The sequence below is a fragment of the Rutidosis leptorrhynchoides genome, chromosome 1, assembly GCF_046630445.1.
Source record: "Rutidosis leptorrhynchoides isolate AG116_Rl617_1_P2 chromosome 1, CSIRO_AGI_Rlap_v1, whole genome shotgun sequence".
NCBI classification, from domain to species: Eukaryota; Viridiplantae; Streptophyta; class Magnoliopsida; order Asterales; family Asteraceae; genus Rutidosis; species Rutidosis leptorrhynchoides.
The window spans coordinates 612,140,919-612,213,007 of record NC_092333.1 but is presented as its reverse complement, the minus strand read 5'-3'; the positions used below and the strand labels follow the sequence as shown (position 1 = coordinate 612,213,007).

The window sequence follows — 72,089 nt, the reverse complement described above, 5'->3', positions numbered from 1 at the left end:
ATTAAAATGTTTATATATGAAATCTTGTGGTCTATATATTTATATCGCTGCCGGCATTAAACCTATATCTCACCAACTTTATGTTGACGTTTTAAACATGTCTATTCTCAGGTGATAACTAAAAGCTTCCGCTGCAACATGTTGAATTTAAGCAAGATCTTGAGTATGCATATTTGTGTCAAAAATAAAACTGCATATCCGAGGAATTGTAATGTAAAATATGCTAGAAATCGTATTGTTATCATCACATGTAAAGTTTGTAAGTCTAAGATTATCGCTAAACGATAATCATCTTTATATTGTCTAAAGCTTGTATTAACATAAGAGTTATGGTTTGTAATGTAAAATAAATGCAGTTGTTCTTTTAAAAATGTCGCATATAGAGGTCAATACCTCGCAATGAAATCATACGTTATCTAACTCGTTCTTATGGTTAAGGATGGGTTATGACATTACCGGAGAGAATCCAAGAAGATATAAGTTCACACGAGCCTGCCTCCATACAAAAGGCATGTAGAATGGCTCACAAACTAGTAAACCAGATTGAGGGAAGAATTAAAGAACAGACGGCCGAAGAGGCCAACGTGAAGTTAGTCAAAAGAAAGTGGGAGGAAAATGGTGATAAGAGTCACCAAAACAACAACAACTATCCCAGCAATCGCAACATCAATCGCAACTACAACAAACAGCACAACAATAACAACAACAACAACTACAATAATTATCCCAACAATAATAACAACCACAACAACAACAACAACAACAATCAGAAGCAACTATGCCAAAGGTGTGAAAAGTATCACTCGGGGTTCTGCACCAAATTTTGCAACAAGTGTAAAAGAAATGGTCATAGCGCGGCGAAGTATGAGGTCTACGGACCAGGGGTTAACAGAACGAAAGGAACAAATGGTGTCGGAACGAGTAATGGCGGAGCAAGTAGTGTCGGAGCAAGTTATGCCAATGTAGTTTGTTATAAATGTGGAAAATCGGGCCACATTATTAGAAATTGCATGAACCAGGAGAACACGAATGGACAAGGCCGCAGAAGAGTTTTCAATATTAATGCGGCAGAGGCACAGAAAGACCCAGAGCTTGTTACGGGTACGTTTCTTATTGACAATAAATCTGCTTACGTTTTATTTGATTCGGGTGCGGATAGAAGCTATATGAGTAGAGATTTTTGTGCTAAATTAAGTTGTCCATTGACGCCGTTGGATAGTAAAGTTTTACTCGAATTAGCAAACGGTAAATTAATTTCAGCAGATTATATATGCCGGAATCGAGAAATTAAACTGGGTAGCGAAATATTTAAGATTGATTTGATACCAGTAGAGTTAGGGAGTTTTGATGTAATAGTTGACATGGACTGGTTGAAGGAGATGAAAGCAGAAATCTTATGTTACAAAAATACAATTCGCATAGTACGAGAAGAAGGAGAACCCTTAATGGTGTACGGAGAAAAGGGCAACACAAAGCTACATCTTATTAGTAATTTGAAGGCACAAAAACTAATAAGAAAAGGTTGCTATGCTATTCTAGCACACGTCGAGAAAGTACAAACTGAAGAAAAGAGCATCAATGATGTTTCCGTCACAAAAGAATTTCCCGATGTATTTCCGAAAGAATTACTGGGACTACCTCCATATCGATCTGTTGAATTTCAAATAGATCTTGTACCAGGAGCTGCACCAATAGCTTGTGCTCCTTACAGACTCGCACCCAGCGAGATGAAAGAACTGTAAAGCCAACTGCAAGAACTATTAGAACGTGGTTTCATTCGACCAAGCACATCACCATGGGGAGCTCCTGTTTTGTTTGTCAAGAAGAAGGATGGTACATTTAGGTTGTGTATTGACTACCGAGAGTTGAATAAACTTACCATCAAAAACCATTATCCACTGCCGAGAATTGACGACTTATTTGATCAACTACAAGGCTCGTCGGTTTATTCAAAAATCGATTTACGTTCTGGATATCATCAAATGCGAGTAAAGGAGGATGATATTCCAAAAACTGCTTTTAGGACGCGTTATGGTCATTACGAGTTTATGGTTATGCCGTTTGGGTTGACTAACGCACCAGCTGTATTCATGGACCTTATGAACCGAGTGTGTGGGCCATATATTAACAAGTTTGTCATTGTTTTCATCGATGACATACTTATTTACTCAAAGAATGATCAAGAACAAGAACATTTGAGAAAAGTGCTAGAAGTATTGAGGAAAGAAAAACTGTATGCTAAGTTTTCAAAGTGTGCATTTTGGTTGGAAGAAGTTTAATTCCTTGGTCACATAGTAAACAAAGAAGGTATCCAGGTGGACCCAGCAAAGATCGAAACCGTTGAAAAGTGGAAAACCCCAAAAACTCCGAAGCATATACGTCAATTTTTAGGATTGGCTGGTTACTACAGAAGATTCATCCAAGATTTCTCCAAAATAGCAAAACCCTTGACTGCATTAACGCATAAAGGGAAGAAATTTGAATGGAAGGATGAACAAGAGAAGGCTTTTCAGTTATTGAAGAAAAAGCTAACTACGGCACCTATATTGTCATTGCCTGAAGGGAATGATGATTTTGTGATTTATTGTGACGCATCAAAGCAAGGTCTCGGTTGTGTATTAATGCAACGAACGAAGGTGATTGCTTATGCGTCTAGACAATTGAAGATTCACGAGAAAAATTATACAACTCATGATTTGGAATTGGGTGCTGTTGTTTTTGCATTAAAGACTTGGAGGCATTATTTATATGGGGTCAAAAGTATTATATATACCGACCACAAAAGTCTCCAACATATATTTAATCAGAAGCAACTGAATATGAGACAACGCAGGTGGATTGAACTGTTGAATGATTATGATTTTGAGATTCGATACCACCCGGGGAAGGCGAATGTGGTAGCCGACTCTTTGAGTAGAAAGGACAGAGAACCTATACGGGTAAAAGCTATGAATATAATTATTCGTACTAACCTTACTACTCAAATAAAGGAGGCGCAACAGGGGGTTGTAAAAGAAGGAAAGTTGAAGAATGAGATACCCAAAGGATCAGAGAATCATCTTAATATTCGGGAAGACAGAACCCGATATAGGGCTGATAGAATTTGGGTACCAAGGTTTGGAGATGTGAGAGAAATGGTACTTAAAGAAGCACATAAAACCCGATATTCAATACATCCCGGAGCGGGGAAGATGTATAAAGATCTCAAGAAACACTTTTGGTGGCCGGGTATGAAAGCCGATATTGCTAAATATGTAGGAGAATGTTTGACATGTTCTAACGTCAAAGCTGAACATCAGAAACCATCAGGTCTACTACAACAACCTGAAATCCCAGAATGGAAATGGGAAAACATTACCATGGATTTCATTACTAAATTGCCAAGGACTGCAAGTGGTTATGATACTATTTGGGTAATAGTTGATCGTCTCACCAAGTCAGCACACTTCCTGCCAATGAGAGAAGATGACAAAATGGAGAAGTTGGCACGATTGTATTTGAAGGAGGTTGTCTCCAGACATGGAATACCCGTCTCTATTATCTCTGGTAGGGATGGTAGATTTGTTTCAAGGTTCTGGCAGACGTTACAACAAGCATTGGGGACTCATCTAGACAAGAGTACTGCCTATCATCCACAAACTGATGGGCAGAACGAAAGGACGATACAAACGCTTGAAGACATGCTACGAGCATGTGTTATTGATTTCGGAAACAGTTGGGATCGACACCTACCGTTAGCAGAATTTTTCTACAACAACAGTTATCATTCTAGTATTGAGATGGCGCCATTTGAGGCACTTTATGGTAGAAAGTGCAGGTCTCCGATTTGTTGGAATGAAGTGGGGGATAGACAGATTACGGGTCCGGAGATAATACAAGAAATTATCGAGAAAATCATCCAAATTCAACAACGATTGAAAACCGCCCAGAGTCGACAAAAGAGGTACGCGGACAGTAAAAGAAAAGATATAGAGTTTGAAATTGGAGAAATGGTCATGCTTAAGGTTTCACCTTGGAAAGGCGTTGTTCGATTTGGTAAACGGGGGAAACTAAATCCAAGGTACATTGGACCATTCAAGATTATAGATCGTGTCAGACCAGTAGCTTACCAACTGGAGCTACCTCAACAACTCGCGGCTGTACATAACACTTTCCACGTCTCGAATTTGAAGAAATGTTTTGCTAAAGAAGATCTCACTATTGAAGCGCCCCGTCCTAATCCATTCGGACGAAGTTCACATCGATTATAAACGATTCACAATAGTAGGTTACATCGCGAGGTACTTGACCTCTATATGATACATTTTACAAACATTGCATTCATTTTTAAAAGACAGATTTTCATTACATCGAAAGTTGACGGCAGACATACCATTTCATAATATATCTAACTATAATTGACTTAATAATAATCTTGATGAACTCGACGACTCGAATGCAACGTCTTTTGAAATATGTCATGAATGACTCCAAGTAATATCTCTAAGATGAGCAAATGCACAGCGGAAGATTTCTTTCGTACCTGAGAATAAACATGCTTTCAAGTGTCAACCAAAAGGTTGGTGAGTTCATTAGTTTAACATAAATAATCATTTCATAATTTTAATAGACCACAAGATTTCATATTTCCATTTCTCATAAACATACGTCCCATGCATAGAGACAAAAATATCATCCATATGGATTGAACACCTGGTAACCGACATTCACAATATGTATATAAGAATATCCCCTATCATTCCGGGATCCTCCTTCGGACATGATATAAATTTCGAAGTACTAAAGCATCCGGTACTTTGGATGGGGCTTGTTGGGCCCGATAGATCTATCTTTAGAGTTCGCGTCAATTAGGGTATATGTTCCCTAATTCTTAGATTACCAGACTTAATAAAAAGGGGCATATTCGATTCGATAATTCAACCATAGAATGTAGTTTCGATCACTTGTGTCTATTTCGTAAAGCATTTATAAAAGCAGCGCATGTATTCTCATTCCTAAAAATATATATTGCAAAAGCATTTAAAAAGGGATTAATGAAACTCACGCATGTAAATATTGTAAAACAGTTAATAAAGCATTTGCATGTATTCTCAGCCCCAAAAATGTAAAGAGTAAAAAGGGCAAATGAAACTCACGCATGTAAATATTGTAAAACAGTTAATAAAGCATTTGCATGTATTCTCAGCCCCAAAAATGTAAAGAGTAAAAAGGGCAAATGAAACTCACGCATGTAAATATTGTAAAACAGTTAATAAAGCATTTGCATGTATTCTCAGCCCCAAAAATGTAAAGAGTAAAAAGGGCAAATGAAACTCACGCATGTAAATATTGTAAAACAGTTAATAAAGCATTTGCATGTATTCTCAGCCCCAAAAATGTAAAGAGTAAAAAGGGCAAATGAAACTCACCATACAGTATTTCGTAGTAAAAATACATATAACATCATTGAACAAGTGTAAGGTTGGCCTCGGATTCACGAACCTATATTAATTATATATATTTATAGGTTGATCAATATCTGTTTAACAATTTAGGTTATGTCATAGTGTACCACAATCCTAATGCTCGAGACTAATATGCAAAAATCAACAAAAGTCAATTTGACTAAAAATAATTTCTAAAGTTTTTACATGATTATTATATATTTTAAATATCGTCGTTCTATATTTTTAAATATTTTTTAAAAGATTTATTAGAGTAAATAATATAATAAAATTTTATATTAAAATTTATATAATAAGTTATACTTTTATATATATTAAGTAATAAAATTTATAACGTTTATTTGATAAAGATAATGTGATAGTTATTATTAATGAAATTTTATATTAACAATGATATTCCTATTAAAATAATAACTTTTGTAAAGATGATATTTTTAATATTAAATATAATACTTTTAATAATAATAATGATATAAATAATGAAAAATGATAATTTTATCTAAATCAATATCCTTAAATTTCATCATGATATTCATACTCATTATTTCCTAATCAATTTGTTAATAGCTTTTAAATCGTCTTTTATATCGCGTCCATTTTAATATCGCGTCCATTTTAATGATAATAATAGTAATCATAATAATTAAGTGTTACTAATACTAATTTTAATTATAATAATACTAATAATAATAAATATTATGATAATGATAATACTAATAACTATTTTAATGATAATAATAATAATAATACTAATTATAACTTTAACGATAATAACGATAGTAATAATAACAATTTTTAATAATAATACTTTTTATTGATAATGATAATAATAATAATAATAATAATAATAATAATAATAATAATAATAATAATAATAATAATAATAATAATAATAATAATAATAATAATAATAATAAGATAAAAACTAGAACGACGGTAATAACGACGATAATAATAATCATTTTTAATAATAATACAAAAATTCAATTGATAAAAATTTCTAATCCGTTCATTGAATCCATTCGATATCTAAATGAAAAGTTTATAGTTTTTCGTCAGCTTTCCAACGACATGCATATCATATACCTTATCTCAATCGCATATGTATCTAATTCATAATTCATCAAAACTATTTAACGACAAAAATTAAACATACAAGCATGCATAATCCTATATACTCGAGCACTAGTCAGGGATACACTATTAATATATAAAAGTTAAGTTATGAGTGCTCACGTATCAATATTGAGATTCAATATTGCAGAAAAGTACGTAGACGCAACGGAGATGATAAACACTAGATTGACTCACGAGTAAAACCCCCGAACCATACCTATCACCTCCATAGTTATACCCCATAATTTCCTTAGCCCTTAAAATATATACCCAAGTCCGGGTTTGAACCCGCGACGTCCCGCTAACCCGATAACATCCTTAACCATATTTATTATTTTCATTATTATTATAGTCATTCACCACGTAGACTCAAACCGCGCCTTCATACGGTAACGTTTCATCATGGAACGAAGTAGCAGTCATTGGGTCCAACGACAAAGCAAAAACTGGTCCAACCATTTATATATTCCTCTGCCCAACAAAGAATAAGGTTCGGCCCAACTAAAATTTGTAAAACTTCGGCCCAATTGCTTAATTGGGTATTATCCTAACATCACTAAAATGCAGACGGCCCAACATAGCATATATGTACAACTCGATAGACTAGTTCACCAACAATTCGTTTTCTTGCACCGACCCCATCATTCCTTTATAATCCCACTAATTATATCCTACTTGGATATCATCCCTACTTTAATATAAATCACCATTATCCTAGCAATCATTTTTGTGACTAACCACAATCATCTCACAAGTCGCGGGTCCCGTAGCAAAAGGAAAATAAAAACGTGTCTTCCTTTTTGTTTCCAACCAAAACAACATCATCATACCTCCTTATCTTATTTTATGTTTTATTTAATCACTTTGAGCTTATTCTTGGGTTGTTTATCCTCTTTACTATATATATATATATACCATCAACGTTTAACATTATTCGAATTATCAAGGAAACCATTTGGTTTTGGGTGGTTTAGTCTCAACAGCAAACACGACATAAGTGGCAGTAGCCTGCACCGTGCTTTCTTCTTCGATAAATCAGTCATTGAAACAGAACTAATTGCAGCCGTAATCGATCGTATAGTGTTGTGGTTGGTTATTTCTCGACAAATAAACAGAAACTTAGAAAAGATATAGCATCAGAAATATGAAATGGGAACTATGGTGGTCTCGGTCTAGCAGCAAAAACAACAGAAAAAAATATATATAAAAACAGATGTATGCTGCAGTAGCAGCTCAAGGTGACGATATTGGGTTGGTTTTATATTGTCTTCAATGAAAGTGATTATGATGGGTTGTGGGTTTAGTGGTGGTTGAGCGAGACGGTTATGGTGATGGCTCATGAACTGAACAATAACTAGAAATAATGGTTTCGTGGTTGCCATCGATGGTGCAACGGCAACATGTTTGTGTAGTCATGTGTTGATGTCATCGATGGTGATCAAAAGTTGGGATGGTAAAGGTTGATAGTGATGTTGGAAGGTGGTTGCGAGAGTGGTGGGTTTTAATCATAAAAGGTGGTAAAGATGGTTGTTTGAGTCGAATAACTTACAAAAGTCAAGTGATGGTAATCGAGAAGCATATGATGGTTGAAGGTGTTGATCGAGCATGAAGGTGATGACTCGTTGTTCTTGATGAGTATGGCCGATGGTGACCCAGTGTAGCGAAGGTTGATGGAGAAAGAAAAATATAAGATAGGGTGTTGTTGTGCATGCATATAATATTGTTGTTTTGAAAAGTTGAAAACATAATAAAGATATTACAAAATTCTTAAGCGTGAATCCCTCTCAAATATCTAGATATGATATGATATATATTATTGAATATTGATTGGTAGTGTAAAGTTGAGTTATTTCCTTTGCTCAGCTGTCATAGAGTGATGAAAAGGTTTGACATATTATCACGGGTAAAACACAAAGAGAGAAATAATTATGTATTTGATTGTGATATATAACAACTTGTACGTTCTAATTTGTTATTTCATATTATATTTAATATAATATAATTAAATATAGATATTTTAATAATAATAAAAATGCTAATAATAATTATAATAGAAATAATAATATTAATAATATCAAAATAATACTAATAACAATAAGAATAATGGTAAAAGTAAATTAAACAATGATAATAATAATTTTTAAATAAAAATGATAATTCTTAGTAATCCTAATAATAATCATCATAATAATAACTAAAATTTATAATTTTACTACTATTTATAATAATAATGATATTAATAATGATAAAAATAATATTAGTAATATTAATAATAATCTACAAATTAAATGTTTCAATTTATAAATATATATATATATATATATATATATATATATATATATATATATATATATATATATATATATATATATATATATATATATATATATATATATATATATATATATATATATATAGACACACACACACACATATGTATATTTATATTTACATTTAAATATATATGCATCTATTTACAAACAATTATTCGTGAATCGTCGAGAACAGTCGATGGTCAAATGAACATATGAAAAACAGCTCAAAAATTTGAGACTCGAGATAACAGACATTGCTTATCATGTCAAAAATATTGTATCGTATCGAGAGTTTGGTTTAAATTAGTCGAAATTTTCCGGGTCACTACAACTATTCCGTTGGACGAAATCCAGATCAATAAAAAACTTCAATTCATTGAAGAACCCGTCGAAATAATGGATCGTGAGGTTAAGAGACTTAAGCACAACAAGATACCGATTGTTAATGTTCGATGGAATGCTAGTATAGGACCCGAGTTCACCTGGGAGCATGAAGATCAGATGAAGAAGAAATACCTGCATCTATTTTCAAAAGATTCGTCAATACCTTCAGCAGCTTAAAATTTCGGGATGAAATTTATTTAACGGGTAGGTACTGTAGTGACCTGAACTTTTCCATGTTTATATATATTAATTGAGATTGATATTTACATGAATAAATATTTTTAACGTATTAAGCAATCAAACTTGTTAAGACTTGATTAATTGAAATAGGTTTCATATAGACAATTGACCACCCAAGTTGACCGGTGATTCACGAACGTTAAAACTTGTAAAAACTATACGATGACATATATATGGTTATATATAGAGTTAACATGATTTTATTATAATTAAGTATCTCATTAGGTATTTTAACAATGAGTTATATACATAAAATGAGACTATTAAATTAAGAAACTCGAAAACGATATATATAACGATTATCGTTATAACAACGTCTTAATAGGTACATATAAATCATATTAAGATATTGATATACTTGGTTAATTATGTTAAATGATAAGTAAATATATCATTAAGTGTATTAACAATGAACTACATATGTAAAAATAAGACTACTAACTTAATGATTTCGAAACGAGACATATATGTAACGATTATCGTTGTAACGACATTTAACTGTATATATATCATACTAAGATATATTATATATCATAATATCATGATAATGTAACAATTTAACATCTCATTTGATATATTAAACAATGGGTTAACAACATTTAACAAGATCGTTAACCTAAAGGTTTCAAAACAACATTTACATGTAACGACTAACGATGACTTAACGACTCAGTTAAAATGTATATACATGTAGTGTTTTAATATGTATTCATACACTTTTGAAATAATTCAAGACACTTATCAAAATACTTCTACTTAACAAAAATGCTTACAATTACATCCTCGTTCAGTTTCATCAACAATTCTACTCGTATGCACCCGTATTCGTACTTGTACAATACACAGCTTTTAGATGTATGTACTATTGGTATATACACTCCAATGATCAGCTCTTAGTAGCCCGTGTGAGTCACCTAACACATGTGGGAACCATCATTTGGCAACTAGCATGAAATATCTCATAAAATTACAAAAATATGAGTAATCATTCATGACTTATTTACATGAAAACAAAATTACATATCCTTTATATCTAATCCATATACCAACGACCAAAAACACCTACAAACACTTTCATTCTTCAATTTTCTTCATCTAATTGATCTCTCTCAAGTTCCATCTTCAAGTTCTAAGTGTTCTTCATAAATTCCATAAGTATAGTTTCATAAAAATCAAGAATACCTCCAAGTTTGCAAGTCTACTTCCAAGCTTTCTAATCCATTTCAAGTAATCATCTAAGATCAAGGAACCTTTGTTATTTATAGTAGGTTATCTTTCTAATTCAAGGTAATATTCATATTCAAACTTTGATTCAATTTCTACAACTATAACAATCTTATTTCGAGTGAAAATCTTACTTGAACTGTTTTCGTGTCATGATTCTGCTTCAAGAACTTTCAAGCCATCCAATGATCCTTTGAAGCTAGATCTATTTTTCTCATTTCCAGTAGTTTTATCCAGAAAACTTGAGGTAGTAATGATGTTCATAACATCATTCGATTCATACATATAAAGCTATCTTATTCGAAAGTTTAAACTTAAAATCACTAGAACATAGTTTACTTAATTCTAAACTTGTTCGCAAATAAAAGTTAATCCTTCTAACTTGACTTTTAAAATCAACTAAACACATGTTCTATATCTATATGATATGCTAACTTAATGATTTAAAACCTGAAAACACGATGAACACCATAAAATCGGATATACGCCGTCGTAGTGAAACCGTGGGCTGTTTTGGTTTGGATAATTAAAAACTATGATAAACTTTGATTTAAAAGTTTTTCTTCTGGAAAAATGATTTTTCATATGAATATGAAACTATATCCAAAAAACTTGGTTAAACTCAAAGTGAAAGTATGTTTTTCAAAATGGTTATCAAGATGTCGTTCTTTCGACGGAAATGACTACCTCTTTAGTAATTGACATGTAACTTAAATTTCCGACTATAAACCTATACTTTTTCTGTTTGGATTCTTAAATTAGAGTTCAATATGAAACCATAGCAATTTGATTCACTCAAAACGGATTTAAAATAAAGAAGTTATGGGTAAAACAAGATTGGATATTTTTGATCTTTTTAGCTACGGAAAATGTTTAACAAATCTATACAAATCATATGCTAGCTAACTTATATTGTATTATACATTTATTCTAATATATTATGTAATCTTGGGATACCATAGACACGTATGAAAATGTTTTGACATATCATATTGACCCATGTATATATATTATTTGGAACAACCATAGACACTCTATATGCAGTAATGTTGGAGTTAGTTATACAGGGTTGAGGTTGATTCCAAAAATATATATACTTTGAGTTGTGATCTAGCCTTAGACGTGTATACACTGGGTCATGGATTGATTCAAGATAATATATATCGATTTATTTCTGTACTTCTAACTGTGGACAACTAGTTGTAGGTTACTAACGAGGACAGCTGACTTAATACACTCAAATCTTTAAAACATAATAAAAATGGTTGTAATTATATTTTGATCATACTTTGATATATATGTACATATTTGTATAGGTTCGTGAATTGATCCGTGACCAAGTCTTATTTTCGAGGAAGGAAATATCTGTGAAAGTGAGTTATAGTCCCACTTTTAAAATCTAATATTTTTGGGATGAGAATACATGCAGGATTTATAAATGATTTACAAAATAGACACAAGTACGTGAAACTACATTCTATGGTTGAATTATCAAAATCGAATATGCCCCTTTTTATTAAGTCTGGTAATCTAAGAATTGGGGAACAAACACCCTAATTGACGCGAATCCTAAAGATAGATCTATTGGGCCTAACAAACCCCATCCAAAGTACCGGATGCTTTAGTACTTCGAAATTTATATCATATCCTAAGGGTGTTCCGGAATAATGGGGATATTCTTATATATGCATCTTGTTAATGTCGGTTACCAGGTGTTCACCATATGAATGATTTTTATCTCTATGTATGGAATGTGTATTGAAATATGAAATCTTGTGGTCTATTGTTACGATTTGATATATATAGGTTAAACCTATAACTCACCAACATTTTTGTTGACGTTTAAAGCATGTTTATTCTCAGGTGAATATTAAGAGCTTCCGCTGTTGCATACTAAAATAAGGACAAGATTTGGAGTCCATGTTTGTATGATATTGTGTAAAAACTGCATTCAAGAAACATATGTCGATGTAATATATTTCTATTGTAAACCATTATGTAATGGTCGTGTGTAAACAGTATATTTTAGATTATTATTATTTGATAATCTACGTAATGTTTTTAAAACCTTTATTGATAAAATAAAGGTTATGGTTGTTTTAAAAATGAATGCAGTCTTTGAAAAACATCTCATATAGAGGTCAAAACCTCGCAACGAAATCAATTAATATGGAACGTTTATAATCAATATGAACGGGACATTTCAAAAGACTCACTACACAAGATAAGCTAAGTAAATGGTTTCCAAGTAAGAATTTTAGTTGTGAATTATGTGAAAAGGAGGAAGATTCTATTAATCACCTATTTTTTGAGTGTGAATACTCGAAAAAAGTATGGTTAGAGTTAAAAAAGCACCTTCTGTTTAGGGGTCTTCCATTCAGATTTCATGACATTGTTCATATGCTTGCCGGATTCCCATTTAGAAATCAAATTTGGGATATTATAAATAGAGTTACTGTTGCTGCTGCTGTATATCATATATGGCATGAGAGGAATTGCAGGGTCTTTAGAAGAGGAAGAAGGTCAGAAATGGATCTGGTAAATTGTATTGTGGACGGTATTTGTAATGACCCGCACTTTTTCGATCGTTCTATACTTATAAGATTAATATTTATATAAATTAAACCTTACCAACATGATAAGCAATCCAAATTGTTGAGATTTATGTCTCCGAAAAGAGTTTTACACAACGTTTGACCGTCTAGTTTGACCGATGATATCACGAACTATACAATATATGATAATTATACGTTTGTGTATATATATATACATATTTAACATGATCTAAGAATGTTTTAATACCTCATTTTGTATTAATAACAATAAGTTACAAGTATATTTTGAAGCTACTAACTTAAGTTTTCAAAACGATAACCATACGTAACGTTATTTGACATAAATACTTATGACCTATAATGTTTATACATATATCGTATAAGTAATGTATTTAATCACTTTTAAGGACTTAAATACATAAAACAATATAAGTATATTCACAAAAGATAGCTATATTTGAATTCTCATTCCATTTTTCACAAGATTTCTATACGTATATCTAGAGTACATGTACTCGTATCATACCTAACCTCTATACGTATTTACTATTGGTATATATACATCAAATCACCACCAACCAGCCCTTGTTCAATGCCTTATGTATAAGGTAACTACTTTTGTTATCTAGTATGACAATTTCACATGATTAAAAGATTTTTTCACAAAATTACAAACTTATACACCTTTTACACCACCATTTATACTCCATTCCATTTTCATTTTACTACACATTTCCTTTAGCTAAAACACACACACTTTTAAGAGCCTTAACCTCCATAACCATTCAGCTAATATCTATGAAGATCTAGCCATAAAAACATCACTTAATCACCATAAGAAAACTCTTACAAAAACACTTCAAGAATCCTTCCAAGAACACAAGTTTACTTCCAATCTTTCATCCAATTCCATCACCCTTTTGGTTCTAGGTTCTTACTCCTCTTTTACAGCAATCTTGTCCAAGTAACTTGAGGTAGTAACTTTGTTCATAACCTTATTCGATTCATATATATATAGCTATCTTATTTTGTGGTATAAAATTTTAACAACAAGAACATAGTTTGAATGTTTTCAAACTTGTTTGCAAACTAAATAGATCCTTCTAACTTAACTTTTAAAATACTTCAAAACCTGTAATATAACATAAATATATGCTAATTTAACAAGGTATAACTTGGTTTTTCAAAGAACACCTTAAAAACTGTTTTTACGACGTCGGAGTGCAACCGGGGGCTGTTTGGGGTTGGATAATTAAAAACCATCTTGAACTTTGAATTGGAGGTTTATATTCTGGAAAAATGATATTTCTTATGAATATGTTAACACATAAAAATTTCATGATTTAATTCAAAGTATAAGTGTTTTTAGAAAAATGGTCATTAAATGATATTTTTGTAACAAAAATGATTAACTTCATAAGTTTCACTAAAGTTTGACCTATGACCTGTGATTTCGAATACAAACTAAGGTATTTACAGTTCATAGTCTTAAAGAGGGACTCAATCCAAGGAAGTGACAAGTTGAATCAACGAAAACGGAGTTGTAACGAAGAAACTATGACCAAAACGAGATCGGATATCTAAGACTTGTTTAACTTCGGGATTAATTGGGAAAAATTAAATAAAATCACATATTTCTAAGATAACATGATATTTTATATATATGTACTTATAATTCAATTTTATATGGTTCAGGATCACCCGCAAACAACACGAGAAGATTAATCATAAGATCCCATGTTTGTACGCAACACGTCATTTGACAACACCGGTACTTTATGTACGCAACACGTCATTTGACAACACCGGTACCGTGGGTCAAGATTAATCTCGACCAATACATATACGATGGGGTTTTATTTATTTCGTTAGGGGGTTTTATTTATTTCATTGCGGGTATATTAAACATCTAAAAATGAACCATTAAAATTGAATTACTAACAACGAACTGCTAACTACGGACTAAGGAATTATTCAAAGTATTAAAAGTATAACAAGTATATATATGTGACGTTTTTTTAAAAAGAAAAGGTATTGATATATTATATATGGATAGGTTCGTGATATCAACCGGAGACCAAGTCAAATTATATATATCTTCAAGACAACAGTGAGTATATAGTCCCACTTTTAAACTCTAAATATTTCGGGATGAGAATACATGTATTTTATGTTTTACGATATGGACACAAGTAACTAAAAAATATATTCTACGTTGAGTTGTACCACTGGCATACTTCCCTGTAGCTTGGTAACTGTTATTTACAGCGGTATTGTAAACGCGAATCCTGTTGATAGATCTATCGGGCCTGACAACCCCAACCGGACTGGACGACCAGTATTCAACGGTTGCACAGTACTTCGTTTCGTGACTACACTTGGTACGGTGTAGTAAGATTTCATAATAAAGGGAATATGCGACGTGATTAAATGTTAAGTATGGTTACCAAGTGCTCAACCACTTAGAATATTTTTATTAAAATGTTTATATATGAAATCTTGTGGTCTATATTTATATCGTTGCCGGCATTAAACCTATATCTCACCAACTTTATGTTGACGTTTTAAACATGTCTATTCTCAGGTGATAATTAGAAGCTTCCGCTGCATCATGTTGAATCTAAGCAGGATCTTGCGTACGCATATTTGTGTCAAAAATAAGACTGCATATCCAAGAACTTGTGTTGTAAAATATGCTAGAAATCGGGTTGTTATTATCATTTGTAAAGTTTGTAAGTCGAAGATTATCGCTAAACGATAATCATCTTTATTTTGTCCAAAGCTTGTATCAAAAATAAGGATCATGGTTTGTAATGTATAATATATGCAGTTTTTTCTTTAAAAAAATGTCGCATATAGAGGTCAATACCTCGCAATGAAATCATACGTTATCTAACACGTTCTTATGGTTAAGGACGGGTTATGACATGTGGTATCAGAGCGGTGGTCTTAGCGAACCAGGTTTGCATTAGTGTGTCTAACTGATAAGTCGTTAGGATACATTAGTAAGTCTGGACTTTGACCGGGTTTGATTTAAAAACCATTGCTTATCATTGTTGGTTAAAATTTATATGTAAATATTATGTAGTACTAATGGGTTAGTTGTTGTGTGATAGATGTCGGGCTCAAAACTTATCATCACGTTCAGCGACTCCGAACCAGAATCTTCAGATGGTGTTCCAGTCATTAACCTATCCGATGACGAAAATAATATCTTTGGGGAAGACTCACAAATTCCGGATGAACCGACTATAGAGAACCCTGAAAGTGAACCCGAGGAGGAAAGTGAACCCGAGGAGGAAAGTGAACCCGAGGAGGAAAGTGAACCCGAGGAAGAAATACAGGAAATTACAAAAGACGAGTTCGAACTAGGAAAGAAACGAAAGGCTAATGAATTAGAAAATTCAAATCCCGAGTTTAGTAAGGATGATGTGGCACCAACTCCACTAGACACTACCACCCCTATTCCCGCTATTCCTATTCGTTCTATCCCGGCATCCAGTTCTTTAGTCCCACAGCCAAAATATAGGCAGACAGCCAGGATAAGCGTTAAGCGATTCTTTGAACCTAAACGTCCTAGAAAATAGACCAAACGATGCGCTGCCGTATTAAACCATGGGATCATATAATGTTTTGTATAATATTATTAGTGTGATTTGTTTAATGTTCGATGTAAGATAAGCATATGTAAAATAGTGAAGTGTGAAATGCAATAATTTTCCATGGTTAAGTATTATTTAGATGGTAGTAATTGATTCTGTACTAAGCTATTAAGTATGGACATTAACTGGTAGGTACTACCCTAGATATAATTATAAAACGCTAATAAGAAGAAAAGGCTTTTATAATAATACCTGGTTCATATTATTAATAAGCTATAATGTACTGTAAATATACACTACATCTATAATATTCCATGTGAATAATTATTTTCTTTTCATTCTTATAGAAGAATATGGCGCGATTGAACCGAATGACGGAACAAGAAATCCAGGAACTCATCAATCAGCGAGTGAACGACAGAATGTTATGGGTCGAGGCTGCAAGAGGTGCTGCAGTTAACCCAAATCCTCGTGTGGGGTGCACTTACAAAACTTTTCAAGCTTGCAAGCCCTCATCATTCAGTGGAACAGAAGGACCGATCGGTTTAACCCGGTGGATAGAAAAGATGGAGACTGTGTTTAAAATCAGTGGTTGTGTTGAAAAGGACATGACCAAGTATGCATCGTGCACTTTACAAGATAGTGCACTCGCGTGGTGGAAAAATTATGTGAAGGCTGTAGGAGGAGATGTAGCTTATGATACTCCGTGGGAAGAATTCAAAACAATGTTAATCAACGAATATTGTCCAAGGAACGAGGTTAGGAAGTTGGAAGATGAGTTACGAAGTCTGAAGGTTATTGGTACTGAAATCACCAACTACAATCAGCGATTCATGGAATTAGTTTTGCTATGTCCTGAATTGGTTCCAACCGAAGAACGGAAGATTGAAATGTACAAAGATGGTTTGCCCAAAAAGGTCAAGGCAAATGTTACAGCATCGAAACCTAAGACAATTCATGAAGCTATAACCATGGCAAACGAGCTAATGGATCAGGTCATCATGGATAAGAAAGTATCCAATACTGATGTGAAGGTATCAGGTAACAAAAGAAAGTGGAATGGAAATTATGATCGAGGTAACCAACAACAATCTTTTAAGAAACAAGAAAACACGCAAGGTGCGGGTAGTGGTTTAAGCTTTGGTTATAAAGGACAAAATCCTTTATGCAACCGATGCCACAAACATCACTCTGGTTACTGTAATGTGGTATGCAACAAATGTAATCGAAAGGGTCATCTTGCTGAAGATTGTAGGGCTCTCGTTACAAATACAAATGGTACCAAGACTCCTGCCACCAATGCAAATAGAACTGCTTTGGCTACCATTACTTGTTTTGGGTGTGGAAAACAAGGTCACTATAAGAGCCAGTGCCCGAATCCAGAGAAGAATATCGGACCTGCACGTGGGAGAGCATTTGTTATTAATGCTAGAGAGGCATGTGAAGACCCGGAGCTTGTTACGGGTACGTTTACCATTAATAACTTATCCGCATCTATTATATTTGATACTGGTGCTGATAGAAGTTACGTGTGTAGAGACTTTCACGCTAAATTGAATTGTTCATCATTACCTCTAGATGCTAAGTACATGATTGAGTTAGCTAATGGTAAACTAATTAAAGCCGATAAAATTTGCCGTGATTGTAAAATAAATTTAGCCGGAGAAACATTTAAGATTGATTTGATACCCGTAGAATTAGGAAGTTTTGATGTAATAGTCGGCATGGACTGGATGTCCAAAATAGGAGCCGAAGTTGTGTGCGCCAAGAAGGCAATTCGCATTCCTCGTAAGAATAAAACGCCAGTAATGATTTATGGAGAGAAGGGTAACTCAAAGCTAAAACTCATTAGTTATTTGAAAGCTCAAAAGTGCTTGAAGAAAGGGTGCTATGCTATCTTAGCACATGTTAATAAAGTCGAAAAGAAAGAAAAAGAGAAGTGCATCAATGACGTGCCTGTGGCAAGAGATTTTCCTGAAGTATTTCCGGAAGAGTTGCCGGGATTACCTCCATTTAGATCTGTAGAATTTCAAATAGATCTTGTACCAGGAGCTGCACCGGTTGCCCGTGCTCCATATAGACTTGCACCGTCCGAGTTAAAAGAACTTCAGAGTCAGTTAAAAGAATTACTGGATCGTGGATTCATACGACCAAGTACTTCACCGTGGGGAGCTCCAATTTTATTCGTCAAGAAGAAAGACGGATCTTTCCGAATGTGTATAGATTATCGTGAATTAAATAAGTTAACTATCAAGAATCGGTATCCACTACCGAGAATTGACGACTTATTTGATCAACTCCAAGGATCATGTGTGTACTCGAAAATTGACCTAAGATCGGGCTATCATCAATTACGTGTCAAAGAAGAAGATATACCGAAAACTGCTTTTCGGACACGCTACGGTCATTACAAATTTTTGGTCATGCCGTTTGGATTGACGAATGCGCCAGCTGTATTCATGGACCTCATGAATCGAGTTTGTAGTCCATATTTAGATAAGTTTGTTATCGTTTTCATTGATGATATTCTTATCTATTCCAAGAGTGAGCAAGAGCATGAGCAGCATTTAAGGTTGATATTAGAGTTGTTGAGAAAAGAAACAGCTATATGCTAAATTTTCTAAATGTGCTTTCTGGTTGAAAGAAGTGCAATTTCTTGGCCACGTTGTTAGTAGCAAAGGAATTCAGGTTGATCCAGCAAAAATTGAAGCCATTGAAAAATGGGAGACTCCTAAGACACCAATGCAGATACGCCAATTTTTGGGTTTAGCCGGTTATTATAGAAGGTTTATTCAAGATTTTTCCCGAATAGCTAAGCCGTTGACAGCGTTAACGCAAAAAGGGAAGAAATATGAATGGACTTCTGAGCAGGAGAGTGCATTTCAATTACTGAAAAAGAAGTTGACTACGGCGCCTATTTTATCGTTACCAGAAGGGAACGATGATTTTGAAATATATTGTGACGCTTCGCGACAAGGTTTTGGTTGCGTTCTTATGCAACGGAAGAAAGTTATTGCATACGCATCCCGACAATTAAAGATTCACGAGCGGAATTATACGACGCATGATCTAGAACTGGGAGCAGTCGTGTTTGCATTGAAGATATGGAGACACTACTTGTATGGGGTTAAATGCACTGTGTTTACTGATCATAAAAGCCTTCAACATATTTTCGATCAAAAACAGCTGAACATGAGGCAACGTAGGTGGGTCGAGCTGATAAACGACTATGATTGTGAAATTCGTTATCATCCCGGGAAGGCGAACGTGGTGGCCGATGCTCTAAGCAGAAAGGAACGAGAACCAATTCGAGTACGAGCGATGAACATAAAAATTCGCATGAATCTCAACTCACAAATCAAAGAAGTTCAACGAGAAGCACTTACTAAAGAAAACATAAGAAATGAAATAATGAATAAGTATGAGAAGCAACTCGTTATACGGGAAGACGGAATTCGATATTTTGCAAACCGTATTTGGGTACCGAAGTTGGGTGGATTAAGGAAGTTGATATTGAATGAGGCACATAAGACAAGATACTCGATACATCCTGGAGTTGGAAAGATGTATCAAGATCTTAAGACGCATTATTGGTGGCCTAATTTAAAGACAGACGTTGCAACATATGTTGGGGAGTGTTTAACTTGTTCCAAAGTCAAAGCAGAACACCAAAAGCCGTCAGGATTACTTCAACAACCAGAAATCTCAGAATGGAAATGGGACGGTATTACCATGGATTTCATCACGAAGTTACCAAAGACTGCCTGGGGATACGACACTATTTGGGTAATTGTTGATCGTCTTACCAAATCTGCACATTTCTTGCCTATAAAGGAAACGGATAGAATGGAGAAATTATTACGATTATATATAAAGGAAATAGTTTCAAGGCATGGAATACCTATTTCCATTATATCTGATCGTGATAGTAGATTTACCTCAAAGTTCTGGCAATCACTACAGGAGGCACTAGGAACTCGTTTGGATATGAGTACCGCATATCATCCGCAAACCGACGGGCAGAGTGAAAGAACAATTCAGACTCTTGAAGACATGCTCAGGGCATGTGTGATCGATTTTGGAAACGGATGGGATAAATATCTACCGTTAGCAGAATTCTCGTATAATAATAGTTATCATGCGAGCATTGGAGCTGCGCCATTCGAAGCATTGTATGGAAGGAAGTGTAGATCTCCTATCTGTTGGAATGAAATAGGAGATCGACAATTAACTGGTCCCGAGATCATACATGAAACTACTGAAAAGATAGTACAAATCAAAGAGAGATTGAAAACAGCCCGTAGTCGCCAAAAGAGCTACGCCGATGTCCGAAGGAAACCATTAGAGTTTCAGATCGGTGACATGGTTATGCTAAAGGTGTCACCTTGGAAAGGTGTAATACGTTTCGGTAAAAGAGGTAAACTGAACCCAAGATATGTAGGCCCGTTCAAGATCATCGAACGCATTGGACCGGTAGCTTATCGACTCGAGTTACCGCAACAACTCGCCGGAGTACATAATACCTTTCACGTCTCGAACCTTAAGAAGTGTCTTGCAAAGGAAGACCTCACCATTCCTCTTGAAGAAATCCATGTCGACGAGAAACTACAATTCATCGAAGAACCAATCGAAATCATGGATCGTGAAGTTAAACAGCTCAAGCAGAGCAACATACCGATCGTTAAGGTTCGTTGGAATGCTCGAAGGGGTCCCGAGTTTACTTGGGAACGAGAGGATCAAATGAAACAAAAATATCCACACTTGTTTTCCGATGACGCAAAATAGGTACAATTTTAAAATTTCGGGACGAAATTTATTTAACGGGTAGGTACTGTAATGACCCGCACTTTTTCGATCGTTCTATACTTATAAGATTAATATTTATATAAATTAAACCTTACCAACATGATAAGCAATCCAAATTGTTGAGATTTATGTCTCCGAAAAGAGTTTTACACAACGTTTGACCGTCTAGTTTGACCGATGATATCACGAACTATACAATATATGATAATTATACATTTGTGTATATATATATATACATATTTAACATGATCTAAGAATGTTTTAATACCTCATTTTGTATTAATAACAATAAGTTACAAGTATATTTTGAAGCTACTAACTTAAGTTTTCAAAACGATAACCATACGTAACGTTATTTGACATAAATACTTATGACCTATAATGTTTATACATATATCGTATAAGTAATGTATTTAATCACTTTTAAGGACTTAAATACATAAAACAATATAAGTATATTCACAAAAGATAGCTATATTTGAATTCTCATTCCATTTTTCACAAGATTTCTATACGTATATCTAGAGTACATGTACTCGTATCATACCTAACCTCTATACGTATTTACTATTGGTATATATACATCAAATCACCACCAACCAGCCCTTGTTCAATGCCTTATGTATAAGGTAACTACTTTTGTTATCTAGTATGACAATTTCACATGATTAAAAGATTTTTTCACAAAATTACAAACTTATACACCTTTTACACCACCATTTATACTCCATTCCATTTTCATTTTACTACACATTTCCTTTAGCTAAAACACACACACTTTTAAGAGCCTTAACCTCCATAACCATTCAGCTAATATCCATGAAGATCTAGCCATAAAAACATCACTTAATCACCATAAGAAAACTCTTACAAAAACACTTCAAGAATCCTTCCAAGAACACAAGTTTACTTCCAATCTTTCATCCAATTCCATCACCCTTTTGGTTCTAGGTTCTTACTCCTCTTTTACAGCAATCTTGTCCAAGTAACTTGAGGTAGTAACTTTGTTCATAACCTTATTCGATTCATATATATATAGCTATCTTATTTTGTGGTATAAAATTTTAACAACAAGAACATAGTTTGAATGTTTTCAAACTTGTTTGCAAACTAAATAGATCCTTCTAACTTAACTTTTAAAATACTTCAAGACCTGTAATATAACATAAATATATGCTAATTTAACAAGGTATAACTTGGTTTTTCAAAGAACACCTTAAAAACTGTTTTTACGACGTCGGAGTGCAACCGGGGGCTGTTTGGGGTTGGATAATTAAAAACCATCTTGTACTTTGAATTGGAGGTTTATATTCTGGAAAAATGATATTTCTTATGAATATGTTAACACATAACAATTTCATGATTTAATTCAAAGTATAAGTGTTTTTAGAAAAATGGTCATTAAATGATATTTTTGTAACAAAAATGATTAACTTCATAAGTTTCACTAAAGTTTGACCTATGACCTGTGATTTCGAATACAAACTAAGGTATTTACAGTTCATAGTCTTAAAGAGGGACTCGATCCAAGGAAGTGACAAGTTGAATCAACGAAAACGGAGTTGTAACGAAGAAACTATGACCAAAACGAGATCGGATATCTAAGACTTGTTTAACTTCGGGATTAATTGGGAAAAATTAAATAAAATCACATATTTCTAAGATAACATGATATTTTATATATATGTACTTATAATTCAATTTTATATGGTTCAGGATCACCCGCAAACAACACGAGAAGATTAATCATAAGATCTCATGTTTGTACGCAACACGTCATTTGACAACACCGGTACTTTATGTACGCAACACGTCATTTGACAACACCGGTACCGTGGGTCAAGATTAATCTCGACCAATACATATACGATGGGGTTTTATTTATTTCGTTAGGGGGTTTTATTTATTTCATTGCGGGTATATTAAACATCTAAAAATGAACCATTAAAATTGAATTACTAACAACGAACTGCTAACTACGGACTAAGGAATTATTCAAAGTATTAAAAGTATAACAAGTATATATATGTGACGTTTGTTTAAAAAGAAAAGGTATTGATATATTATATATGGATAGGTTCGTGATATCAACCGGAGACCAAGTCAAATTATATATATCTTCAAGACAACAGTGAGTATATAGTCCCACTTTTAAACTCTAAATATTTCGGGATGAGAATACATGTATTTTATGTTTTACGATATGGACACAAGTAACTGAAAAATATATTCTACGTTGAGTTGTACCACTGGCATACTTCCCTGTAGCTTGGTAACTGTTATTTACAGCGGTATTGTAAACGCGAATCCTGTTGATAGATCTATCGGGCCTGACAACCCCAACCGGACTGGACGACCAGTATTCAACGGTTGCACAGTACTTCGTTTCGTGACTACACTTGGTACGGTGTAGTAAGATTTCATAATAAAGGGAATATGCGACGTGATTAAATGTTAAGTATGGTTACCAAGTGCTCAACCACTTAGAATATTTTTATTAAAATGTTTATATATGAAATCTTGTGGTCTATATTTATATCGCTGCCGGCATTAAACCTATATCTCACCAACTTTATGTTGACGTTTTAAACATGTCTATTCTCAGGTGATAATTAGAAGCTTCCGCTGCATCATGTTGAATCTAAGCAGGATCTTGCGTACGCATATTTGTGTCAAAAATAAGACTGCATATCCAAGAACTTGTGTTGTAAAATATGCTAGAAATCGGGTTGTTATTATCATTTGTAAAGTTTGTAAGTCGAAGATTATCGCTAAACGATAATCATCTTTATTTTGTCCAAAGCTTGTATCAAAAATAAGGATCATGGTTTGTAATGTATAATATATGCAGTTTTTTCTTTAAAAAAATGTCGCATATAGAGGTCAATACCTCGCAATGAAATCATACGTTATCTAACACGTTCTTATGGTTAAGGACGGGTTATGACAGTATTCGATTGAAATTAACAACGTTTTCTGTTAAAGGATCTTCTGCAATTGTGATGTCTGCGAAGAAATGGGATATGAAGTTAGATGGCTGCAGATTGGTGTTGAAGAATTGATGAGTGCAATTGCTTTTTCATAGTTCGATTAGGGCTTGTGATTTTAGTCCTAGGTTTTGATTTGATTATATGCTTTGTCTTTTGCTGTTTGTGGGTTATGGATATTCCATGCCCGTGTATATTCCTTGTTTTCAATATATAAAATCATTTGGGGTAAAAAAAAAAATTATCTTGAATGTTATTTTTGTCTATCGTTTTCCCGCCTAAATAATAACATTCATCACGAAGTGTCTTTTCTAAATGTTCATATTTTCGTGTGATCTTGATACCGGGAAAAAAATTCCAAAAAAAAAAGAAATTTTTTTTTTTGCTTCCCCCGTTTTCCCCCCGATTGGTTACTTCCCCATTAATCCTGCCGATATATATATATATATATATATATATATATATATATATATATATATATATATATATATATATATATATATATATATATAATCGAGGGATAAGCACTAAATGGGGCACAAACGGGATAAGTAAAATTTTAAATTTTTTTTTTTTAAAAAAATGATCCTTTAATATGCAAATAGAAGAAAACGAAAAAAATTAAAAAAGTTTTTTAATAAAATCGTTCGAAAATCGATGATGAATGGTAAACATCGATGATGAATGGTAAAAATTGATGATGAATGGTAAAATTAACCATTCATCTGATTAATTTATCATTCATTTTTGTTCGCTATTAATGATAAAATTAATAAATGCTAAAAAAGCAGATGAATGGTTAATTTAACCATTCATCTGTTTATGATGAATGATAAAAAAACAGATGAATGGTTAATTTAACCATTCATCTGGTTTTTTTTAGCATTGATTAATTTTATAATTCATCGTAAACAAGATGAATGATAAATTAACCCGATGAATGGTTAATTTTACCATTCATCATCGATTTTTGAATGATTTTGAACTTTTTTTTATGAAAAAAATTGATTAGAGGTGCATTTTAATGCAGATTTATGAATGTAAAAAAAATTTAAATTTTTTATTTTTATTTTGCTTATCCCGTTTGTACTCCTTTTAAGCTTATCCATGGATCGTGCCCCTATATATATATATATATATATATATATATATATATATATATATATATATATATATATATATATATATATATATATATATATATATATATATATATATATATATATATATACTATCACCTAAAATGATGTAAAATCAGAGGATGAATGTTCGAAATAGTAATGCTAATAATTTTATTGTGTCAAATCCACGTATTAAGTAAAATTATAAATACGAAGACACGACAATACAATTGAGAGTTACAGTCGATGTATAATGTATTTTACTACAAGAATAATTCTATCAAATAAATAGTATATGTATATGTATATTTATATGTATATGTATGCATTTTTTCTTTAAACTTGAATCTAATCCCCATTGCAATTAATTTTCATGTATAATTTTATGAAGTTACGGATTATGATTTCGTAATAATTTTTTTATACCAATACCAATTATCAATTACCAATTACCAATTACCAATTACCAAATACTACTTTTTTATATATGAAAGGAGTAAATGATGGTCAAATGGGCTTCAAGGAGGAGCACTAATAGACCCTAGTAATACTAAACAACTAGTAAGGGAAATACGTCGTTGCGTGAAATTATTTCTAGCACACAGTTTTGTAGACGTCGATTTGATGGATCTTAGGTCGCTTGTGATTGGTTCTAGAGGCGGAATTCACTAGAAACAATTAATACCGCGAATTGGGTCGTGTCGGGATCGATTTGGTCAAACTTAGGGTTGAAAGTAGATTAGATCGATGCCTAAACGTGAGTAATCGGTGGTATTTGGTATTGAGATCGAAAGGAACGAAAACCACACGATTAGGGTTGTAGGGGATGTATAACCTCACAAAGGATGTTTAACCCCGTATATATACTGCAGCACAGACACACTCGGTCGAGTGTGTCTCACAGTCGGTCGACTGTGTCACATAGTCGACCGTGTGTGTGGACACACACGGTCGACTGTGTTGCAGTTTAACTTATTGATTTGAATAATTAATAAAGCGCGCGCACACACACATATATTATCAATAGTCACAAAGATACGTTATTACATGACCAAATGTATTAAACGATAGTTTCACTACAACTAGAAATTACATGCACCAAAAAGTTTCACTATATATTATATTGTTTTAGTAATTTATAATTACAAACTTAGGATACGTTTATTTACAATTGGTACAAAACATATATATGCTTATAAAAATATGATAAAAATTGGAAGAAAAAAAAGAAGAAAAGAAAGCTAAAATGACATAAAAAGAATAAGTGGAAGAGAATAAGGGAAACAAAGTTTATGGGTGGAAAAAAGTATTGTTTAGGAGAAGATAACACGCCGCACAAAAACGAAATGACAATTTGTAGAATTTAAGCGACACAATTTCTCAAGCCAATTAGTATATTGTTTTAGTATTTGTAGAATTTAAATTGTGATGTGGTCCAGCGGTTGGTGGTCTGCCTCCTTTAGAGGAGGTCAGGAGTTCGATCCCCGTTGGCGACATAATAAAAATACAATTTCATCTCTGCCATGAAGCATCCACCCATGGCACCTTTCCCATATCGTTTGGGGATAAAGGGGAGGGAGGTTTTACTTGGCCGTGCCCTTGAATCGGTTTCAAGGTTTCCTCCCGGGCAGCGATGGGGGCGGGGTTTATCGCTGCATTGGCATAATCGAAACGGGAGATGATCGCAACGGGTGGTTAAAGTCCCACCTCGGGTGATCCCAATCGCTGTTAAAAAAAAAAAATAAACATTATAATCATTGTGATTTTAGCTACTCTGACAATTAAAAAAAGTAAAACAAAAAATAAATGATCGAAACAATTAAATATTGACTGTTACTATCTTTTTTATTTTTTATTTTTAAAGCATTGATACATCAGGATCCCATACATGAGTGCAGTATGGAGTAACATTACAAATAAATCCTATCTAGAATACTTTGGGAAAAAACAGGAACACTTTGGGAAGGCGATACAAGTAAACGACATTAACCGTGATCATCATAGTAGCTGGGTTTGAAATTCATTGTAGCCAGTCGAGATTCTTCACCTTTGATTGATTCGATATCCATTGATTTTTAATGATATAAGTAATGATACGATATTTTATCTTCATCATTTTTTATTAATATACTAACAATGTGTTATGTTATTGTACTCTACTCCATCATTTTTTATTAATACGCTAACAATGTGCTACTATTGTATTCTTCAAACAAATGGAGTGAATGATAGTAGATTTATGTACCGATATATCAACCATTGTTTATTAGATTAGTGGTAATCTATCATAGGCGTTGAATAAATATCTATTTACATGACGGAAATGAAAACTGAGTAAAATCCCCTTTCAGGAATAATCTGGGTTTTTTTTAATTTTGACTACCTCAATTGGGCTTAACCCATTAACCTTTTCCTGTTCATGTCTTATAGCACACATTCGATAATGAAGCCTTGTGTAGCATATTGGAACATCTCATTTCTCAAAATCATATTTAGGATATGTTTGGGAAAACAAAGCTCGTACCTAGTAGCTGGTAGCTAATAGTTAATAGTTAGTAGCTAGTAGTTGTTACTTTCTCCGTCTCAATTCTATTATCTATTATTCCTTTTTAAGATATTTCAAATAATCGTTCATTTCCATAAATGAATAAGAGCAGTAGTATCGGTTCCGTGCTTGGAACCGTCCTCCCTTCCGCCCTCCTTTCACGCCGATACTAGCAAAAGCTTTAATGTCCGCCGTTGATAAACCGTGAATCAAATAATCGTTGCAAAGACATTCCCAAGCACGGACAATTTGAACGTTTAATGCAATTTCGAACGGCTATATTGCTTTTGCAACGGATATATCTGAACATATGGAGCATATATACATGCATATAGAAATGAAACATATTCACTACAAACACAAAACACAAACATAAACACAAACACAAACACAAAACACACTGCAATTTCATTTACAAACATATACACAAGATGACGCGTTTAACTTGTTCGATGGATGTGTGGTACAGAGGTCAACTAAGCGAAGATTGGAAGATGTACTTGGACGGGCAGAAAAATTCGTTCGAGTCACTCGATATCACCTACTGGGACACGGGGCGTTTGTTCGACTACATACGCGAACATGTTGACTTCGAGGCCTCGGATTTTGCTTGGTGTGATCCAGAAACCGATAAGTTCGAGTTTATCACGACTGAAAAAGAATGGAATGAAATTGTCGGGAGAGCCTTACTCAAATGCAATCGAATTGAGTTGTATTGTATTGTATTGGTATTTGGACAAGACAATTTTGTGTTCGTCCTCAGCCTGACTACCCGCACACCAACGAGGGGTACGTGAGTGATTGACGATACGATCGGGTCGTAATAAACGTATAATGTTTTTTATTTTTTAGGAATTCGTATGTTTTTTATTTTTTAGAAATTCGTATGTTTTTTATTTTTAGGAAATTGTAATGGTTTTTTTTTTTTAATTTTTAGGAATTTGTAATGGTTTTTATTTTTATTTTTAGGACCTTGTAATTTTTTTTTTATTAATAAAATTTTAATTTTTAAGAATTTAAATGTTATATATAAATATATAATTTAATCTAAAATTAAAAAAGGTGTGACGATGACGGACCGTCATGGATGTTAGTAATTTAGTGATGGGTTAGTGATGGGAAGAAGGTGCTGATGTGGCGCTGATGTGGCAGTCAGTGATCCCATGACGGACCGTCATGGATTAGAGTGGTCTAAGAATAATGTGATAAAGTTCTTTTATGCTCATAATTTATATATATAAGACAAAAAAAATAGATAAAAAATAAGAGGTAAAACTCAAAAGTTAACAATAGGTACATGTAACAGTCACTATTTCTTAAAGTGTTTATTTTTTTTTTCGCCTGCGAACAATAGATTCTTGTCGGGACGAACGAGTAATTGTTAATTGTTAGTTGTTAGCAGGTAGCAAGTAGCAAGTAGCTGATAGCTGATAACTGTTAGCTTTTTAAATATATTTAAGTATTTGACAAAATAGCTAAAACTATTAAAATAAAGAGTAACTAACAAAAGTTAAAAGCTTTTTTTCAAACGCTTGTTCTAGAAAATTTTAACTTCTAGCTTTATTCCTCCATCTCAAAATTTTAAGCTCTTTTAACTAAACGAAACTTTTTATAATACATGAACTTTTTAATAAAAGCTAGAAGCGTAAAAGCTGCAAAATGCTCTTTACCTAACCTACCTTTAGATCAAATTTTTTATCAGACACGGTGTTGTTATCCATATAATAAATCATTCACATATATATATATATATATATATATATATATATATATATATATATATATATATATATATACCTTTCAAAATAGATAGTGATATGTACATCAATAAACTGCTTTAGAGAGTTATAAATTACGATACAAAATTATCATTTAGGGAAATTAGTGAAAATACCCTCAAATCAACAATATGCCCTTAAATCATCAAATTGTAAAAATGCCCCCTCATCAAGCACCAAACATCGTGCTTGGTGTGTGACGATGTGTGCTTGTATATACGGGTACTTCACATAATTTCTCGTTCTTAATTGTGCTTCACATCCACGAAACCCACCACGAACAATAATTGGCAGCACATTAGCGACTAATATCAACAGTAGCATGGTATTGGCGAGCATGAAGACAGGTAGAAGACATTCCCGTTGGAAATGCTCTAAGATTCCTGTTATATAGCGTTCTTCATATTCCCTCAATTTTTAAAATTTACAGTATTAAATTTCATTCTCTTATATAGGGTTCTTCCTATTCTTCAATTTAAATAATGATAATTAAATAATTAATAATAAATATTATATAAATAATAAATAATGACCCCAAACATACAAACACATCAATTGAATCTAGCTATTAGTGTATGTCATCGAATGTTATTGAATTTTATAAACAACTGATAGAGGGGGTTCGATCAAAATAATATACAAACTTATTGTAACAAAGTTAAAGTTGAGGGGTGTTGTGATTGAAGCTAGTATGATTTCATGGAGGGTGATTTAGACCAAATCTAACGCAGCGTCACCCAGCTGCGTTAGATGATCTAGACATGGGGTGACGCAAGTGACGGTCGTAACGCAGCAGCATCTCTCCGACGTTAGTCACGGATCCAACGAAATCTCACGGAAGCGTTAGGGAAATTTGGGCGACGTGGTGGTAAACGATTGGTTGGAGATCGAAGTCGTATTATTTATTATTTATTAAATTGAGCTTGAATTTTTTTTACAGAAAAAAAATGGAGGTGCCAAGGTGGTGGTGGTGGTTGTCTGTGAAGAAGAAGCACATATACACATACAGATAGGGTTTATAATGAAGGCCCAACCTTTTATTTATTTTGGGCCTAAACCTAATTTTATTATTTTGGGCTTAAATCCAATCCGATTATGTTCGGCAGTTTTTTTATTTTATTTTTTTTCGAATTTATGTAATGTTAATTTATTACTTTTTTATACAATATATGTATTTTATTTTACGTAATATATTTTGTATTCATATTTAATAAAAAAGAAAAACTAAAAAATATAATTGATAGGACCCACATGAATTTGACACAGAAATGGGGCGTCATGGTTAATGAGTGTCAAAATCTGACACTGCCATGTCAGAGGTAAATTACACTTTTTAGTCAAAAAGTACACAATCTGCCTGTGACGTCACAGGCAGGATTAAAAATGGTCTTACATGTGATGGTAAAATGACTGACAACATGACAGTGACCATAATATTCATGTTGTGTTCACCGTTAGAATGAAATTTGAACCGGTGCATGCGTGCTTGTAAATTTGATACGGTGTGTGCATTGTAATTTGATAGAGTGTGCGCTTGTAAAATATGGGTAACATGTATTATGCACGGTACGTGATGCTTAGTGCGTGATGAGTGTTCACGAAGTAAAAATGGTTGTCTCGATCATTGTCTCGATAACATGCATCAAGCACCACTAATCAAGCATGGTACGTGGTACGTGTTTAGATGACATTTTTGCTATTACAATTTTGTAAGGACATTTTATTAAATATTATGGAAATGAAGTCATTTTAATCAATTTTACTATTATTTATTTATATTTATTTATTTTGAGTAAAAATTTTGTTTAAACAAAGCTAACAAGCGACGGAAGTAAAACCGTACGGATCACATAATAATCCCCTGTAGCTCCACCTCACATTCCTACCTACTCCGTATCTTCTACACCGTTCAACTACCAACCCACGGTCCAAAACACCATTTATCTATTGACACGTGTTAATATGTCAATTCAACTAGTCACACTAGATCAAAACTCACATTACAAATTAAAAAAACAATAATAAATCCTCATTACTCATCAAATTTCAGGTTATAAAATCCTCAAAGCTTCATATGTTTCCATGTATATTTATTTTCCGAGATAGTAAGCAATTGATCGGAGCTTCGATTACCGTCGAATGAAACGCCGGAGAGAGTGATTACATTTTGTCTTTCCGGCAACGAATGAAGAGGCGCGGCGGTATCGTCGTTAACAGATTCACACCTTCGCAGTGTACGGACACGATGTGTAAAGGAAGATCTGGAAGACGGTTATTAAAGTACGACGAATTACCGGATTATTTGAAAGATAACGAGTTCATATTGGATTATTATCGGTCCGGATGGCCGTTAAAAGATGTAATTGCTAGCATCTTCTTATGGCACAATGAAACCCTAAATATATGGACGTAAGCTATTAATTTTTCGATTCAACCTGCATCACTTGATCAATCAATACAATTATTACAATTATTGTATGTACGTACATACAGAAGTATTTACATAAGAACGTAATTGAAATATTAACGTAATGTATACTTTTATTAACTAGAGTATACCGTTTTGTATTTTGTTGAATCGTATACGTATATTTGTACTTATTTTGAATTTTATGTTATTGTGAAGGCATTTGGTAGGCTTCTGTGTATTTTTGTCGTTAACAATTTGGAGCTCACTGAGCAACGACAACGTGGAATTATTGATCGCGAGCTTGTTTTCGAGGTAAGCTGATGACGTATGATTTGTGATTTTTTAATACCTGACGACGGTTAAAATATTTGAGTTAGTCTGTGCATTGATAACTTTTAAGATGAAATATTTGATAAAAATATATGCAGAAGTGATGGTTTTGGAGCACCGACCATGACGAAAGCTAATGGCTCACTGGTTTCTATGTTAATGCCGGTGAGTACGTGTTGTTTCTTTTAATTTAATTTAATTAATTATAATTATTAATTATTTAATTAGTCAACTATTTATCTACTTAATTTTATGAAAAAATTAAGAAATAATAAACGAATTCAAAAACTAACAAATACAATCGATAAAAAAAGTAGCCAAGCAAGTTGCATAACACAAGTAACTTTATTTATTTAATTATTACTCGTAATTGTTTTCTAGGTAACTTTTTTTTTTTTTACCTCCAATCGGTCCTTAGAATATCGCACCAGTACTTCACGTACAATTACCAAGTGATATATTCATCATCATTTTTACTCCATTCACTATAAATCAAGTATTAACATGTTGTACTGTATAATTTATTAATGCATAATTATGGTGGATAACGTAAAAATGATAGTAGATATATTAATGCTCATACCAACAAAAAGTTACTCAATACGTTGGTTTTTATTCTTATTCTTATTTCTCATTTCCCGTTTACATTAAGTTAACTGGAAGTTATTTAAATATTCATTATGCTATCAATCGTCAAATCTATGTTTTGATTTGGATTCGAATTCTGTTTTGAATTTTGATACTCCAACAAAAAAAAGTGCGAATAATAAAAGAAACATATCTTCAATTCATTAATTTCATGTTAATTGGTCAACATCACGCATATTTTCTTGTTCTCTTAATTGGTCAATATCACATATATTTTGTGCTTTTTGTGCCATCAAGATAAGGTGCCTTTTGTATTCCCAACAATAATACTCAAGTTCATGAATGTATGATATAGAGTGACTCGTTGTAATTAAGCATCTTATTTAATCAGAAAATGTAACGTAAATCTTAGGACATAAAAGTAATGTATATAGCAGTTAATTATTAATTTTAAAGTGTTGTATGATAGGGTGTATGTTTTTGCATATCAACGTCAACCATGAAGGTTACATTTTGAAAAACCCATCAAAGTAAGTTTGAGTGAGATGAAAATTAGCGAACCTTATATTATGGTTAGATTATGAACTAATAAATTGATGAAATGTAAACTCAGAATAAATTACTTGATAAATTAAATATAAGGAAGGAATTTGTGTAGTACAAAACTAAACATGTTGAGATGTACGTAACTAACTATATATAGATACATGTTTAGTGTTTTTGATGATTATTAGAAGAAAATTAGGGTGAACAGGATATGATAGCTTAGTGTGAGGGGATTTTGCTATAAAAAGTTGAACATGATAAGTTACATCGATCGGTCATAATCTATCAGGTTGGTATTTTACTAAAAGTAATTAAGGCATTGCTTGACTTTTTGTTATATATATGCTTCATGTTTTGTCTTAGTCACGTACCCGCTTTTTGTTGGTGAACTTGTTTCAATGAAAAAAAGAAACAAATAAAGCCATAAAATACTTTGAATATGATAAAAATGGCTACACGCAGCTATATCTGCATATATAAGTTACTCGTGCTGTTGACCAATCATTTTTAAATTATCTTATACGTAGTAGTAGTACTTTTTAGGTTTCAATATTTTTATTTTTACATATGTCCCTACTTTTTTTATTTTACATAACAACAGTTAAATTAGGCGGTGTTAAAAAACACCAATTATTTTCCCTTTATATATGGGAGGTGATTCTCACACACCAAGAATTGATCCATACACACTTTTTTGCACAAAATTTACCTTTATATCTCTAAATTTGTCTAGAAAGTTGAACCTCCATAATTACAAAGTAAAGGTATAATAGTATGTTTGTGTGTATGGATCAATTGTTGGTGTGTGAGAATCATCTTCCTTTATATATATATATATGCACATTTGAACCTTATATAAACTTGATTGTGCCTTAGTGTTCGGTACTTAGGCACACGTGCACCTAGCATTTTAGTAGCACAATTACGTTTCGGTCCGTGCAGGTGTTTCTTTTTTAATCTTTTGTAATTAGTTTCATAATTTATTTATTAAATAATTTTACGTGTCATTTTCTTAATTAAATTAAATTAAATAATCCTACATATTAGTATTTTTTTAATTAAACTAAATTAAATAATAATAACTCCCTAAAATAACTTCATATATTATAGGTATGTAATTTTCCTTTATTTTATTTATAGTTCATTAACTCAATAAGATCTATGGTGTATCTATTAATCGTAATATATGTAGATCAATCACATAGGAAACCTTTTAAAGAAAAGGTAACTTTATATTTGTAAATAAATTTAGTTAAAAGACTCATAGTTTATCAATTGATATTAATCAATATCAAACGAATTTATATTTTAATTATTATTCATTAAATTTAATATTTTCATAATTAAAGATTACTATATTTATATATTTAAATAAATAATATGTCACGTAAATAATTTGATAATCAATACGTTAGTATTCAACACTAATGTTTGCGATTCAAATGTTATTAGTAATATATGGTTTCTTAATTTTAATTGTATTATACATTTGATAAATATCAATACTAACGTATCGAATATTAATTTATACAACTGACGTGCAATGCACGGGCTCACGTTAGTATTTAATACCAACGCTTTCGATAAATAAATTATTAGTAATAAATGATTTTGTCGTTGTAATTGTATAATACATTTAATAAAATATCAATACGAACGTTATCGAATACTAATTTGTACAATTGCCGTGCAACGCACAGGCTCATAAAACTAGTTACAGTATATATCCTATCCTATTCCGATATGAATCTTATTGGTACATAAAAGTTGAAAATCAAATGAGAAAATGAAAGAAATATACGGGTTGAGGTATTGTTATAACTGATTTTGACAAATTTGGTTTGAAGGACAAAGGAAAGGTTATGATGTCGTAGTGAGATGGGTTTGATGGCCCATAACACGTGATACGGTTATTGATAGAAACATATACCCAATCCATACCTCCCTTTAAAGGATTAAAATACATTTTTTGTTTTTAGTTTCTAAATTATGGAGTGGGTAATTAACTTATGAATATTTCTAACGACATATCTAAGAGTTGTCATTATCATACTTAAATGTATTGTACATGTTGGTTAAGTTTGACTTTTGATATGACGGCAACTGAAATTTACAATACACTTAAACGCGTTAATGACAAACTTAAAGGTTGTCGTTAGAAAAATCCTTGAAGTAGATAAACTTACAAAGTAAAGATCGTTGCTAAAAAATAAACTGAAAGGTTTAAATCATCAACCTTACAAATAGTAAAACACGTATAACCCCTTAACCAGGGACGTCTCAACAATTCGACAGCCCTCGGCGAAAATAAAAATGAGCCCTTATATTCGTTAAATTTTTTTAACTCGTATAAATTTTTTAATAGTTAAATTTTTCTATTTATTACTTACAATTTATTTAACTATTTAAAATTACACTATTATAACTTTGATTGACAATTTTTATTGAATTTAATTGAAACATTTGAGAAAGTTTATACATATTTAAAAATTTGAGCCCTTCAAAATTTTTGGGCTCTAGGCGATTGGCTACCTTGCCTTTGCTCAAAGACATCTCTGCCCTTAACGAATTAAACGATTTTAATTTGAAAATTTGAAGATTAAATTGCGACAAAAAGGGGTAGATAAATAATACTCCATATGTCCATATTAAGTGTCATGTTTTGACTTTTTAAAGTTTTGTTTTTTCAACTTTGACCTAAAATATACCTATTTGTGTTATATAATAGTTGATAAACTTATACACATAGGCGGATCCAATGTATTAGGGAGGGGGCACCCGCCCCCGGTGGATTTGAAGTTTTCAGTGTAAAAATTTTAGATTTTTCGACTTTGCCCCTGGTGGATTTTTTTTTCTTTTTCCTCAAAACCTACATATTTTGCCCCAAAACTTTCAAATTTTACCAAAAATTTTTCAAATTTTGTCCCAAAAGGCCAAAACCTTCAAATTTTGTCCCAAAACCTTCATAATTTACCCCAAAACCTCCATATTTTGCCCAAAAAAATTACTACGGCTTTAAATTTTTTTTTGCCCCCAGTGAAATAAAATTCTGGATCCGCCACTGCTTATACACCAATAAAAAATATATTTAAAATTCAATTCACTCATATAATTTTCATCAAATATTATATAATACAAATAAATATATTTAAAATCAAAATAGAAATATAAAAACTTTGAAAAGTTAAAACATGACAGTTAAGGAATTATATACTACGAGTATCATTAACCCTTTTGAGTTTTATTGTACTTCATTAAGTTTCTTTTTCATCTATAGTCATATATGTGGCTTAAGGTTAATTTTCAAAGTTACCCAGCGTCACTGTATCTTTTAGCTATCTTTTAAGTTACCTAATACCTAAGTATATTTTAAGAAGCAAGAACAACATGTTCAGCTTACGTCTTATAAATAACAATTATTAGAAGTGACGATTTAATTACAAACAACTAATAAAATATGCTCTGCTATACCTTTGTGTATTTGCTTTTAAGAAATAATATTCAACTATCTACGACATATATATTACTCCTTAACTTATTTACTCCTTTATTTACGATTGTGTGAATAGTATCCCGATAAAAGGTTAAACACAAGCTAGGATGTTTCAAATATTATTTTATCCATAAGTTAAAATAAATAAATAATAGATAGATAAAAAAATCATGTGAAGTAGTGTTGTTTTACTTGAAAATTGGTATAATGTATGCTGATATAATATAATGCAGGAATCAATACCAGGAGAAATGCTAAAACCATCAATCATACTAATTAACAACAACTCCATCCCCAAATGGCCATGGTTTGTGTTCTTAACAGGAGCCATGGGCTGTTTAATCTGCAGCTCCATCTCCCATCTTTTCGCTTGTCACTCAAAAACCTTCAACCTCTTCTTTTGGCGTCTCGATTACGCAGGAATTTCTCTCATGATCGTCACCTCATTCTTCGCTCCCATCTTCTACGTTTTCACTTGCCACCCGTTCTCCCGTATCTTCTACCTTTCCGCCATCACTACTCTCGGTTTTCTCGCCATCTTCACCCTTCTCTCTCCTTCACTCTCCGCTTCTCGATACCGATCATTCCGTGCCGCCCTATTCCTAGCAATGGGATTCTCTGGTATCGTCCCGGCAACACATGCGGTTTACCTTCATTGGGAAAACCCTAAAATACTAATGGCGCTTCTTTATGAGGTGATCATGGCTGTTTTTTATTCGATTGGGGCTATGTTTTATGTTAAGAGGATACCAGAAAGATGGAAGCCTGGTGCTTTTGATATTGCTGGACATAGTCATCAGATTTTTCATGTTTTCGTGGTCGGTGGTGCGCTTGCACACGCTGCTGCAACGCTTGTGATCATGAATTTGTGGCAAAATTTACCCGCCCAATGTGTACCCGGAGCAGCTTGGATATGAAAGAAACTTAATAGGTGTTGCTGAATCTTATTAAATTGACTGTAAGGTTTATAAGTTAGAAAGGAAAGTTTAGGAGATGTTGTTACTGATCCATTGTAGTTTGTACCCCTTTGAGTACACTCTGATATTAGCATATGTTGTAACATGGTACGTGTAATAAAATCCAACATAATTTTATTAATGAAAAAGCTATACATTTCGGTCACATATATATTGGTTTACAGATGAAATCTCATACAGTAATGGTAATAGTAATATATTTTAAAACAACGGCTTAACAAGGCTACAAGTCCATTTATATCTTTTTAATAAGTCAAATTGTATTCAAAGCTAGTATAGGAGTAAGCAGGAAATGTAAGTAATGGGCTACAATTATAACTTATAATAACAATTATTAAAATGTTAATTAAGGCAATGAAACTAATCATATTTATTGTAATGATATGATATATAGGAAACATAAACCATTTATTGATTTTATTGCAAGCCTTGGAACACAAAATAATGTCTGAATGAAAATTTGGGAAAAAATAAAGTTACAAGACTCACCAGATTCTTGTAGTCCAACTTATAGTATCTAGCAAAATCTGAAATGCTGAGAAGAAAACAGCTATTCAAAATATGGTTTTCGAACAATAGCGTATCATCACACAACCCTCAAAAGTTTGTCAGCGTACGAGTGAAGAAGGGGTAGATTCAGTAAGTTGGCCTCTGACGAAACATCTCATTAACAATCCCATAGATACACAGCTTCCGAGTTAATCTCATTAACAATCCCATAGATACACAGCTTCCGAGTTATTAACCATATCACTCGAGAAAAATAAATCAGTTTGATACAACTAACCGATTAACAACTAACTTCAACAGTCTCAGCCTTAACATCAACCTGTGCATTGATATCTTTTGCTTCATTAACAGATTGAACTTCTTCAACAACTATGACCGGCTCACTGGTTTTTTCATCATTTTCATTTTCAGTTTCAGTTTCAGCAGCCTTTTTGTCAATCTCAATCTCAGACTGAGTCTCTTCAGTAATTTTTTCAACATTTTCCAAAATTGGCTCGTTGTTTGTGGTTTCGGCAACAACTTCGTTAGTAACAATAGATGGAGAATCTATGGAGCTAACTGGCGACTCAACCGAATCAACAGGAGATACAGGGTACCCATTTATACTACCTGGAAAACCATTAATTGGGTAACCATTTGGAGCAATAGGATATCCATTTGAAGTAACCAGATACCCGTTAGGAGCAACCGGATATCCGTTGGGAACCCATGGCTGACCTGGAACAAACTCAGCTGCATGTGGATTCATGATTATTGGAGGGCTTAAAACACCCCCATCTACAACAAGCTCACCACCATTATGGAAAGTGGGTTTCGTACGTTGGACTCGGTTCACTGACCGGTTATATGCGCCTGCTAGACGCGGACCGTATGGGACCCGGGCTGTTGGTGATTGATGAGGAGTTCTTCGAACTGGATTAACAGTGACCATCGTAGGTACGTTTACAGGTGGCGGTAATATCCCTACATGATCTTTCATCGACCCAGAAACCGACCCAAAAACCGGAACGTTAGATGGATTAAACGGAGGTGCAGCAGCAGATAGTTTCTTGGTCACCTCTTTGACCGTTTCACCTTCATTCGGTTCTTTTTTATCGCCATCTGTGATCACTTCTTTCGTTGTATCTTGAACCACCACAGGACTAGTTTCTATATTTTCCAAAGGTACAACTTCTGATTCAAGATTTACAATTACTTCTGGTTCTGTTTCTTTATCTGTGTTATCTACAGTTTTGTTTTCAATTACTGAGTCAACGTTTGACTTTTCTGTCTTTTCATCTGAGTCAATATTTTTCTGTTCTTCATCTGAGACTACAACTTCAACCTTATCAATGTTTTCTGTTGCAGTTTGAGTTACGGTAACGGGAGAATTTTCTTTAGGCAATTGTTCAGCCACGGCTTTCACGATGGTACCGGGTGCAGCTAATGCAACTTCCTTATAAGAAAAAAGTTTCCCAGCTTCTTTAACGCTTATCGAACTTATAACTGAAGAACGTTTCACAATCTGATCATTTGAAACCGTTTGTGAAACATGTTTCTTGGTAACAGCTGGTGAAACTTCACCAGTACTAGTTTTCGGGGATGTGAAATTAGTATGTTTTGATCGATACTTTGATGACTGAGAAGAATTCATGAAATTTGTGTTTATCTTTGCCAGATTTGGTCTCCTGGAAGATGAAGATTTACGACCCGCTTTAGAGAAAGCTTCCTGCCAGCCTTCATCTGAGGTGTCTTCTAGAAGGTGACCATTTTGTTCCTTTTGAATAACCTGGGTTTGAACTTGAACTGGGTCGGGTTTCTTATTCACAGAATCTGCATTTTGGGATTCAGAATTGTTCTCCTTATCACTCGAATTCTTTCGGGTATGATGGCTTGGTTGTAAAACTTCATCTTTTTCAGGTTCATCGGGTAGTATATCCTCATTCTGTCCTAGTTTTCCTTTCATCTGGAAAGATATTAAGAACATTAAAATGCAATAACAGAAAGAGATAATAATATTTTGGCATCGTGATGAGATATAAGAAGAAGAAGAAGAAGCTTACGAGCTTTGCACGCGCTTGTTTCCTTTGGGCATCTCTTGCTTTCATATCTGCATCTGGAGCTATATAATCCAACAAGTCTGATACACTGATCCAATAATATAACATAAGATATCAGTATGATTTAAAGCATCTTAATTTAACTTATTAGTAAATGAAAATGATAAGTGCCACTGTGCCAGTATGTTTGAATGTCTACCTCAAATGACCTTTACTGGATATAGAGGCATCAGGCTTTGGGGTACCATTGCGTGCAGCTTCTTGCTGTTCTAGAGCTTTAGACTCGAAGTATTCTAGCCATGCAGCTGCGTCCTACGATATCTTACATGCTCAGTGAAAGAAAAAAAACTCGTACGAACTATTACACAATTGTTGATGTATCAAAAAGTGCTTCTAATTTTTTTTTAGGTACCTGAGTACGAAGATCTTCGGGTCCAAGTTTTGCTTGAAGAATCTGCAGAGTGGTTTGCTCATGTTGAACACTCAAGGAGTACGCTTCCATCAAGGAAAGTGCAATTGCTATAGCATGATAACTAGCAGCAGTCTATAAAATAAAAAGGTACCAAGTATGAGTATGTGTGACATAATGACATGAAACATTTTAAACATAGGTTGCAAAATGCGTGAGTGATGGTACAGGCAATTAGTGGGTCGAACAGGGTAGGAAACTGGCCAAAAAACATAAGGTTGAAACAGAATGAGATCGATGGGTCAGGTCCAGTTAGGTCGGGTTTGGCCATTAAACAGGTTTTGAAAGTTGTTGATGCATTAATGATGATTACAAAAACCATAATATTACAACAATAATCTTATATTTAACAATGAAACCAATTAACATATTGTAAGCACTGAAACTACATTTGAATTCCATTTGTCCCGTTTGCCCTTTAGCTAGTGTCAAACAAACAAGAGAGAGAGAGAGAGAGAGAGAGAGAGAGAGAGAGAGAGAGAGAGAGAGAGAGATTACTTGAATGTGATCAGCTCCAAGCAGCCTCTTATTACACTTGAGAGCCTCGTGAAGGTATCTAAGAGCAACATGTACGTTTCCTAAACCTTCTTCCATCATTGCCACATTAATGTACGTAGCGGCAGTATTCGGATGAGAAGGCCCACATGTTAAATGCAAAAGATACAATGCGCGATTCACGTACCTGATAAAAAAACAAATTCATCATCCAATGAAGTTTTAATGTATGAGTTTTAGATTATTTAGACACAAGTCACGCTCTATGATGTCATGAAACACAACTAAAAGACAGAACATGTAAGGGTTGTATGCTTGCAGTTCTAAATATATCAAACAAAGACAGAATATGTACTTCAGAGCCAACTCGGTGTGCTGTAGACGATAGTAGAAAACCGCTAAATCCCCATAACTCTTCATTGTGTCTGGATGATCGAGTCCAAGTTCTCTCTCATTGATATCCAAAGCTTTTTGTTGATAGATAGTAGCCTGAAAAAAACAAAACAAATTGTGATTAGATCTGAATAATATGTGTTCCCTAAAGAAACTACGTAGTTGCTATTCATCTTGACAACCAGATTTGACATAAATGTCGTTTTAACCTACTATTGTATCTGTGCAGATAGTTTTTGTAGAATTCCAAATGCATATTCAACACTAAAAAATAAATGAATATACGATATATAAAAAAGTGAATACTAATCTTTTTGGAATATAGTAAATCTATACATTGCAAGAACAAATTATTTGGAGTAATAATCAGGATAAGCAGTTCGGTACTTCGACTAGATACCATAGCACTATTTCACGTATTATAAAGTTTAAGGGAATGACCATTTACCTGATTAAAATCACCAGTATGATAGAGCACCACAGCCAAAAGACTATAGGCGCCAGCTGTCATTCGATGATAAGGACCACAGACAGCTACAAGTTTTGCAAGTGCCTGCAGAAATCAGGTCCTAAAGGTTGGTCGAAAGAGCATGGAAGAAACTGTCAAACCATAATATCATTCAACACAAAAGATTCAATCACCTTTGTTCCATGGTTAACCGCATCTTCTAGTTTTCCTTTATCCAATGATGTTTTAGATGACTCCAAAAGTGTACGTCCATCAGCAGATGAGCAAGCAACATGCTGTATGATTGGTAAATATTCAAATGTTTAAAATGTTACATCTACCATGAGTTATCAAGTATTCTAATGATAAAAAATAAATTGAATATCAACCTTATATACAGGAACCATGCTTATAATATCTGCCTTCTTAAAAGGGTATGCAGAATCCATATCATAGTCTCTAGGAACGAGCTCAAGTCCAACCTGGCGAGCGAAGTTAACATTCAAGAAAAATAATAATTTAGGGTAAATTTTAACTTCACTCTCGAATCAGGAATATTATTAAACATATCCATCATAATCCGGTACAGTCTAGTCACCTTGCCCATGTTTTGAATAAGTGTCATCTTAGTATCATACCTTATGGCAAAGCCCTCGAAGTACGGAAACTTTACGAAGACTGGTGCGAAATTCATTTTTCGTTTGACATGCAAATCTTTTAGACAAGAATGATTCAACCCAATCCCATTTTAAGTCTGATTCTGCAACACTTGTATTGGGTGTTCCTAGCAGTACATTTAGGCATGCTGCTATCGATCCTGCTAAATCAGTTATATCATCAACGGCTGCAATAACTGCTTGCAAAATGTGCTTGTAAGCACGAATAACCATCTCATGAATACAGAGTGATTGCACATGAGGGAGTTTGTCTGCAAGTTCAACCTGAGAAGTATCCAATAATCAATTTTTCATCCAGCATGTACATTAACCAAGTAGAAGAATAAAAATAAACATAAACAACTTACCACTCGCCCCAACGAACACATACGCAAACCCCTTGTGTGCATAAAATCTGTAAGTGTTCTCCCATCAACAGGTGAAAGTTCAAGGGAGCCAAAATCAGCCACCTAACAAAAACAATATTGCAAGTATTATTTACACACTTGATACGAATTGAACAAATAAATATACAATGTCCTTCTAGTAATGTTAGAAGAACTAACCAACTTTGGGAGGGCTGTTTCGTCATAAAACTTATGTGCCATCTCAATCAACTCATCAGGTGACTGCCAACATTAAAGAATACAATATCATATACAAAAAGGAACTTTTTTAATATACATATAGCCTCCAATATTAGGAGTTTATTCTTAAATAGACACCTAACCTTAAGATGGAAACCAGTGCCTGATTCTTTAAGACGCGAATATGCTGCTTCGGGAAGCAGATTTTTCCATAGAATTTCACATTCTCCATCCAACTTTCCCATGTCTTTCTTATTGCTATCATCCAATTTACTACCATTTTCAGCAACCTCTTCGTTGGATTTAATGTTCTTATCCTCGAGTTTTTTCTTGATTCCCTTAAGCAATCCTTTTCCTAGACCTTTCACATCTGGCTCTCTCTTAGCTTCTTCAGCTTTGTTCGTGTCGTTTTTCACAGAATCCTGGTTCTGTAAATGTTGCACCCAACATGCTCCAAGTTCCCATCTGATAGACTTTGTAGGTTTAATGGCTTCACCCTTTATTTTCTTCAAACTTTCTTCCAACACTTTCATGACCAAATTATTAGCAGATTTCACACTTACAGCATCTGAGCTCTGCACTTGTTGTCCACCAGAAGGTTGAACTGTCGGCAACTTGTGCAATAACATTCTTAAACTGTGACATCAACAGTTAAAATATATATTCAGCAACAGAAATCTGTCATGAATGAATAAATCGAATGATATACGGCACAAAACAAATAAGAGAAGATAACTGGTTTTAAGAAAACGTTATTACTTCCATTTAAAAGTTCAATTATATTACTTTTAAAAATCATCACCAGATAGTAAAGTAATGGTAGTCCTTCAAGCACTTCCGATATTTGAAAAAAGTCAAACAGTCAAATAACTTGTGCAAATGATGAGGGTCGATGAATTAAATGATCTACTGATGTCAAAAAATTGATGTTAAAAAAAAGTATTGGTCTGCTCAAACACTGCATTTATCTAAGACAAGAAAGTAAGGTGATGTATGTTTCTTTAAGATGTTTTTGTCTCAAGATCCGCGGACCATGTATGTAGAGAAGATATGACCTAAAAGGTCCGTATGCTGAATAGTGAAGATTGTTTGTTTTATGTCTGCAAAATAACTTAATCTTGTCTGCAGCACTTAGAAGCATATTTCTAAGTCTGCGAGTTTGCCGAAAAAATTAGACATTATTTTATCTAATGTCAACAGAAAAACAAACACAAACAGTCTGCAGTAAAAACAGGCATAATAATTTAGCAAATTGAAAAACAAACAACACCTAGAACTGTAAAAGTCAATTTTGCAAAACAGCTTTTGTACAGACCTATTGACATTTAAAGCATGGGCACCCCCTTCAGGTTGGTCCTCAATGTCTATGTCCTGGGGAACAGGTTTACCGTTCCAGTTTACCTCAGCATCAACTTTCACAATGGCAGTATAACCACAGTGTCTAACAACCACTACGCCCAACGTAGAGGTATCCTGTATGGTAACAACAGCATGCAATATTCATTAGAATCAGATCACAGTAAATTTACTCCAGTGAAAAAATTAAAGATATAATATTTACTGACATGAACGGTTGCACTTTCATCTGCAGTTATGCCTTTTAACAAGTTTCTTTTAGCAAGCTCTTCATGTGACAGTCCCAGAACACGACTCCCGTCATTTTTAGCATCGACCTTTGTGCTTGCATCAGCCACATCTCTCATAACCCTAATAACCAAATCTCCAATTTTCTCCTCGTGCAAAACTGAACCATTGGAACCATTTGAGGAGCATTTGCTATTTTCGGTGAGTTGTTTAATGGCTGAAACAGCTTTTAACACTGATACATCGACAAATAGACTGTGAAGTAGAAAAGCTTTCCTATCTCTAACTTGTCTTTCTTCTGCTGTTTTACAAGGCATTGCAGCCAAAATCGAAAATTCTTTTGCCCATTGTCTATGATCATGTTTACCATCTCGTCCTTGTCCACCGCCATTTCCGCCCCAATTTTCATCTTCTGCAGGAAGTGGTGGGAAAACAGACGGGCTATCCGCAACAATCGGAGGTACGACCCATGTGTTGGCTTGAAACCCGTAAGGAAGATTTCCAAACTGAAATAGTTATAGTTACAAATCTGTTACTTGCACGTCTTCTCGCAAAATCGATGTGATAAAGTGTGAATTCAACTTACTTTATTGTGATCGATGAACGCTTTCATGAGAGCTTTGTATGCCTGCAGTATTTCAAATTAGGAAGATAAATACATAGTTGATTTAAACATTAAACAATAACCTTCACATGACAACTAATGGTGTATCCTATCGTATACACACATAAAAGGCATAATGGTTGCATAAAAATAGCATCAGGAAGGCTGGAAACAACAGTTTTGTGGAATTATCCGTCCAGCGTTCTCCGCTGTACAGGCTGCTCCGTCATGCGTAAGCCCTGAAGGCCGCCTAGCGTGTAAGCCCTCGCCGGAGAACGGCACTTTCAGCATAAATTTCGGACCGCGAGTAACAGAACGTATCATCATCTGACACATGTCCCTGAGCAATCTGGTGGATCTAATACTATAAATAGACCCCTTGGGTCGTCATTTTACACGGTTCAGACATTCTGACAACTTTGAGAGCTGAGACTTCACTTCTCTCTTTACTTTCTCTCACTAGAAGTCATCCGGCTAGCACTTATACGCTCTGCGGACGACAGATTGATTAAGCCACCCCACAAGTTCTTACACTTGTGTACCGGGTCTGCAGGGATTATTTCCCGAGGGTAAAAATCAATCGGCAACACTCCGCCCTCCTAAAAGCTAGATCACTTCTGGTCTCTTGTTGACACACTAAGCCTTACCTCATAAGGAAATAGGTGTTAACAATGGCGCCATCCATTATTAAGACGAATCATCTCACCAATACTGATAAAAACGGCGAGGATAATGAATTCATACCCATAGAAGTGGGCATGATACATCCATGGAAAGCTGGACAACGAAGGAAGGCAGAAGTATTAGAAGATTGGGAAGAACAATTAATATCATTTCCTTCTATGTGTAACACAAACCCATCTGATGGTCCAGTAGTTATAGAAGCGCGAGTTGCAAATTGCTTAATACGCAACATTTACACTGACACAGGAGCTGGAGCAGACATTATGTATGAACATTGTTTCATACAGCTACCCAAAGATGTGCAAGAAGGAATGAAGGAAACATATGTGCCGTTGGCAAGTTTTACAAGTGAGCCATCGTGGTCTGAGGGAAGTATTTTGCTTGAAGTAACCTTGGGGAAGCCACCCCTAAGACGTACAGCCAACATTGAGTTCTTGGTAGTTAAAGCAAATTCACAGTACAACATAATTTTGGGAAGAACTGCTTTAATGACGTTTGGAGCTGTAACGTCAACTGTACATGGTATGATGAAGTTTCCAACACCAGGCGGAGTGGCAACGTTATATGCAGAACGGCAGAAGTCAATTGAGTGTGCCCAAGTAACAAAGGCAGTAATTAAGCCAATTATACACGATGATGGGTCAATTTCACCAAATCTTAAATTTCCAGATCAGAAAATCATAATTGGGCATACGTTGTCCACTGAATGTAGAGAAAAATTATACAATATTTTGACAACAAATTTAGACGTTTTTGCATGGCAGCCGTCTGATATGACCGGTGTTCCAAGGGAAATTGCAGAGCATAGGCTAAATGTGAACCCCAATGTACATCCTGTTTGTCAGAAAAAGCGTGGCATGGCGCCAGAAAGAAGCAAGTTCCTTCGTGATGAGGTACGAAGTTTGGTAGATGCTGGGATCTTGCGAGAGGTCAAATATCAGACATGGGTAGCCAATCCGGTCATGGTTAGGAAACCGGATAATTCATGGCGGATGTGTGTGGATTTCACGGATATCAATAAAGCATGTCCAAAGGATAATTATCCTTTACCTGAAATTGATTGGAAGGTTGAATCATTAGCAGGATATCGATTCAAATGTTTTCTAGATGCAGCTAAGGGATATCATCAAATCCCGATGGCTTTAAAGAATGAAGACAAAACGGCTTTTCACACGACGGAAATATTCTGTTATATGAAAATGCCTTTTGGTTTGAAGAATGCAGGAGCAACATATCAACGACTTATTGATATGGCGTTTAAGGATCAAATTGGGCGAAACTTAGAAGCTTACGTTGATGACATTGTCATCAAAAGTCATACTGAAGAAAAGATGTTACGAGATATACAGGAAACTTTTGCATCTCTGCGAAAAATTAACATGAAATTAAATCCCAAGAAGTGCACGTTTGGTGTGGAAGAGGGAAAATTCTTAGGTCATATTGTCACAGAACGTGGAATTAAAGCTAATCCTAAGAAAATTCAAGCAATTGAAGATATGAAGTCACCAACTAGCAAGAAGGATGTTCAACGGTTACATGGATGTCTAGCAGCATTAACAAGATTCTTGTCCAGAGCAGCTGAAAAGTCACTTCCATTCATGAAGGTGTTAAAGGGCTGTTTGAATAAAAAAGATTTTATGTAGACGGCGGAAGCCGAAAATGCATTCCAAGAGATCAAGCAGTTGTTAAAAACATTACCTACGTTAACAGCACCAAAAGAGGGGGAAACCCTAATTTTATACTAAGCTGTCTCAAAGGAAGCAATAAGTTCTGTTCTAATCGCAGAACGGAGCGGCGTGCAAATGCCCATATATTTTGTTAGCAAGGTGTTGCAGCTTAGTGAAACAAATTATCCACCACTTCGCCGAATGGTTTATGCCCTTGTGCATACTGCACGACGTCTACGAAGATATTTCAGGGTCATCTCATCTTAGTGTTGACAGATCAACCATTGAAGCAAATACTCCGGCGCCCAGAATCATCTGGCCGTTTAGCGAAATGGGCCATCGAGTTGGGGGAGTATGAAATCAATTTTGCTCCTCGAAATGCAGTTAAAGGGCAAATTTTGGCAGATTTCCTCTTGGAGACAAATGAAAAAGTAGAGTATGACAACAAAATGGCACCATCACAGCATGAGTGGGAGTTACACACTGATGGGGCATCCAGTGAAGAGGGAACAGGTGCAGGGCTAGTTTTAACAAGTCCAGACGGTGAAGAATATACTTATGCACTGAAATTCTGTTTTTATGCTTCAAACAATGAAGCAGAGTATGAGGTGTTACTCTCCGGCCTCCGCATAGCGGTAGAAATGGGCATAACAAATTTACGAGCGTATGTTGATTCTCAAATTGTTGCCCAGCAGGTTAATAAAACATTCGATGCAAGGGATGCATCCATGAGGCAATATGTAAAGTTGGTGGAAGCAATTTCAAAGAAATTTGATAACCTTGAAGTCGTGCAAATCCCTCGAAATAAGAACAAAAAAGCTGATGTTTTGAGCAAGTTAGCCACGTTAACATTTGATCATTTGCACAAACGAGTGTTGGTTGAAGAACTTAAGGAGAAATCAATACATGGAAAACCAATTATTGCAATAGTTGAAGAAGCTAAGGAAACTTGGATGGCTCCGTATTTGAGATATTTGCATGACGGATGGTTACCTGTTGATAAAGCGGAAGCAAGAAGAATAAGAGTGACTGCACCAATGTATGAAATAGTTAGTGGCGTCCTTTATCGAAAATCATACAATGGTCCGTTGTTAAGGTGTCTAACCGATGATGAAGCGTTAAAGGTGGTCAAAGAAATGCATGAAGGAGTCTGTTCGCAACATTCCGGTTTCCGTACTGTGGCGTCACGGATCATGCGACAAGGGTATTTTTGGCCTTCACTTTATCGGGATGTTGCAGAAATCATCAAAACATGTGAGAATTGTCAGATGCATGGAACAATTCAGCGTCTTCCAAAGTATGACTTGATACCGGTATCATCCGCTTGGCCGTTCTGTAAATGGGCTATTGACATTGCGGGGCCATTCAATAGGAGCACTGGTAATGCTAAGTTCTTGGTGGTAGCAATCGATTTTTTCACGAAATGGGTTGAAGCAAAGGCTTTAGCAAAAATCACAGGAGAAAATGTCAAGAAATTTGTTTGGCATGATATTATATGCTGTTATGGGGTGCCAAATGAAATAGTTAGCGATAACGGCAAGCAATTTGCAGAAAATCCATTTCGGAGTTGGTGTGAAGAGCTAGGCATCAAACAAAATTTTACATCTGTTGCTCATCCTCAAGCGAACGGACAAGTGGAGGTTACCAACAAGGAAATTGTTGCTGGCATTAAGGCACGATTAGGTCTAAGTCAAACTGGATGGGTGGATGAATTGTCAAATGTATTGTGGGCACACCGGACGATGCCAAAGCGGAGCACGGGGGAAACACCTTTCAGTCTGGTGTATGGAACTGTAAAGTCCTCCCAATAGGGTCTGGAAGAAACGTTACTAATATCAAATAAACCAACATATTATAATACGAGAAACAATACTAAATGAGAAAAGTTTAACTTTATTGAGTACGCAGTGGAAAATGAAATGTCGTTACAATAATGGAAATAACGATAAAGTAATTGTTCATATCCTATCGTATACACACATAAAAGGCATAATGGTTGCATAAAAATAGCATCAGGAAGGCTGGAAACAACAGTTTTGTGGAATTATCCGTCCAGCGTTCTCCGCTGTACAGGCTGCTCCGTCATGCGTAAGCCCTGAAGGCCGCCTAGCGTGTAAGCCCTCGCCGGAGAACGGCACTTTCAGCATAAATTTCGGACCGCGAGTAACAGAACGTATCATCATCTGACACATGTCCCTGAGCAATCTGGTGGATCTAACACTATAAATAGACCCCTTGGGTCGTCATTTTACACGGTTCAGACATTCTGACAACTTTGAGAGCTGAGACTTCACTTCTCTCTTTACTTTCTCTCACTAGAAGTCATCCGGCTAGCACTTATACGCTTTGCGGACGACAGATTGATTAAGCCACCCCACAAGTTCTTACACTTGTGTACCGGGTCTGCAGGGATTATTTCCCGAGGGTAAAAATCAATCGGCAACACTCCGCCCTCCTAAAAGCTAGATCACTTCTGGTCTCTTGTTGACATACTAAGCCTTACCTCATAAGGAAATAGGTGTTAACAACAACAAATGCTACATAAAGAAATTCTGTTTCTATCTGAAAATATATGCAAAAAAAATTTATCATATGTATTAGCACACGCCTGTAAGTAAGTATATGTAAGTCAGAGAATCAAGGATATAGTTTTAACTTACACTATCAAAGATACGGCTTGTCTGCTGCAATAGACCAACTAAAGAATGATTTAAAAGATTACGTTTTCCAGCAGGATAGAAACCTTTCTTCGACGCAACAATTGTCATTGGCTTCCCCCCGGAAACTCGTACCTTCATATATATAAGTAAGCATCCACACAATTAATCTCAATTCTAAGAGTTTACATATACTAGCAGCACAATGTGAACATGAGCGGTCCATAGATTTAAATAGCATGTAAAGAATAGTGCTTCATAATGCTCACATCTATTTGGAAGTAATCATTTTCCGTTTTATCTTCAAGGAACGGACGAGTGGATCTCCGAATATCTGTAAAACCAATACACAATCCATAAATCCTGGAACACATTTAACAAGGTCGATAATACTCACTCCAAACAAGACACACACTTCGAGTTCTTGGATGAGGGATCAAACATACGACTTTATATTAGCAAGTATATTACTCCGTATATGATTGAAATTTGAGAAGTCATCAAAGGTAGAAATAAAGTGTATCTATTCTTGCTAAGAGAAATAAAAGCAAGTATATATAATGTAATTGATAGGTTTCAATAATCATCTTTTTGTTACAACTAGTTTTGAAAACAGCTTCGACGTTTATCAAGCAACTTAAACATAAAACAGCCTCTACATACATAATTTATAGTTTCTTGAGCCTCATGCGATACTTTGTATATAAAATAAGTAAACTGCAATTAGCACAAGATGTTAAAGTTTAACTTATATCTACGAGAAAACTTACTAGTAATATGAATTTGATGTGACTGATATATAATATGTGTAAAAAGAAATGATGAATCATAATCATCATAATATCAATGATAACAATACTCAAGCCTATCAGCTTATGCAACGTTAGTGTAATTTAGAAGGTTAACTACATGTGGATGACAATTAAAATTGAAACTGTAAATACATATCTATTTTTTTTTAATAACCTTCAGAAAAATACTAATAATGTTAACATTGTTGATGTGATTCTCTAATTTAATGAGTTCATGTTCGAGTAATTTAAGCCAAGCTCGAAACCTTAGCCTAAAAATTTGTCGAGTCGCACTGCTAACAGTCGGAAAAGTAAAGTCAAGTTTAAGCAGGAGGAGTACATACATTGAATCGGAGCGGCGAGGTGAGAGAATGAAAAGAAATCGTAAAACTGTCCGAGCTTCGGCGGCGGATAAATCTCCCCCGCGGAATCACCTTTCTCCGAGAACTCGTTTGCGATCGAGACATTTGTCGTCGGAGACTTCGCTTCACCGTTCAATTTCTCCTTCGATGAGTTAGAGGAGCCGCCGAACGCGGTGGTGCAGGCGACGATGTCCAGTAACCGACGTACGTGTGCGACAGCGGTAGATTCCGTGTAATCCTCTGTCAAAAATGAAATAAAAATTCAGTTTTAGGTGAATGTTTATTTAGACCCCTGATGTTATGGCTATTGGCAAGATGAACCCGAAATATTTTTGGGGAGAAAGCTATTACCTTCAACGACGGTTAGATGACATGGTTTGAGTGAAACGATTTCAACTGTATCTTTTAACCTTGGGCCTCGTACCTGTCAGCATTCGTCGTTAGTAAGGCTGTTTGTAACGGTGCAAAGTGACACCGTCACTCACACATGTGGCAACAAAAAAATGCCAATTTTTGTTGTAATGGAGTGTCACTTTGTGGCGTTACTTTGGTGTGAGTTAGAAAGTGACATCAAAAGAAACTTTGTATCACTTGTTTATTTTTTATTTTTATTAATTTAAAAATATTATTTTTACCCTCTTTTAATACGTAACTCAATTATATTTTAACACATCATCACAATACTCCTAACTAACACCAAAAAGAAACGACACCACTACTCCATCCAAAAAAGAAACGTCATACTCAGCAAAAAAGTGCAAAAAGGCAAGTGACACCACAAAGAAACGTCACAACCGTTACAAATAGTCTAATAGTCAGTTTATCATGATTTTATAAAAACGGTACTCCGTATTATGTAATTTAATTACTCCGTATATATTTTAAATACTATTATTATTATATTATTATTGTTATTATTATTATTATTAATTATTATTATTATTATTTATAATTAATAATTATTAAAGTGTTGTTATTAATATAATATAATATAATACTGTAATAATAATAATAATAATAATAATAATAATAATAATAATAATAATAATAATAAATAAAATCATTATTATTATTAAAACATTAATAACAAAATCATTGACTAATTACGGAGTATTATTATCAAATTAAATTAAATTAATTATATAATCATTATTACCAGTTGAAGTACTGAACAGTATTGATGTCACGAAAGTAATGGTGGTCCAAACCATACTAATTTTAGCAGTTATTAAATTGTATCTTTTTATGCTTATTAATGAAATTGTTTTGCTTTTTTTTTTTAAAAAAAAAAAAAATTGTCTCTTTTCACTACATGGAGTTATGTAACATGAAAGACATGCAACGCAATAGCTATAGCCTATAGCTAATAGCTAATACTACGTATTAATTAAAAAAAAAAAAAAGCTATTACGGAGTATTAATTAATTAATAATTGATGAAAAATTGATTAATTTTATTTTGAAAAATGCTAAACGTAGCCCTTAAGGTTACGTTTAAGCATACCATAAATAATATAATTCCCTATTTATAACTCAAACCTGCCATGAATAATATTGATACCAAATTTATATAAAGAAAGTCAATATTAAAAAAGAAATATTAATACTTTGTAATTAATTAAGATGAGTTACAAACCTAATTATGGTATGTTTAAACGTAACTCTAAGGGCTACGTTTAGCATTGTCATTTTATTTTAGCAAAACACAAAACTTCATTAACAAGGACAACTCATCAAAAAAAGATAAAAGCCAAATAGAAGATGAAAATTTAGTTGATAAATAATAATTACGATCATTATTGTCCTATTAACTTTGCTATAATGAATAACAAGTTGAAAAAGAAGATAACTGTGTCACTGTTGCACAAAATTGACTATTAAAATTTTATAGAAGTTTTACTAGCATTCTAATTCTAAAGAGTATGTATATAATATGTAATACGTAACGATTATTAATTATTAATATTATAACCTAATTTTCATGGTTCGTGGTTCTTTACGTGGGATTGGTCGAGGGAATTAACCGGTAGACTACATGGGGAACTTACAAATTTAGAAAACAAGGTATCTTCAAATGAATCATTGGGTTCGGGTGTCGGGTCATGGCGTTTCAAACCAAGTGGGAAGGAGTTATATGTTTCGGGATCTATATCAAAGGCAATTGACGAACACTACCTAGTCGAGAATACTCCCGGTTTTGAAACCCTCCAAAATAAACTTGTGCCGCAAAAAATCGGCATATTTATTTGGCGGGTCTTGAGGTCAAGAATCCCGGTTAGAGTAGAACTTGAGAAGCGGGGTGTCGAGATCGATTCAACGTTATGTCCAATGTGTGGTAGCATGCCGGAAACCGTGGGGCATGTTATTGTTGATTGTTCACATGCAAAAGATATTTGGGAAGGCATTTTTAAATGGTGGGGTGCATCAACGCCGAGGAACAAAACCATCGCAAATTCATTTCTAGGTTCCAGTATACGTGGACTATCGGGTATTTACAAGGATATATGGCAAGTAATTGAATGGGTTACGGGGTATCTAATTTGGAAGAATCGAAATCTTAAAGTCTTTAAGAATGATAATTGGGCAGCGCCAAAAGTGGTGAGTGAAATTCAAGTCAAAACGTTTGAGTGGATTAATACTCGATCGAGACTTAAGCCTATTGATTGGCACCAATGGCTACTCCACCCTAACACGTTATCTTTCCCGTATGTAAATAATCGGGACCCGGGTTGAAGGAGCCTTGTATACTCTAATTATAAGTCTTGTTGTATCATTGTAAATATAGGTTCTTGTGTAAATTCGAGCCATAGTGTCGCGTGAGCAATGCCTATGCTCACCATTTTGTAATTTTTAGTTTTATTAATAAAAGTTGCTTTTCAAAAAAAAAAAAAAAACCTAATTTTCATGAGAATAAAAAAAATGTTAAACTTAATATACCTCATGTGACAAAGAGTAGTTCGTCACGTGGCATGTCTCGACATGTACTGCTAACAGCTTTCGGACATCCAATAGTTTGTCCGTAGATATTCCCTGAACTCAGCCGAATCAAGGAAGTCACAAAGTTAGCTTTTTCCAAAATAAGAAATAGTAGCAAATATTACGAGCTCCTCTTGTGTTTTATTAAAGAAAAATTGAATTCAATATTCATTGTAGGTACTTTTTCTAACGGTTGAAATTGAATATTTATTATGGGTACTTTTTTTAACGGATGAAATATATAAAATGATTAGTAAGAAGCTACAACAAATTACAACTTCATATCTCAAGAGTTCCAACTAGTACATTTAATCAAAAAAAAAAAAAAAAAAAAAAAAAAAAAAAAAAAAACACACACAAATGAATAGAATCAAAATTATAATATAACATTTTTTAACAATGTTTATTTTAGAATATTCAAACATTTAAGATGTAATATAAAACTAATCAAATGCGCACACGCGCATATGTGTTATTCGCAGCGCATCAAAGGCGTACTTAATAAATCAAGCATAAACGCATAACAATAAAGCGCAAATGTGCTACTTTGAGAACATTATAAATAGCGAAGTATGGATCTCATTTTTGGGGATTCTGTTACGGAAGAATAAGCTCATACATCAAAGATATGAGATTAATTGTACTTTTCGAAGTAGTGATTGAGTGATCACACGGATCGTTACTAACGAGATGTGGTGATTTTACATTCCGGGATGATCTTGGAATGATTATCATAATATCATTAAAACGCAATAACAATCTCAAAATCTTTTCCACACAAACTGTGTTTAAATCTATACGAATGAAATAGATTCGATCAAATATCACAATTAACTATAATTTTGAATATTTACTAACAGATAATGCTACAAATATAATTATGTATAAGGGTTTTGTACGGCATGTGTGTAATAGTTCTACACGTTCGCAAACTCGAAAATAAATTTAATCTTTGTAGTCAAACACGACTTACACATGCATATAAGGCATGATTCACCCTCCTACAATTGATTGCATTAAACTAGATATTATTTTTTTTTTTTTTTTTTTTTAACAGCAAAAGAATTATATATATAAACAAGCTAGCTAGAAGCCAGAAAAAATTATATATATAAACTAGATATTTCTAACTAGTACTCACTCGTTAGATAATATTTTATATCCGGTTAAAGTTTTCTTAATATGCTATTTTGCATAAATTATTAATCTATATATCATTAGTAATGTAGATACTTACAGTAAGATAAAAGTGCAATAAGTTATAATAAAAATCACCCACCTGTGTCTAATGGAAAGCATCATGTATTTCAACTCAATGGCTTGTTAACATGTCGCACTAATTTGATTATTACATCGATTTAATGACGTACCTTAAGTGTAACTCCGCACTCGTCAGACGTTTCTATTGCAATTTCTACGACCGTCGGCAGTGCTGCTAAAATAAAAAACTAAGTGTCACTCTTTCAATGTTTGTAAATTAGTAATAATAAGGTTGCTCGAAATGAAATGTCATTTTAACATTCGTTATCAAGCATATGTCGTTAGAAGCATATGTCATTTTTCTCTCCTCAAACATCATTTGGGCTAAACATGACAAATGCACTAAAAGAGTAGTCAAAATAAAGTTTGTTAAAGTATTAAATATCGTATTAATTAATTTTTGAACAGCTAATTTCATTTTAGAATAAATAGAAATAAATATAAATATTTTAATATTAAACAAAATTACATCTGCATAATAACCATATGCGTGAAACGGCCATAAATTGAGACAAGCACACGAAGATTGTGATAATTTTTAAAACTAAAAAACAACTTTTAAACCGTTAAACTACTACTACGATTTAAGGTTTCAAAAGTTTATCATAGATACGGAATGTATAATAAGAGAGCGTAGTACTTTAGAAATCAGAGCTCGTCAGCATATACTATGTAGATGAAAATAAAAAATCAAAATTTATTTTAAAATAAGTAATCTTCTTTCATAGTACACCGAACATTTGAATTAAAAATACTCAACCTTTTATTACAACATCCGTCCAAAATTTGTTGATTACATTCGTAATGCAAGTTAGTCTAAATCGTTAATTAGTAAGTCGTTGAACACACTATACAACATAAGGTGAATGTGAATGATTAAAGTACGTACAACTTTAGTATACGAAACAATACTAATTCAGTCGATATGTTAGTTAACTTACAAACTTATACTGAATTGGAGGCTGCATGAGACAAATTCAATCTCTTTACAACAATTCAAATCAATATTATCTTCTCAAAATAATGTTGTTTATTCAAAGTGCAAAAGTTTTAAATGACAAATAAAGACGCCTACTAAGTTTACGTACCTTTCTCTTCCTTCTTCTTCTTTTCGCCTTTTGTCTTATGAGGTTTTCCTTTGCTAGATTTTGGAGCCATATAATTAATCAAAATTCAATTCTCAACAGGAATTATTATTATATCAATGATACAGTAAACTTAAAACTTTAACTCGTAATTCGTAAATATTTAATCAAATGAAATTGAAACAGAGTAACTAAAATCGAGTATGAATTCTAAATTAAAATAAAGAATCTGGAAACTAAAAAATGGAAGTATGAAGGAATTGAATTGAAGGTATAGAGGGTTAAGGTTTATTTTTGTTTTTAGAAAAAAAATGGAAGAGGTAAAAGGAAGGGATGATAGGTAGATAGGATAAGGTAACGAGACAGGTAGTTTAACTTGCGTTTGTGTGTGTGTAGAAATTGGAAGATTTTGTAGGTACGTTTGATTGAACGTAATGGGGGTAACTGGATATATGGATGGCAATTTTAGACCGTTCGTCTAATCTCCTTTTTGTCTTTAGCTTCTCACTACAAAATATTATACCTTCACATGAACCACAAAAAAACTCTCGAGAACAATTCAGGCAGTTGATGAGTGTCTGTATCCTGAAGGGTGTTGACACTTTAACTAATTATCCCATATCAATTTTGTAAGACGTAGTGGTGGTATTAATGTGGTAAGGTGATGATGTTTTTTTTTAGAGGATGTTAGTGATGTGGCAAAGATTTGGTAAAAAGAGTACTAAGTAACGTCAAGGTGTTGGTGTATTTGGTGGTGATCTGATTTTACAGGTTCGACTCCCATGAGTTGCAAAAAAAAAAAAAAAAAAAAAAAAAAAAAATTTTGAGGTTACTTGCTCATTTTATGGGCTTCTAAAGTTTCGAACGTATTGCGTTCCACCTCACTTGAGAGTTTCACCGTGCGTCGCCTGTATAGATTCGCCATGGGAGTTTCCTCCTGATGGGAGGTAAAACTGTAATGTTCGTCCCAGAAAATGATCGGGTGGGTGGGGTTCCGACATCACGTTTGGACCCATCAGTGACTCATAACCGTCGTTAAATATAGGGGAAGTTGTGGGAAAGGATGATGAGAGAGTATTGAGTAATGTGTAAAATTATGATTGAAAGTTTAGTATAAAATGTGTTAAGAAGATATTAGAAACACAAAATATGGCCTAACACGGTTGTGTCTAGCTCGTGATGCTATCGGGCACGCCACCAAAATGTGCCTTCAACACGCTCTATTACTAGCGTGTTGGGCATGCTCCTTCCACAAAATACCCAAGAACGCCGCATTGCAAATGGTCTAAACTTGTGAGGTTGTGTTTACGTGTTGCTGCGGGTTTTTTTTCGTTGATGTACTTGTTATCGTTGTAAATAATCATAAGTCAAAAGTCATTTGAATAAAAAATCTTGTAAACAATGATAACTTGTTTTACTATACATTATGATAACCTTTTAGTATCACTTTATATGAATTGGAAATTATAAATTTTGAATTGGCTCTATAAATTGGTGAGACGGTCGTGTATTTGAGTAATATAATATATAACTCTATTGTGCTTTAAAAGTGAATAAAATGGGAAAAGTCGCGTTCTACGCATGATTGCAGTCTTGGATTTGAAATTGGTGCAAAAATTGACCAAAGTGTGTGAAAAAGATCAAAAAAACTGCAAAGTGCTGAAAACTTACCAAGAACGACGTTCCTTACCATGGGAACGACGTTCCAAATGCCAGAACGACGTTTCAAATAAAGGAACGATGTTCCACCTGCAGAAAATGACGTTTCAGGTCTGAAGAACGACGTTCCAATACAAAGGAAATGAGAAAAAATGGAACAGAGCATTTAGATGCCGAATTGGGAACGACGTTCCTTATAAAGGAACGGAGTTCCACTTCATGTACAGAAGAATGACGTTCCTGCAAATGGAACGGCGTTCCTACTCATCGGGCACCAGGAACGACGTTCCGGATAGTGGAACGGCGTTTCACCTGGGTTTTCTGGGCAGAATTTTAAGTGGAGTATAAATGGAAAGAGATGAGGTTTTTCAAAGTGTGACAACCCTCATTTTTCCATTCTTGAAAAGACTAAATTACCCATATGGTTTCTTTGCATGTTTACCTGAGTATTCATTATTAGGGTTGTTGTCCGGACTAGTTAATATACGAATTAATTACAACGTTGACCGAATAATAATTTTTAGTCAACACCTCTTGTTAATTTAAGTTATATTTATGATATATTAGGTTATATTATTAAATGTGACTCAATATTATTAATTAAAATAACTATAGTAAATAACGATTAGTAAAAATATTTGTGGCACAATTATAGAATGTAAAACTATAATGTAAAACTATAAGTTAATTAAATAATTAATTAATGTAATTATTTAATTAAATCAAAGTATTGATATTATTATTATAAATCGGATAAATAAATAAATAAAGGAAGTATTACATTTATTTTAAATTCTAGAATCTTCCATTTAAAATATAAGATAATTGTAAATAAATATTTCTAGAATATTCTAAATAATATATAAGGATAAGATTTGTATTAAAAATATAAAAAATTAATTTTTTATTAAAAAATCGGCCTACCTTTTTATATATGGAAATAATATATTTTTTATTTTATTTTATTTAATTAAATAACTTATTCTCTAAGTAACTCACACTCTATAAATAAAACTCCAAACCCATCATTTTTTTTGTAAAAATTCTGGAAATTCTCTCAAAGCTTCGTAATATTATTAAGGTCCTTTTCATAATTTTCTTATGTTTTATTTCGTTTTAATTAATTTTCTTTCAATTATTACAGCTGATATACCTTTTAAATTGTAATAAATCAAAAATTAACTTTATAATTATATTGGATCTGATGAAAAATCATAATATTAATATTCTAAGATGAAACATATTTTTATATATTATTTAGATCATTAGAATAATTATTTTTGTATATAAAGTTTTCGGTTTATAAATATATGTATATAAAAATCGAAATTAAATCATCCAAACACTTAAAAATAGTAAAAGTAATTTTTACAGAATGTAATAGGTTTATAATATTTATTAGAGTCAAAAATCTAATTTATATATCATTATATGTATTTATTCTTTATTTATTTATGTACCGGTTGATTATATAAACATAAAACGAATAAAAATTTTAAAAAATATTAAGAACAGTAAATTTTATAAAAACTATTTGAAACAGTGATAGAACATGTAAAAATAATTGTTGGAGTTTTTGGAGTATTATTTATAATTAAATATGAATTATATATTATATAAACGTAAAAACTATTCAAAATTCGTAATAAATAATTATAACAGTAAATAAAGTATATATATAATTTTTTATGAGTTTATCAAACTTAGATAAACCTGTAAAAAATATATATCTAATTATTTGGGTCGAATTAGTATTTATTCCATAATTAAACTCTTATATTGTATAAACCGAGAATAAAAGAAAGGATAAATACAAAATAAATATAAAAATAATATAAATTATTTATATAATTTTTTTTTGCAGATTTAAACACTAAAAGGAATATATAAAACTTATAAACATAATTATTGGATGATTAAATAAATAAAAAAACAAAATTAGGGAATATATATCTATTTTCGGAATGTATATAATGTATATAAAATATATATCAACTAATTATATTATTTATAAAAATAAAAAAACTGTAAATAAACATTTTATTAATAATTATATATTTACCTAAATATATAAAGAATGTCTTACATAATTATTAATGTTACTTAACTATTAATATACATGCATTTTTTAATAAAATAAATAACATATATTATATTATTATATACTATATTATTCATTAATATTATTTAACATATAATGACATAACATAATAATAAATAAAACCTATATACACTTATACTATCAATGTATAATATAAGGTAATTGAATTATTAATACGATAACAAATAAAATAAACAAATTAATAACATATCGACGTGTCGTACTCCTATACGTACGTAACAAGTAATCTAACTAAGTGTTGTATTCCTATACACACACAACTAGTGAATACCATAATCATACCGATAAATGTACAACTTATACAAACTTCACCGCTACTTACGGTCGTAAGTGAATGATGTCTAGGTTGCCATTATGGGATAAGGTTATGGATCTCGAATGTCATGACATAGTTTCTGATCAAGATTCCTGGCCCTCGGTTACATCTAGTCATTCCGAACTTATTTAATAGCATCGAGGTTTGGGCAAGGTTATATAAACATCAATGTGATTATAGTAGGCATGCAAACACTTATTAATTAACTCTTGTGTTTACTTAGTATTTTCATTGTCATTTGGACAATTTCTAATCAAACTTATATATCTCTAGGTTGAGATCTCAATTGCATTTCTTGCTTCTATTTCCGTTTGTGGGTATTCTTCTTCATGCTATTCTAAGGTGAACTTCATAACCCCGCTTTTACATACTTTATTGAATTTAATAAATCTTGGGGTAAGACACATGCTTATTTTAAATGATTTACAATTTAGACACAAGTGTCTAAACTTTTTGATATGCAACTTCATGAGACTTTTGTTGACTTGTATTCTTACATGCAAATCCCCACCATGATATCGTTAATTGCTGAAATTAGAATGTGGCAAGCTTAATTATTGTGAATAGGCCTATTGAGAGCGACGTCTCTACCCATTGAACGATCGTCAAGGGGGTACATAATAATGATTACCGACACACGCGTAGTGTCAGGGGTTTTAGTGTTTAGCTCGATATTATAACTCATGGCATATTGATTACTTTTGATATTTTAAACTAAATCTTGTGGTCTAAAATCTCTATTTCAATTATTAAACATATGTTGTTCACTCAACCATTGTGTTGATTTTTAAGCATGTTTTGTCTCATGTAACTATTAGCCTATGTGCCGATGATGATTGATATATGTGTGTTGCCTTGCATTGGAGTTTTGCATATTTCATTTTATTAAACTTCTGACATTTACTTTTGGATTATAATGTAAACTTCATTTTTATTCCGCTGCAATACTATTTATGTTGTTATAAAACGTCTCATATAGAGTCGTTCTCTTTATATACTTGTGTTTTAGTATTGAAAGGTCACATTTACCCCCGGCCCTATTTGGGGGTGTGACAGATTGGTATCAGAGCCAGATTGTTATAGAGAACCAGGATTGCATTTTATGTGTGCCTTATGTGTTAGTTAAGGTGCCCTAACGATCTTTAGGTCTATAACCTTTCCTGGCTTAGTTTAAGTGCCTTTTCTTATTTGTCTATATTCTTGCATTTATTTTAAGTGTCTTTACTTGTTCATATTCCCGTCTTAGTTTTTAGTGCTTCCTTACTATATGTTTCTTTATATCTTGCCCTTATATCTTTCCTTAGCATCCCTCTTAATATCCTGCTTCCTTTCCTAAGAATGTCATTTACGAATTCTGAATTTCACGACATTTTCCATGTCACCTATTACGGTCATTATTGTTATAATACATACTGTGGTGCATTGGTTTGCGAACCAGAAAATGTCCTTCTAGACTCATGAAGATTCTCTTCGTGCAATCTTTATTGCGTTGGGAAACGCTTTAGGTTATGAACTCTTTAAACGGCAATTAAGTTTTAAGTTCTTAGGAAGTTTTCTAATAGATAAAATTTTGTAGTTTAAATCACGTGTCCTGACCTTATTGAGTGATTTTGAAGTGGAAATATGAATTAGTGAAATATAATGACGCCTGTCCAACGTGATTATATTATGGTAATTCATAAAGAAATTCCAATATCATGACATATGGAATAGAAAGTGAATCAAATAAAAATTCTCAAACCATTCATTCGAAAATCTCAATGTTATTAACATGAAGGGTAATCATCATCTGATTTGTAGATATACGAAGAGCTCATTTCAACCAAACTATCTATTTCATACCCATGGATAGTGTAACAATCCCTCATATACCATAAACATTGCAAAACTTTGCATTCTTTCTTTCTTAAACAACATATCTCCTTATCTTTGACGCTTAATTATCACTCTTAATCACTACCGTATCCTCGCTGGAAGGAAGGATGCATATTCTTAAGCAATCTGAAGTGACACCCCCGAAATTTCCTCGAAGCATGCCACTTTTTATCTGTAATTACGTTCCTGGTTTAGATTTTCATGAACCCATTAGAAAACCCATTGAAGATAAGCGACAATCACTCGCAAGGATTTAATTTGAATTATCAAGTGTCGATTCTTATAAACACCACACACCTAAGTATTCACCTACTACACCATTATATACTCCTGATACACCACCACCATCACCTGATCATGACTCTTTGACTAAAGACGCTGCTTACCATGGTAGAACCTTCCAACGGGTATCTTTTGATTACCATATAAATCAAAAGAATTCCATCATACTCTAGCGTATCTACATTTCGGGCCAATAAAGGGCGTAGTGTATATATATATATATATATATATATATATATATATATATATATATATATATATATATATATATATCCCCCACGATATTGAAAAACATGTGATCCCTCACACGCACCATATGATCAAAGGTAGCATTGATATGATTATCATTACGTTACTTAATGTCAAACATTGCGTAATTTGTTGTACCTAAACAATAAGTCGTGACCTTTGAATCGTTAACCGTTTTCCTAAAAAATCTTACAATTTCGCCTCGGTGTTAAAAGCATGTTAGTTGTATCTTTAAATGATCATATAGTAATGGTTCTAACAATAGGCAAGTGACTCCATGTCTATACATCGCCCTTACTTATTGTGGAAATTCATACCATCCCGACAATAATCACAGATTTAGCGAGAACTTGATAAATTGATGATCATCACATAGTCGAAAGTCACTGCATTAGCGTGTCTTCATACCTGTCTATGTGAACATCAGATTATTCATGCTCAAGTTATTATGAAATCTTTGTGAATGACGGACTCAATCCATGATTATATAATAAGGGCACTTAGAGCTAGCCTTCCGACTCCAATATTAGTCATGACCTGTTTGCATTTCAAAGTCAACAGGGGATTAATTTCACGTTCTCATACTTTACCATTCATATCTCACTTGACAACAACAGCGTCACACGTGAACATTTTGAATTCCAAGAAACTTATAATAGTCATCAACTACATTTAAATTCAATAGTTTTCATTACCTCGTAACATTGTTGCTTAAATATCACCCGAAATTTTCAAAAATCATTCACTCGATCTTCATCAATCTTTTTCCAACTCGTAACCTCCAAAATATGAAAATTATGTTTACCAAAATTTTACACACACCATTTTACTGTGCGATCCTCTCGAAATTTTATAAAATAAATTTATTTACTGCCATTCGTGCAAATTTTATAAATCGTATATATTTATATAATAAAGTAAACCTTACTTATTTTGACTAGTACATATCAAATTATACCTTCACTTTTACAAATCAATTCTTTTACATTTGAATTCAAAAGTTATTTAACTTAAAATAGTACACGTTACACATAACTCCAGTTTTACTAAGAACTTCGTTTCATTATTATTGTCACATCAAAATGTCTCAAACTTTTTTAAAAATTACTTTGACTTATTATATAAAATTTTTCATAATACTCCACACTATGATTGGACCACATTTCTTCTTATTCGTCGTGCAAGAACAAAACATACCTCTTGCGCTCATCAACTATTCTTTTAGGGTTGGCTGTGGCATAAATGCGGGTGGTGAAATCAGTGTCTAAGCTACGGACAGTGGTCACACATATCCTTAAGGGAGGCACTGTGTGGGAATTTAACCTCAACCGTATTTTAGATTGGTATCGATCCTAACTGTTATTACACTAGCATCATGGATAGAGATTTCACTAAGCTCGTCTGAGAAGTTTCTACTTCCGATATTTCACGGCTAAACCACAACACCCTCGTAAACATCAATTCTATAATTTAATATCTTTTTGGCACCAGAAAGCATTTTTCGGAGATTTCCTCACCTGGTGGAAACAATTCTTTATAGCCAATGATTCACATTTATTCTCATCCGCACTTAGACTCATAAGTGAATGATAGATTGACTCGCCATCTGTGCGAGAACGTCTTTCTCATTAAGAGATCACACCTTTCCGTGCGGTTTCTTATCAGAAATATAATTTATAATCCTCTCTATCCTCTCTAAAGAAGTTACCTTAAACGTTCATGACATTTATGTGGTTACTCTAAACATTTCTTCCTTCGTGGGTTGCAACTAGATGTTATCCTAGTCAAGTTTCGATCTCTGATTCGACATGTAACTGAAATCATGATCATAAAGTTACATTCTACAACGTGCTATCAAAAACTATTTCCAAGGATAAGTTCCATGTATTATAATATGCTGAAAGATATTTTTCATTAATCACTCATACCATCATGAGGGCATTTTAGTAAATATGGCTTGCTTTGCATGTAAGCCTGATTAGTAACTCCTCAGCTGCCATCTCGTTTCGTCTATTCACATTAGATATTTCTTGAAAACCAAAGGAATCATGTCTATGGTTACCTTCCGGAATTTAGAGTTGGTACCATCTCTAACAAACACAAGCCATGCATCAAACTTCATGGCTCTGAATTCCATAAACTCCTATCTGTTTGTGTGCCCTAGTGTTGTGGCAGAAAACGTTCAAGGTTTTAAATAAGTTTAGTAATGTTCATGGCTTTATATTAATTGCCTCTAAAGGGTTGGTTGAGTGGTTTGGTGCTTCGAATCTCCAAATGAGACTCAGGTTCAAACCCCACCAACCTCACTTTGGGGCCTTGCCTTTAAAAAAAAAAATGTTCATGGCACATTTCAGGTATCCAATTTACTGAAATGCTTGTATGACTAAAACATCACCATCCCTTTTAAGGAAATCTAGTCTGATGACACTCATGTTATTCCTTATAATGACCTCTGCATTAATAATAAAATGCACATCATAGAAGAACATGTAGAAGTTATGGATCGTGAAATCAAACGCTTGAAACAGGGCAACATTTCCTATAGTAAAAAAAATTCGTTGGAATTCACGACGAGGCCCCGAGTATACATGGGAACGTGAAGACCAAATGAAACGGAAATATCCCCATCTCTTCTCAAACGGTAATGCATCCGAGAAGTCTACCTAAAACTTCGGGACGAAGTTTCCTTTTACGAGGGGATACTGTGACAACCCTCATTTTTTCATTCTTGAAAAGACTAAATTACCCCTAGGGTTTCTTTGCATGTTTACCTGAGTATTAATTATTAGGGTTGTTATCCGAACTAGTTAATATACGAATTAATTACAACGTTGACCGAATAATAATTTTTAGTCAACACCTCTTGTTAATTTAAGTTATATTTATGATATACTTAGGTTATATTATTAAATGTGACTCAATATTATTAATTAAAATAATTATTGTAAATAACGAATAGTAAAATATTTGTGACACAATTATAAAATGTAAAACTATAATGTAAAACTATAAGTTAATTAAATAATTAATTAATGTAATTATTTAATTAAATCAAAGTATTGATATTATTATTGTTATAAATCGGATGAATAAATAAATAAATAAAGTATTACATTTATTTTAAATTCTAGAATATTCCATTTGAAAGATAAGATAATTGTAAATAAATATTTCTAGAATATTGTAAATAATATATAAGGATAAGATTTGTATTAAAAATATAAAAAATTAATTTTTTATTAAAAATTTCAGCCTACCCTTTTTATACATGGAAATAATATATTTTTTTATTTTATTTTAATTGATTAAACAACTTATTCTCCAAGTAACTCACACTCTATAAATAAAGCCCCAAACTCATCATTTTTCTTTGTAAAAATTCTGGAAATTCTCTCAAAGCTTCATAATATTATTAAGGTACTTTTCATAATTTTCTTTTATTTTATTTCATTTTAATTAATTTTCTTTCAATTATTACAGCCGATATACCTTTTAAATTGTAATAAATTGAAAATTAACTTTATAATTATATTGGATCTGATGAAAATTCATAATATTAATATTCTAAGATGAAACATATTTTTATATATTATTTAGATCATTAGAATAATTATTGTTGTATATAAAGTTTTCAGTTTATAAATATATGTATATAAAAATCGTAATTAAATCATCCAAACACTTAAAAATAGTAAAAGTAATTTTTACAGAATGTAATAGGTTTATAATAATTATTAGAGTCAAAAATATAATTTATATATCATTATATGTATTTATTCTTTATTTATTTATGTACCGATTGATTATATAAACATAAAATGAATAAAAATTTTAAAAAATATTAAGAACAATACGAATTTTATAAAGACTATTTGAAATAGTGTTAGAACATGTAAAAATAATTTTTGGAGTTTTTGGACTATTATGTATAATTAAATACGAATTATATATTATATAAACATAAAAACTATTCAAAATTCATAATAAATAATTATAACAGTAAATAAAATATATATAAAAATTTTCTGAGTTTATAAAACTTAGATAAACCTGTAAAAAATATAAATCTAGTCTTTTGGGTCGAATTAGTATTTATTCCATAATTAAACTCTTATATTGTATAAACCGAGAATAAATGAAAGGATAAATACAAAATAAATATAAAAATAAGATAAATTATTTATATAAAATTTTTTTGCAAATTTAAACACTAAAAAGAATATATAAAACTTATAAACATGATTAATGGATGACTAAATAAATTAAAAACAAAATTAGGGAATATATATCTATTTTCGGAATGTATATAATGTATATAAAATATATATCAACTAATTATATTATTTCTAAAAATAAAAAAACTATAAATAAACATTTTATTAATAATTATATATTTACCTAAATATATAAAGAATGTCTTACATAATTATTAATGTTACTTAACTATTAATATACATGCATTTTTTAATAAAATAAATAACATATATTATTATATACTATATTATTCAATAATATTATTTAACATATAATGACATAACATAATAATAAATAAAACCTATATACACTTATACTATCATTGTATAACATAAGATAATTGAATTATTAATCTGATAACAAATAAAATAAACAAATTAATAACATATCGATGTGTCGTATTCCTATACGTACGTAACAAGTAATCTAACTTAGTGTTGTATTCCTATACACACACAAATAGTGAATACTATAATCATACTGATAAATGTACAACTTATACAAACTTCACCGCTATTTACGGTCGTAAGTGAATGATGTCTAGGTTGCCATTGTGGGATAAGGTTGTGGATCTCGAATGTCATGACATAGTTTCTGATCAAGAGTCCTGGCCCCCGGTTACATCTGGTCATTCTGGACTTATTTGATAGCATCGAGGTTTGGGTAAGGTTGTAAAAACATAAATGTGATTATAGTAGGCATGCAAACACTTGTTAATTAACTCTTGTGTTTACTTAGGATTTTCAATGTCATTTGGACAATTTTTGATCAAACTTATATATCTCTAGGTTGAGATCTCGATTGCATTTCTTGCTTCTATTTCCGTTTGTAGATATTCTTCTTCATGCTATTCTAAGGTGAACTTCATATCCCCGCTTTTACATACTTTATTGAATTTAATAAATCTTGGGGTGAGACTGTGACGACCCGGAAATTTTCGAACAAACTTAAAACTAACCTTTTTATGGTTTCGACACGATGAGCAAAGTCTATTTAGTTGGGTCTCAAAATTTTGAACTATTCAATTGACCATCGACTGTTCTCGTGAAATGCCCCGTCCTAATCTATCTGGACGAAGTCTTCAATAGTTGGTCCCATTGCGAGGTTCTGACCTCTATATGCCATAAACGACTCCATGTAATATGAGCAAATGCACAGCGGAAGATTTCTTTCATACCTGAGAATAAACATGCTTTAAAGTGTCAACCAAAAGGTTGGTGAGTTCATAAGTTTATCATAAACAATAAAAATTCAACATTTTGATAGACCACAAGATTGAAATGCTGCATGGTACAAATGGGCCCGAATCCTATACCCACCTGTAATGAACATGCTATATCTTTTAAATACAGTACATATTTCTCGTGTACGAAACCATTTTCATAAATCATAGTAACCGTACACATATCTTGTGCATAAAAATAAATACACATAACCTGTGTATAAAATCATTCTCTCGATATATAACATTCACATCAACTTGTGGCAATTATCATGTCCACATAATTTAATGGTGGCAATTATCATGTCCACATAATTCAATGGTGGCAATTATCATGTCCACATAATTCAATGGTGGCAATTATCATGTCCACATAATTCAATAATAATCCGCAGAACTTCTGTCTCCATAATAATTCATTTGAGGAATGTTTTGCTTGTGTCTATCTCGTCAAACATTTATAAAAGCATTTCATGTATTCGCAGTTCAAAATATATTTCAAAAGCATTTAATAAAGCAGTTATAAAAACAGCGCATGTATTCTCAGTCCCAAAAATGTAAAGAGTAAAAGGGAATCAAATGAACTCACCCTACAATATTTTGTAGTAAAAATATTCATACGACAAAACTGAACAATGCAGGGTTGGCCTCGGATTCACGAACCTATATCATTCATATATGTATTAACACGTATTCTTGTAATCGAGCAATATTTATATTATTATTAGTGATAATTCATATATATATATATATATATATATATATATATATATATATATATATATATATATATATATATATATATATATATATATATATATATATAGTAGATTAATAAATTCCATTATATTTATTTTGTATATCAAAATATTAATTTTGTTATGTTATATGCATTAAATATATATATATATATATATATATATATATATATATATATATATATATATATATATATATATATATATATCATTTGTTTGTTAATGAAGATGGTAATTATAATATTATTAAAATAATATTAAGTACGATTATATTACTTAAGATTTCTAAGAAAAGTAATATTGTTAATAATTCTGTTAGTGATAATAATAATGATATTAATGATAATAACTATAAAAATATTAATTTTATTGTAAATGATAGTTATGATAATGATTTTAGTAATTGCATAGTAATAATACTCATGATAATATAAATAATAATACTTATAATCATATTAATGGTAATAATAATAAAAATATTAAAATTAATATTAATGATGATAATAATATTTATAGTTATGTTAATAATACTCATTTTAATGATAATATTATGAAATCTTCATTATTATAGTATTACTAATAATTAACTTATAATAATAATAATAACTATATTGATAATGATAATCATGTTAATAATAATAATTGTAATACTAATACTAACACTTATAGTAATGATAATAACAATTGTAAATATGATTATAACACTAGTATTTAATGATAGTAATAATAAATTGTAGTATAATAGTTATAATAATACTTATCTTAACAATAATAATAATATTATTCATTTTTTGTAAAAATAATGTTTACTACTTAAATTGGTAATGATAATTAACTAATAATAATTTTTAATACTATCAATAATAACAACAATAATAATAATCAGATTAATAATATCAATAATAATAATAATAATAATAATAATAATAATAATAATAATAATAATAATAATAATAATAATAATAATAATAATAAAAATAAATAATTTAACTACCTTAGTGAAATAGCTCAATAAAAAGAAAACTGCCATCCACCAGGCTCGAACCAGTGACCTCTCGTTCATCCAAAACACCCTCAAACCATCAAGCTGGGTCTGTTTTCATGATTTATATTACACCCAAATTATATCTAACCCGTTTTCAGTAACCATGTACGATCAACTTCTTGGGCCAATTACAAACACTGCCCAACAGACAACCTAATATAGATCTTGGCCCAATACCTAAACTAAAAGTATTTCAACCCAGTCTTAAGTTGATCCAACATCAATATCTTAAGCCCAATTATCTGGGTTTCGGCCCAAGCAACTTTACGGCAAAAAAAAAAAAATATATATATATAAAGAGTAATTGTTTGCTGGCTCGTTTCTTATTAAAGATAATTGATTAACATGGAGTCCCAACAACACTATAATCCTATTTAATTGTTACCACTCCAACTGTATATGTCCCACGTATATTAATCCACCTATATGTCCCAGCGTGTTCTTCACCTCTATTAATCCAAATGAATAGAAAATATAAAATAAATAAATAAATACCACCGAAAGATTTAAGTGGGTGTTTGCAATCGTGGCCTACCCGTTTTCTTTACTCTCTTTTTCTTTTAATTAAAACGTAACTTGG

The 72,089-nt window shown here is 32.7% G+C and overlaps 2 protein-coding genes across 3 annotated transcripts; one reads left to right on the top strand and one right to left on the bottom strand.

The window, feature by feature from the left end:
• The first annotated feature begins 32,187 nt into the window (after positions 1 to 32,187).
• LOC139866712 (heptahelical transmembrane protein 2) lies at positions 32,188 to 38,679 on the top strand. Its single transcript, XM_071855307.1, has 4 exons — positions 32,188 to 32,526; positions 32,744 to 32,839; positions 32,956 to 33,022; positions 37,718 to 38,679. The coding sequence occupies exons 1-4, from the start codon at positions 32,303 to 32,305 to the stop codon at positions 38,399 to 38,401; spliced, it is 1,071 nt and encodes a 356-aa protein (XP_071711408.1). The 5' UTR covers positions 32,188 to 32,302; the 3' UTR covers positions 38,402 to 38,679.
• A 489-nt stretch (positions 38,680 to 39,168) lies between these two features.
• LOC139865176 (protein REDUCED CHLOROPLAST COVERAGE 2-like) lies at positions 39,169 to 58,071 on the bottom strand. 2 transcript variants are annotated; one of them, XM_071853730.1, is made up of 23 exons: positions 57,731 to 58,071; positions 56,753 to 56,817; positions 55,344 to 55,436; positions 52,759 to 52,831; positions 52,390 to 52,647; positions 51,524 to 51,588; positions 51,258 to 51,389; positions 46,229 to 46,270; positions 45,624 to 46,148; positions 45,374 to 45,531; positions 44,202 to 44,694; positions 44,038 to 44,100; positions 43,840 to 43,941; positions 43,454 to 43,756; positions 43,205 to 43,297; positions 43,010 to 43,111; positions 42,816 to 42,920; positions 42,330 to 42,463; positions 41,978 to 42,161; positions 41,423 to 41,554; positions 41,210 to 41,322; positions 41,014 to 41,098; positions 39,169 to 40,916 (listed from the first exon to the last, which is right to left on the bottom strand). In XM_071853730.1, exons 1-23 carry the CDS (start codon positions 57,798 to 57,800, stop codon positions 39,252 to 39,254), a joined length of 5,055 nt encoding a protein of 1,684 aa, XP_071709831.1. In that variant the 5' UTR covers positions 57,801 to 58,071; the 3' UTR covers positions 39,169 to 39,251. The 2 variants fall into 2 exon arrangements, with proteins under 2 accessions (XP_071709831.1, XP_071710455.1); XM_071854354.1 differs by having other exon boundaries at positions 56,753 to 56,814.
• Positions 58,072 to 72,089: the final 14,018 nt, after the last annotated feature.

What these genes read in the sequence shown, in the direction of transcription:
- LOC139866712 (XM_071855307.1), top strand. Translation starts at nt 32,303, where the DNA reads ATGAAGAGGCGCGGCGGTATCGTCGTTAACAGATTCACACCTTCGCAG. An exon ending in GAAACCCTAAATATATGGAC is followed by an intron (nt 32,527 to 32,743) that starts GTAAGCTATTAA and finishes GTTATTGTGAAG; the next exon opens with GCATTTGGTAGGCTTCTGTG. An exon ending in TGGTTTCTATGTTAATGCCG is followed by an intron (nt 33,023 to 37,717) that starts GTGAGTACGTGT and finishes AATATAATGCAG; the next exon opens with GAATCAATACCAGGAGAAAT.
- LOC139865176 (XM_071853730.1), bottom strand. Translation starts at nt 57,800, where the DNA reads ATGGCTCCAAAATCTAGCAAAGGAAAACCTCATAAGACAAAAGGCGAA. An exon ending in CCTCGCCGCTCCGATTCAAT is followed by an intron (nt 51,589 to 52,389) that starts GTATGTACTCCT and finishes TTGGTTTTACAG; the next exon opens with ATATTCGGAGATCCACTCGT. An exon ending in ATGAAAGTGCAACCGTTCAT is followed by an intron (nt 45,532 to 45,623) that starts GTCAGTAAATAT and finishes GTTACCATACAG; the next exon opens with GATACCTCTACGTTGGGCGT.